Source organism: Saccopteryx leptura, chromosome 5 (assembly GCF_036850995.1).
Source record: "Saccopteryx leptura isolate mSacLep1 chromosome 5, mSacLep1_pri_phased_curated, whole genome shotgun sequence".
NCBI classification, from domain to species: Eukaryota; Metazoa; Chordata; class Mammalia; order Chiroptera; family Emballonuridae; genus Saccopteryx; species Saccopteryx leptura.
In genome coordinates this window covers 20,041,537-20,113,625 of record NC_089507.1, presented here as the reverse complement: position 1 = coordinate 20,113,625, position 72,089 = coordinate 20,041,537, and positions in this window count along the sequence as shown.

The window sequence follows — 72,089 nt, the reverse complement described above, 5'->3', positions numbered from 1 at the left end:
CAGAAGTGGGAAGGGGGTTTTCAACAATGAACATAATATGTTAAGGGAAGAGGAGTCATCTACCTTTTTCTAATATATAAAATGCAATGACTATTAGTCTAATTGGCCTAACTCTAAAGGAACGGAACCCCACTCCTATCGGGAAAAGATGGTTAAGGATAAATCACACAGCCAATGATGCTCCAATAAAAGTGAAGAAAATTACAAGTGAGGACGCCGATCAAGAAGCAATATGGCCTGACCAGGCGGTGGCGCAGTGGATAGAGCATCGGACTGGGATGCGGAGGACCATCCAGACTGAGCCCGCGCTCAAGCTGGTGGACTGGGTTCGAGACCTCCAGATCGCCAGCTTGAGCGCGGGCTCATCTGGTGTCAGCAAAGCTCACCAGCTTGGACCCAAGGTCACTGGCTTGAGCAAGGGGTTACTCGGTCTGCTGAAGGTCCATGGTCAAGGCACATATGAGAAAGCATTCAATGAACAACTAAGGTGTCGCAACAAAAAACTGATGATTGATGCTTCTCATCTCTCTCTGTTCCTGTCTATCTATCCCTCTTTCTGACTCTCTCTCTCTCTATCTCTGTAAAAAAAAAAAAAAAATGGCAATATGAAAATATCTTAAATGACAGTTTTATTGTTTTCTGTCAGGTACTATTTACTGATTTTTCATTAATATTTTAAAACTCTTTCTTATAATCTAGTTTTCTGTACCTCTTTTATTGTTCTTATTTAAGTATTAAATTCATAAAATAATAAACTAACTTTTGAAATATCATTTTTATACTTAAAATGGTGATTAGGGAAGAGAACTGGTAAATTATTTGAATCTCACCACTGGAAATAATTATACAAAAGTGTGAATACCAGGAAGCAGAAATCTTTGAGGGTTACCCTCAAATGGTGCCAACCACAGAGGTACAGGGGTGTGTAAATATATTCTTGTTGAAAAACACTTTCCAAATTTCTGGGAGTGAAAAATCTTGGTCCCCATGAGACATCTGAAAAATTCTCACGGTAGCAAGCAGGAAGCTGCATTCTTTGGCCAACTAAATGTCATATAGGATTATTTTTCCAATCAATGATTTCTTCATAATTCTTGTACAAAGATAGTGTTTTACAAATTTGTGAAATGTCTATACTGGTCCCTGTATCAGCTGACCACTTTGAAATGAATGATAGTTGACACACAAGCATGAAATTAAAGCTTGCCCCGTCAATGGGCACATACACATGAAAAAGGTGATTTTTTCCTACCATGATTATTGGAGTGCAAGTTCATAGTTGTGGTGGTCACATGATCTCACAAAACGCATTACATCATGTGTGTCAAAAATACTTCCCTGGATTCCCATTATCTTCAGGATTAAATAAAAATAATTCAGCAGTTGACTTGGCTCTAAGCCTGGAACATCTCAATGATCTCATCTACGGCAGTTGACTCTTCACTTTTTGTGCTTTGACTACACTGTTTCCAGGTTTCTTGGGAGAAAAACGTTCTTTCTTTATCATACCTGATCTTACATTTTTAAAATATTTTGTCTTCCCAAAACTCTACCTCTTTGCTTATCATAGATAATTCCTGTTCATTGTTCAGATCTAAGCACAAATGCCACTCTTTTTACAGAAGCCTAGAACTCATTACTCTCTCCTGCAGCTGTCTTTCAGTTTTATCTGAAACAATAGTAGCAGGTGTTCCTGCCCTTGTCTCTGTACTGTTCCACCTAGACCTCATCTCTCTATCAGCAGATACCTTTCTATATGCTATGTTCTCATATAGAGATAAAGCTTATTATCTTAAAAAAGCTTATTATAAGTTTATTATAACTTAAAAAGGAAACTTATTTATATAAATTTTGGTTTTTTATTCATCTCTTTTAATCTTAATAGAAAACAGATCTTGACAGTCATGATTTTTGAAATGCAAGTGACATATACTCTTTAAAATTTTTTCTCATTGATTTGAGAAAGAAGGAGAGAAGGGAAGATAGAAAGAGACAGAGAGAGAGAGAGAGAGCAGCATCAACTTATTTTCCACTTAGTTCCATTTATTATAGTTGTGCACTTATTGGTTGCTTATTGTATGTGCCATGACCAGGGATTGAACTTGTGACTTCAGCATACCTGGCCAATGCTCTATCCACTGATCCACCTGGCCAGAACTTGTGCTATGCATTTTGAACAATAAAAGAACTTGTTTCAAAGCTTTGCTTTTTTTTGTGACAGAGACAGAGATAGGGACAGATAGGGACAGACAGAAAGGGAAAGAGATGAGAAGCACCAATTCTTTGTTGTGGCACTTTTTTTAGTGGTTCATTGATTATTTTCTCATATGTGCCTTGACTGGGGGGGGGGGGGCTACAGCAAAGTGACCCTTGCTCAAGCCAGTGACCTTAGGCTCAAGCCAGCAACCTTGGGCTTCTGGCCAGAGACCTTTGAATTTAAGCTAGGAACCATGGGGTCTAATCTATTATTCCACGCTTAAGCCAGTGACCCTGCGCTCAAGCTGGTGAGCCTGAGCTCAAGCCAGTGACCTCAGGGTTTCAAACCTGGGTTTTCTGCATCCCAGTCCAATGCTCTAGCTACCGTGCCACTGCCTGGTCACGCCAAAGCTTTGATTTTTAATAATAAATATTTAGTACCTAAATAAAAAATTGTATTCACCAAGAGAATTAACAGAATTGGAAAAATGAGGAAGGATATAACAAAATTTTCTACTCCAAATATATTTTGGAGTGGGTTGGAGATGGCAGGACTATTCTAGGATATAAAATCAGACTTCCAAACTCTGCTTACATGTTACTTCCTCCATGGAGTCTTTCTGGTTCTCCAGAAGTGGTTCACACAAATCCTCAAAACCCAGTGTTTCCTCTGCCAACACACTCATCGTAATTGTGGCATAATAATGACTTCATCGGGTTTAAATGTCTTGTTCTCCTCCAGAATATTCATTTTTTAAAGCTATCTACAGTGCTGTTTTTTCATGTCTGCACGCATAGTATCAAAAGTTACTCGACATCATTTATATTTATTAAATATTATTGAATTCAAAAATAACTTTTAAGTTAATTAAACAGAGGAGGATCTATATGGCTTGACAGTGAAAGAAGGTAACCTGTACAAGCTGTGGCCAAAAGGAAGTTTACTGTATGAGTCCTGGTTTATCAGAAATAAGCAGAGCAAAAGTAGGACTGTAGCTGGATAATAATAAACTAAAACCAAGGACGTAAGTGTGGAACAACATTTTTTCTTCTATTAACTATTTTTGAAAAATGTTCTGCATCAGCTTTATTCTCCTATACATTGCAGAAATTTGAAAATTAATGCATGGGAAACAAAAATTTTACATCTTAGGCCCTGGCTGGTTGGCTCAGCAGTAAAGCGTTGGCTCAGCATATGGAAGTCCCAGGTTCAATTCTCAGCCAGGGCGCACAGGAGAAGTGCCTATCTGCTTCTCCACCCTTCCCCCTCTTCTTTCTCTCTATCTATCTCTTCCCCTCCCATAGCCAGGGCTCCACTGGAGCAAAGTTGGCTCGGGCGCTGAGGATGGCTCCATGGCCTTCACCTCGGGCACTAGAATGGCTCCAGTGCAAAGGAGCAGCAGCCCAGACAGGCAGAGCATCACCCTCTGGTGGGCATGCCAAATAGAGCCCAGTTGGGAGCATGTGGGAGTCTGTTTCTCTGCCTCCCCACTTCTCACTTCAGAAAAATACAAAAAAAAATTTTTTTTACATCTTAGCCACCAGAAGTGAATCACTATTTTTATTATTATTATTAAGTCTAGTCAAACATCTCAGGAAAATTCTCTTTCCAATTTTGAGTTTACTCCTGAGCCAACAACTCCGGGCTGGGATCTAAGGTGCAATGGTGGGTAGTATGTGGTTCCTTGCAAAGCCTTGTCCAAATTTCAAGTCATACATTTAGTTTGCTAACCTCTGAGAGAAGTATGCTTGATCTATTAAACTTTGTATTGCAGGTGACTCTCAGGAGGCACTGGATGTGCCTGAAAGCCAACTTGATACTATTTTATATTTTTCTTTTAGTCCTGGGAAAAAAATATATAATATGCTGCAATTATTATTTTAAATACTACATCCTAGGTCTAATTGTCCCATCCAGTAATAGGATACACAGGCATCTATTTTTTTTTTAATTTAAAAGGTATTTATGGAGTATTTTATAATCTACAGCTAGAGTTTACTTTAATGTTTAAGTTCATATTTCTAGAGATAGATTCAGAGGTTCACTACCCACTATCCACTGATATTTAGTGAATATTTTATTTCTTATTACAGAAATAATATTTAGTATTGGCTATAACTAAGTCTGAAGGTAATGTGAATTACACAGTTGTATCACTTTGAATAAGTTCATCTCACTTGAGGTGTGTTCCTTTGTTTTCTAGCTGGCTGAATTCTTTATCTTTGGGCAGAGAGTAGAGACAATATCACTCTTACCATTTTAATGAGCAGGACGTAGGCTTTAATTGGTCTCAGTCAATGCATCTTTTAGTTTACACTTTATTGCATTTCTAAATCATACTTAGGTCTAACCTATTTACGTCAAAGACTACATGAATGTTGTAAAGAGATTCCTGAACATATTAGGGATAATAGAAAAAAAAATTAAGGTGTCCATGTCTTGTCTGTCATGTCCTGCAATAATCCATCATTTTTTTAAAGTTTCTAAGGGATATCTATTGTAATAAAAACAATACATAAATATTAAATAATATTAAATACTAATGTGAATAAAATACTTAAAATGTTACTGGTATGTATAAGAGTGCTAATTAATTGTGCTCATTATATGTCATTGCATTGTCTCATCTCATCAATAAGCATCTACTCATAGAAACCTACAGAAAATATTCTGATAAATTCTATAATTCTTACACGTAGAGTTGGAAATACCATAGAAGTATTAACTAAATAAGGTACAATCAGTACTGTGTTGGATTTATTTTGGATTCTGAAGGAACATTTGATGGATAGAGATGATTACTTTGTTTGTTCTGTCTCTGAAAGAAAAGTCCTTACCTCTATACAATGGCTACCACTTCAGCTCTTCAAATACACATTAATCTTTCTACTCTGAGATCAAAATCTGTTCCTACTGCTATCAGAAGGTTAATACTTCATGATATGTGAATAAAGTTTGCCATATTCTCCAATCAGCATCACTACTTTAGGATTATTCCTCGTCAAGTTATCATACACACAAATTGCGGGATTATTTCCAAAAGCATAACTCAGATTATGATAATCCACAATTGCTAATATTGATCAGGAGCCTATCTGCAGTTTATGAAATTAGATGCTTAACTCTGGATCTGTTTATTCTAACAGTTGTCATTTCAGCTTTTTTTTAATTTCTGATTTCAAACTGTACTGACCATTTTCTACCATCAAAATAAAACTTACTTTACCTAACTTTATTATACACTAGAATGCCATTGTGAGTTGTGAATAATAGGAAAGTGTATTACAGTAATTAAAAAGATGTATAACTCCCAACACCATGCTCAGTAGTGTTTTAAGTAGGGAGGGGTCACTTAAACTTACCTATTATCTCCTATAAACTAGTCCATTACTATACTATTAATAATAGCATACTAAGAAATAATAGCAGTAATAATTATAATAATAGCTACCACTTGATTCTCATTAGACACTAAGCTGCTTCGAAGCTCTTTAAATGTATTAATTTATTTAAATTTCATAGTATGGTTGCAAGTAAGTACTATTGCTATCTGTTTTATAGTCTATATAAAGTTATATCAAGTTGAATACTTGAAGAACTTTACACAATAATTTTTAAGTAGTCATTTAGTTACAAGTGTTTTTCAGTCAAGCACAAAATCAGATTGCTTATAATAATTGTTTTATATTGTATTGAATAACATCAGATTTGTAAATACATACTTTTTAAAAATAAAATAACATTTTTTATGGATGGGTAATATTAAACAACCACATATGCTATAAGGTTATGGTTAAATTGTATTTAGATTAATGCATTCTAAGTGCATTCTTATAATTTGTATTATAAAATTTTTAAAATATATTTTTCTCCAAAAATTTTAAAGAACATATTTTAATTTACTAATGTCCCTGTAGAGTGGCTATGAAAAAATAATTATTTTACTTTACAGTTTTATATTTAAAATTATATTTGGTCTAATGGCAGTCAAAAAAATGAAGATTTTCTTTTTCTGTGTACACATAAATCCATGAAATGTGGTGGTGTTTTTTTCTTTACAAATAAAACTAAAACAAGTTTTAAAATTTGAAAGTAGAGATTTACTAGAGTTCCTTCTAAAATTTTCTCTGAAACTATTAAGTTTTATATTTGCACATTAAATATTTTAAAACATCATCTGCTTTCTCCACTCTCAAAGGCATAAGAAGTAGCTAAGAGAACTACTGAAACATTCTCTACACTCCCTCTTTTTTTCCCCTAATTTAAGCCAGTACCTGGTCTTTGGCCCTTTTTTTAAATTTTCTCCCCATAGTTTGTGTTCCATTATGCTCAGAGAAAGTCTTCTTTAAGGAAGGGAAGTTGGATAACAGAATATTAGAAGTTTGATATCTGTTTTCACCATCCACACACCTAAGACTCAAGTGATCCAGCCAGTTTCCAGTCCGCTAACAGAGCTCCATCCACCAAGTATGACAAATCCACTTGAATGGTCTTGGCTTTTGCCAACATGGTTTATGGATCTTTACTTAATCTAACATACTAGAGTTTAGCTTTAGGTCACTTTGGCTTTTATTCCGCTTCTAAATTTGTCTTTTGGTGAATAATTGCACTTCTCCTTAGCCATGAGTCAGGCTTTCCCATACTCTGTCTGGACATTCGTACCCTTATTTCTAGCTTGCCTTGTGCTTACGTCATTTGTTGCCAACACTATCTTCCTCTTTACAGAAAACCATGAATGAAGGTGAGCAGAATCAATAGCCAGCTATGTGGGCAGTGGGAAGGCTGTTTTCAAAGCTGTTACCAAGAGAATTCAATTTTTTTATAATGATTCAAATATATATATTTTTTTCAGAAGGGATATAACAAAATACAGAGCGGTAAGGCAAGAAGGTCATTTAAAAAGCATTTAATGAAAATACCACTCAAACTTTAAAAGACAGAGCTGATGGAAGATAATTGAAATGGACTTTGGAAGATTGAAACATGTCTATTCTCTACATATTTGATGAGTCCATTCTGCATGTCAGACACTGCTTTACTTGTGGACAAAGTAGTTGTTCTCATGCTTATTACATCAGAGCAAATGAATTGAAGGCAATCAATAAGAAAATAGTTTATATTAATATGCACCATGTGGAGAATTAAAATAGAGAAATATAATATATCCAGTGGGTATCAATTTAAAGAAGGTAGTCCAGTAAGATTTTTTTTTAATTTTTATTTATTTATTCATTTTACAGAGGAGAGGGAGAGACAGAGAGAGAGAGAGAGAGAGAGAGAGAGAGAAAGAGAGGAGAGAGAGAGAGAGGGAGGAGCTGGAAGCATCAAGTCCCATATGTGCCTTGACCAGGCAAGCCCAGGGTTTTGAACCGGCGACCTCAGCATTTCCAGGTCGATGCTTTATCCACTGCACCACCACAGGTCAGGCCAGTAAGTTTTTTTATGGACATTATATTTAAGCTGAGATATGAAGGACAAAATGATCCTTCCGTGTGAACATCAGTGGAAGCGAAGACAACACAAAGGTAAATTAATAATTCAGAAAAGGTTTCAGTTAGTGTGGCACACTCAAAATGAATTGGTTGGGATTTGCCAAACCGGGCAGGAAACAGGTAAAGACTTGGAAGAAAAATCCTTTTGCTTATTAATATATATTTACCAAGTACCAGCTATGTGTCAGTTCTGCTACTAGACATTGAAGATAGAACAACGAACAGGTCAGTGTGCTTTTTCTTCCAGGCACCTACTTCCGATAAAAGAATGAATAAATGGATAATATTTTAGCAGACTTATACTGTGGCTTACTCCATGTTCATGCTCACTCGTTTTTACTTTCTGTTCTTATAATATAGAGATAGAAAAGGTAAAACAATATACAAATTGCAGATTTCCTAGGCTCAAATATTCAATGGTGATCAAGGCTATGTCTTGGGGCACTTAGAGGCATGAGCAACAATTGTTAGAGACCATATAGCAGGTCTGCTTTTCCAGGTGGGATGTACAGGGAAGGGATTTTGCATCCGTTGGAGTAGTTGCAATGCTGTGTCTTATTTTCCATCTCTAGCCTCACTAATGCAGATCTGCAGATCTATAACTGTTGGATTTCCATCAGAACATTCCAATGATACAATTGCATGTCTTTCCTATCTATGCACTCATGACCATTGTTCATTCTAGTAGAGTTCCTGTAAGTTATTTAATAAACATATGGTGCAGAATTTACCCTCTACTGCTGCATATCAAATTACTTCAAAATATCACGGTTTAAAATAACTATCTTATTTTGCTCATGGAGTCTGTGGGTTTGAAATTCATACAGAAAACAGCAGGGACAGCTTGATTCTGTTGTATAGTATCTCGGTCCTCTGCTGGGAAGATTTAAGGGCTCAATGTCACTCTATGCCAGGGACTGGAATCATTAGATGTCTTTACTCAATGTCTAGCTATTGATTCTGGCTGTCACCTGGGACCACAGCTGAGAGTGTCCTCACAGCATAGTTGTCTAGAGGTCCTTAGATATTTTTAAATAGCAACTCAATAAGAATTTGTTCTATACCGCTGTGTAAGAATTGACTCTGGGCCCTGGCCAGTTGGCTCAGCGGTAGAGCGTCGGCCTGGCATGTGGGGGGCCCGGGTTCGATTCCCAGCCAGGGCACATGGGAAAGGCGCCCATTTGCTTCTCCACCCCCCCCTCCTTCCTCTCTGTCTCTCTCTTCCCCTCCCGCAGCCAAGGCTCCATTGGAGCAAAGATGGCCCGGGCGCTGGGGATGGCTCCTTGGCCTCTGCCCCAGGCGCTGGAGTGGCTCCAGCATGCCGGGAAGATCCCGGTCGGGCGCATGCCGGGTGGATTCCGGTCGGGCGCATGCGGGAGTCTGTCTGACTGTCTCTCCCCATTTCCAGCTTCAGAAAAATACAAAAAAAAAGAGAAAAAATAAAGAAAGAAAGAAAGAAAGAAAGAAAGAAAGAAAGAAAGAAAGAATTGACTCTGGACTTACTGGTTCAACACATCACCTATTTAATATCTCAATCTTCTGTACAATATATATCTACTATGTATTTTAATATATTACTCTTCTGATACTAATACCTCACTATGTCTGGGTAGGCTCAGCTGAGTTCTCTCTTTGGTTCTCACACTCCACTTTCTGTCCAATTGTGCTCTCATTTAAGGTCTGAGGGAGAATCTGCCTCCATGCTTACTCCATTGGCAGAAATCAGGTCCTTGTAGTTGTAGAGCTCAGACCCCCATTGTTGGTTGTCAGTGGGGGCTGCGATCCTCTTCAGGAAGCCACGTGTAGTTCGTTCCTTTGCTCTTCTCACAGGCCCTCTGACAGACCCTCACAACCTCTCTGCTAGCACCACGTCGTCTCACTTCCAATCCCCACTGTGCTGCCAGCCTCTCTTATTTCTTACCTTGCTATTAGTCTGAGAATTATTTATACTTGGAAAGGTTTTATATAATTACATTAGGCTTTCCCATCTAATTCCTCTTTTGGTTAACACAGAATCAAATGACGATACCCTTAATTATATATGAAAATTTCCCCTTTTCCACAAAATATGACAGAACCAAGAATGATATCCTCAGGTGAGCATAGGGAATGTTAGGGACCAGTTCAGAATTCTGCCAGCCTTCATGTACAAGATGGAACCTGCATCACCTTTTCTGACAGTGTTGGTGGTCATGTAGGGTCACATGTGTGTGGTACATTCCTTTTGTTAAAAGTGAGTCTTTAAAAAAAAAAAAAGAAAGAAAAAAGTGAGTCATTGTGGTCAGCCCACAGTGGCCAAGGTAAGAGAATATGAAACCTACCTCTTATTGGGAGTGTCAAAGTATTTGAAGATATGTTTTAAAACTACCCCATTGTTTTGAGAAATTAGTTTATCTAACCATGCTGTAGTGGATTCTATTTGTCTATAATAACAATTCCTGATCACTGCAAACATAGCCTGGGAGTGCTGCCATAGATACTGTGGTCACACAGAACAGGTATATCTAATCCAGACTTGGAATAAGGAAAGACTTCCTAAAGGAAATATCTAAATTGACACCTGAAAGTCCATGAAAAATTTGGAATGCAAAGAAGAAGGGGAAAATATTATTGGCAGAGAGAAGAGGATGTCCAGTGTTCCAGACTTCAGACAACAGACAGTACATTCAGGAGTGAAAATAAGCTGAGTATGACAGAAATGCTGTGCTAGAGGTAGAGGAGGAGAAGGAAATAAAGTTGAAGATGTTAGCATGATCCCTAAAGAACTGTAAGGCAAGTGAAGGAGTGGACGATAATGAGGAGCCAATGAAGAGAAATATCAGGGAATATCCCTACTATCAGGCAAAGGGCAGGCTCACAGGATGATTCAGCATTCAGCTCCTAGTACAGTAAGTCCTCACTTAACATTAACATCATCCACAGGTTTTTGGAAACTGACTTTAAATGAAACAAAGTATAACAGAACCAATTTTAACATAGGCTAACTGATATAAATGAGTTAAGTTTGTTAGACATGTTTCTGGTTCCACAGATGTAAACAAACTTCTAAATAAGGACAGGAAACACCTGTAATAATATACATTGTAATAAATATGAGCTATACGTACATTTGGAAAAGATGAATAAGAACAAATAAGGCAATTATTTTCCACCTCACTTATTTCAATTCAGAGTTGCCAATGGGGAAAGCCTACCCAGGGCAGCTCAGGGCGTAAGATGGAAATGCACCCACCCTAGAGGGGACATCGTTCCATCTCAAAGCCATGTACCTCCCCGCTCCACTCACTCAGATGGGACAAGATAGACACGCCATCCCATGTGCACCTCTCTGGGATGTGGAAGGCAACCAGGGTTGTCAGAGAAAATCCACGCAGATGTGGGGAGAATGAGCAAACCCCACACAGACAGTAGGCTCAGCTGAGAATTTTCTTATCAGTGTTTTCATGAAAGCAGATTATTTGTGGACTTGCTGTAGTCTGATTAGGGAACCCCTAGGCTTAAGCCATAGTGAATTCTCACAACTTTCGCAAGTGGGTAGACAATTCCGATGGAACTTTCTTGCATCTGTATCCCCAGGGCCCCTGCAATCATTCTAAGCCTTGGAGATGACACCCGGTTATCTGTGGTTGGCATCTCTGAAACACAGCTTTGGCCACTGGGATGACCTTTCTAGCATCAGAACCTGCATCTTGTCCTCATATTAGCTGCTTGTTCTAGCTAGATTTTGGCACCGTTACTGTTTTCTCTGGCTCCTCGCGATGAATCAGTGTATTCTGAGATATGATGCTGAACTATTCATTACAGTTATGTGGTTGTGTTCAGAGCTTCTCTGTTTCTTATGCTTTCAGCCAAAGATAAATTTTACTGACATTAATACAATATTTTAGTAATGATTAATAATAATAATGTACACTTATGTACCACTTCAACTTTTCCAAGCATTTTCAAATTAATGTTTTATACTGTCTCTTTCTTTGAACGGCACCCCACCCCAGTCTCTGGGTGCAAGGCCAAAATAGCACACACCCCCTTTCACCAACTCAGTCTCATCCTGTGATGGCTCTAAGCCTCATGTGAAGTGTTGTTTCCCCAGTTACGGTTCCCACACCCTCACGATCAATCTAAATACTCTCTGTTTCCCTCTTATCACACTTCATGCTATTACCTTTAAAATTACATCTTAATTTTTGTTATTATTTGTTTCATGTCTGCCTATGATAGCACCCTCTCACAGGAAGTCTGCCTCTTTTAACTTACCACTCTATACCCAGCATCTAATAATTTCTTTGTGTAAACTTGATGTATAATTCATTGGCACTGTTATGATACAGTATAGAATTAGAAGTGAAGGACTCTCAAAAGTATGAAAAAAATGTATCTTCAAGGTAATTTACAATTTGTATTGAGCTGCGACATTAACTGTAATTATGCAAATAGAAACATGGTTCATCTCTAAGTCGGTGCCATTTTAAGGTATGTGCCATAGCCCCCTGCTTCCTTCTTTATGGTCAAGGTCAAAGATTGAATTGGTACCCACATGGTTCTGGGAATTCTGGAGCTGCCGTTGGAATGGGTTAACATGCTTGAATAGCTCAAGTGACATTTGTCACAGACTCAGCTGAGCTGGAGAGAGATGAGATGCTAGGTGTCAGAGTCAGCAATTGAAAAGAAGTCAAAAGGAAACTGATAGTAAAGACTTTGAACACTTCCTGCCTCAGTGTAAGAAAGTGGCTAAAGCAAGAAAGGGCCCACTCCACCTTGTTTCACTTCCCCCACGGAACAGCAAATGCACTGGCTGAGACTCAGGCGGATCCCCAGGGATGTGGGGGTGGCCTCACTGCCCAGGGAGCCCCACAAATGGCTCCAGCAGTCTTATGGACAGTTGATGGGAAAGCAGTAGGAATCAAGGCTATATCTTCCTTTCCCCCATAAACAGGCATTAGCAGTGGTGATAGAGGAGGTCTTAAATGAGAGGTCTCTGAGTGCAGGCAGCTGAGCTAGGAATGTACTTGTGTGAAGAGCATGGACAGCCAGAGGGCCCTAAGTCCTTGACTGTGGCGCCCTCCACATCCTGCAGTGCACTGGCGTGCCTGTGGACGGGAGCAGGAGGCCAGCTTTCCCCAGGAGGCCTGCCATGGTTAGGCCAGAAAAATCATACGTACGTCTTTCTGGCCTAGAGCTGGACTTCTCCCACGTGGCATACGCCAGAGCAGATCTTCAACTGGTCACACACCTTGTCTATGATGATGTAGTGAATGGGAGGCGAAGCTTTCAACATCTAATGTGCTTTTCAAAGTTATTATCTCTAAATTTGGACCATTGATCCTTCTTGCTAAACTGCTTTTATAGTTTTTGTTTCAACATTATCCCTCATTTCGTCTCACTCTCCCTGCTTTAACCTTGTCCTTTACATTCTACTCCCCACTAAGTAGCCATCATGATTTAAAAATACATATAGATATGTCAAATCATGTGACATCTTCCCTCAAAATTCTCGAGTGTTTTCCCGTTTCAATCAGAGAAAACTCCAAGTTTCATCAGATGCCTAAAATAACTTTCTTACACACCCCTAACATCTGCTCCTGTCTGAATGTTTGTGTCTCACCAAAATTCATATGATGATATCCTATCCCTCAAGGGATTGGTTTTAAAAAGTGGGACATTTGGGAGGTGACTATGTCATTAGGGTAAAGCCCTCATGGTTAGGATTTGTGCCCTTTCCAAAGAGACCTCAGAAAGTGTGCTCTCTTCTTTGCCAGGGAGGGACACAGCAATAAAATGTTTATGACCCAAGAAGTGGGTTCTCACCAGACATCTAATCTGCCAACACCGTGATCTTGGACTTCCCAGTCTCCAGAACTGTGAGAAATAAATGTTTTTTGTTTATAAACCTCGAGCTTTCTGAAATGTTGTTATATCAACCTCAACAAACTGAGACAGCTTCTTCTCCCCACATTTCCCCTGCTCACCCCCACACTCCCCCTGCTCACCCCCACACTCCCCCTGCTCACCCCACACTCCCCCTGCTCACCCCCACACTCCCCCTGCTCACCCCACACTCCCCCTGCTCACCCCCACACTCCCCCTGCTCACCCCCACACTCCCCCTGCTCACCCCACACTCCCCCTGCTCACCCCCACACTCCCCCTGCTCACCCCCACACTCCCCCTGCTCACCCCACACTCCCCCTGCTCACCCCACACTCCCCCTGCTCACTCCCACACTTTCTCTGCTCACCCCCACACTCCCCCTGCTCACCCACACTCCCCCTGCTCACCCCCACACTCCCCCTGCTCACCCCCCACACTCCCCCTGCTCACCCCACACTCCCCCTGCTCACCCCCACACTCCCCCTGCTCACCCCCACACTCCCCCTGCTCACCCACACTCCCCCTGCTCACCCCACACTCCCCCTGCTCACCCCCACACTCCCCCTGCTCACCCCCACACTTTCTCTGCTCACCCCCACACTCCCCCTGCTCACCCTCACACTCCCCCTGCTCACCCCACACTCCCCCTGCTCACCCCCACACTCCCCCTGCTCACCCCACACTCCCCCTGCTCACCCCACACTCCCCCTGCTCACCCCCACACTCCCCCTGCTCACCCCCACACTTCCCCTGCTCATCCCACACTCCCCCTGCTCACCCCACACTCCCCCTGCTCACCCCCACACTTCCCCTGTGCACCCACACTCCCCCTGCTCACCCCCACACTCCGCCTGCTCACCCCCCACACTTTCTCTGCTCACCCCCACACTCCCCCTGCTCACCCCCACACTCCCCTGCTCACCCCCACACTCCGCCTGCTCACCCCCACACTTTCTCTGCTCACCCCCACACTCCCCCTGCTCACCCCACACTCCCCCTGCTCACCCCACACTCCCCCTGCTCACCCCCACACTCCGCCTGCTCACCCCCACACTTTCTCTGCTCACCCCCACACTCCCCCTGCTCACCCCACACTCCCCCTGCTCACCCCCACACTCCCCCTGCTCACCCCCACACTCCCCCTGCTCACCCCCACACTTTCTCTGCTCACCCCACACTCCCCTGCTCACCCCACACTCCCCCTGCTCACCCCACACTCCCCCTGCTCACCCCACACTTCCCCTGCTCACCCCCACACTTTCTCTGCTCACCCCCACACTCCCCCTGCTCACCCCCACGCTTCCCCTGCTCACCCCCACACTTTCTCTGCTCACCCCACACTCCCCCTGCTCACCCCACACTCCCCCTGCACACCCCCACACTTTCTCTGCACACCTCACACTCCCCCTGCTCACCCCCACACTTACTCTGCGCACCCCACACTCCCCCTGCTCACCCCCACACTCCCCCTGCTCACCCCCACACTCCCCCTGCTCACCCCCACACTTCCCCTGTGCACCCACACTCCCCCTGCTCACCCCCACACTTACTCTGCGCACCCCACACTCCCCCTGCTCACCCTGCTCACCCCCACACTCCCCCTGCTCACCCCCACACTTCCCCTGTGCACCCACACTCCCCCTGCTCACCCCCACACTCCCCCTGCTCACCCCCACACTCCCCCTGCTCACCCCCACACTTCCCCTGCTCACCCCACACTCCCCCTGCTCACACCCCACACTCCCCCTGCTCACCCCCACACTTCCCCTGTGCACCCACACTCCCCCTGCTCACCCCCACACTTACTCTGCGCACCCCACACTCCCCCTGCTCACCCCCACACTCCCCCTGCTCACCCCCACACTCCCCCCTGCTCACCCCACACTCCCCCTGCTCACCCCCACACTCCCCCTGCTCACCCCCACACTTCCCCTGTGCACCCACACTCCCCCTGCTCACCCCCACACTCCCCCCTGCTCACCCCCACACTCCCCCTGCTCACCCCCACACTTCCCCTGCTCACCCCACACTCCCCCTGCTCACCCCCACACTCCCCCTGCTCACCCCCCACACTTCCCCTGTGCACCCACACTCCCCCTGCTCACCCCCCACACTTACTCTGCGCACCCCACACTCCTCCTGCTCACCCCCACACTCCCCCTGCTCACCCCCCACACTCCCCCTGCTCACCCCACACTCCCCCTGCTCACCCCCACACTCCCCCTGCTCACCCCCACACTTCCCCTGTGCACCCACACTCCCCCTGCTCACCCCCACACTTTCTCTGCGCACCCCACACTCCCCCTGCTCACCCCCACACTCCCCCTGCTCACCCCCACACTTCCCCTGTGCACCCACACTCCCCCTGCTCACCCCACACTCCCCCTGATCACCCCCACACTCCCCCTGCTCACCCCCACACTCCCCCTGCTCACCCCCACACTCCCCCTGCTCACCCCACACTTCCCCTGTGCACCCACACTCCCCCTGCTCACCCCCACACTTCCCCTGTGCACCCACACTCCCCCCTGCTCACCCCCACACTTCCCCTGTGCACCCACACTCCCCCTGCTCACCCCCCACACTTTCTCTGCGCACCCCACACTCCCCCTGCTCACCCCCACACTTTCTCTGCGCACCCCACACTCCCCCTGCTCACCCCCACACTTTCTCTGCGCACCCCACACTCCCCCTGCTCACCCCCACACTTTCTCTGCGCACCCCACACTCCCCCTGCTCACCCTGCTCACCCCCACACTCCCCCTGCTCACCCCACACTCCCCCCTGCTCACCCCCATGCTTCCCCTGCTCACCCCCATGCTTCCCCTGCTCACCCCCATGCTTCCCCTGCTCACCCCCACACTCCCCCTGCTCACCCCCACACTTCCTCTGCTCACCCCCATGCTTCCCCTGCTCACCCCCACATTTCCCCTGCGCACCCTGAACATTAATTTTGCTCTATATCCATATGATTCTCTCTTCTTTTTAAAAAATTTTTTTTATTAATTTTAATGGGGTGACATTGATAAATCAGGGTACATATGTTCAGAGAAAATATCTCCAGATTATTTTGACATTCGGTTATGTTGATTCTCTCTTCTTAAATCCGAGTGTCTAAACAAATGCTCAGCTTTCTTTCTCTCCTATTTATAGGTGCAACATACTTAGTCAGCAAGAAGAAGCCCTCAGTCATACATTGTCATGGTAGAAAGCCTTCAGATCCAGGTACATGACACAATAAGTACTGATATGAGAGAGCCTGGTAATGCATGTTAAAGCCTTCCTTACCTTACCACTATTTGACATATTACGATATTTCTCATTTGCCTTCCGCATATAAAATATAAACATATTTGGAGTAAGACGTTATTTTGGTCACGACTTTATTTCTACTTTCTAGAACAGACAGGTGTTGTCATATTCACAAGAACTACTTGTTAGTTGAATAAATAAAATCAAAGTTAGAAACCTTATCTCTTCTTAATGAACAATGAACACACATCATGCTGCGTAGATTCAGGAGCTAGGAGGCATTAAAATATAGGATTTATATAACAGGAGTATAGAAAGATTTTTGGAAAATTTATTCCATTCAGCAACCGAATTCTTTGATCTCTCGAATTCTCTTTTTGCTATAATTTTCTTCAGAAAGAAAAACCTAATTGGAATTTCAATACCATATACCTTGAATCATACCTAGTACTGAATATTAATTTAAAAATCTGAGAAGATTATAAATTCTTTGAACATCTGCATATTGAACAAAGCAGATGTCCTCATACTTCTCTTGGGAACCAGGGCAATACAATTAGTAGAATGAATAGAAGAAAGCTGTGTGGAGGCAGATGGTTTTTTTAAGAGGCATGAAGGGAGGGGAAGCAAACTTGAATCTTGGACTCACCATAACTCTGGAATTTGTAAAAGCTAATCTCTCCAAACTTCAGTTTTAACAAAACCTGATTCATGCTAAGGGTTGAAGCCATTGCTTTGGCCAACCTTCTAAAAAAAAAAAAAATCTCTTATCACTGGAAGATTAATCAACCATTTTTTTTTTTAAACAACTAATCATAATGTAACTATACCAATCTTGCTTATAGAGGACAGATATTCAGTTCCCCCTGACAACATGTAAATTGAATGTCATTGTTTAAAAGAGACTCTAAGGGTCCTATGAATAAATAGCTATGTCTCATTTAGTGCATGTAGCCACTATTTTCCTATGAGATTGTGTAAAGCAAGGGAAGAAAGTTGGCATGTAACAAATCCTGAATAGATGGAAAAAGCCTATTTTGGTTTTGTGAATTTCCTTCAGTTTTCTATGATAAACATAAATAAGAATACTGTATTTATAAAAGCTAAAACAGTCATTATAGAGCAAGATATTTAGTGTTTTTTTATTTTTATTACATACAAATAGCTCACCAGAGAACAAGATATAAATGATAAGTCAAAGATTTTTTTTATTCCACAACTTAAGAAACCAAGATTTTGGTCAAGGCACAGTTGAAATAGAATAAATATATTTAGTTCCAACTAAAAATCCTCCCTTATTTTTACTTCCCGACTTCTTGTTATTCATTTTCTTATATTAAGATAGCTGTAAAAAATAACATTTTTTGTAGTTTTGTTTTCTAATTCTTCTAAATTTTAACTGCTTTTTCCTAGATTCTGTAATCCAAAAATCTGCACTGTAAAACTAAAAAATATTTAAATAAATGATATAAATGTTAACTAAGTGTATATTTATGAATATGTATTTCTTCTTAACGTTTTTTAATTCTTTGTCTTAATCTTCTTATCTAGAAAATGTGAAGTATGGTAGACAGAAAATATGTTTATAGATACTTCCCATCTCAGAGACGAGGAGACTATTTCCTTACCCCTTTACTCTAGACAGGATTTGTGATTTGCTTTGGCCAAAGGAAAACTATGTAAATTCAGAAATCTAGGCCTTAAAAGACTGCACACTGATGCTTTCTCTCTCTTGGAACTCGGACCACTGCCATGGTAATAAGCACTAGATTACCTTGATGGAAGGTGAAAAACAAGGTTAAGAGAGGTTCCAGTTGGCCTTTCTTTCAATACACTGCCATCATAAAACATTTAGCCTCAGCCTAACATCTGGCCGACTGAACCCGCATAAATGACCTCTCGGATACCAGTCAAAAATATCTTATACAAGAAGAATCACCTAGCTGATCCCAGCCCAACAGGTTCAATGCATTTGTAAATGACTGCGGTAGACAGGAATTATTACCTGTCTGGTATGAACACAATCTGTTATCATTGGGATTGTAAATTTGGTGGGTTTTCATTCCATGATTGCAGTATGTTATATGGCATTGGCATAGTTGACCTTAAAATAGGCAGATTATTTGATGAGCTTGATCTAACCCTATAATCCCCTTGGAATTTTTCTCTGGCTGTTAACAGAAGAAAATACTAGAAAGATTCAAAACATGAGAAGATGTCAACTCAGGGGAGATATTTCATGGCTGAGACTTGAGAGCAAGTTCTCGTTGCTGAAAGCAGTCATCAGCCAATATCTGGAAAAGACAATGGGACCTCAATTTCACAACCTCAGAAGGAAATGAATTCTGCCAACAGCCTGACAGCTCTTGGAAGTGGATCTTTGCTATGTCAAGTCCATAGCAGAGGACACAGCCAGCCGTTACCTGATTCATCTTTATGAAACCCTGAGTAGAGAAAGAATATGACTGATTTGTGTGGAAATTATAACATAATAATATTGTATTGTTTTAAGTTGCTTAATTTCTGGGAATGTGTCATGTAACAATTGAATATTAATTTAATTGTTGTTTTAAGCAGCTAAATTGTTTTGATATTCAGTATAAAGCAAAAATCTAACTGCTACATAGACTAAAATTCTTAAGATTATTGCAGAGTCTGCTACTGAGTTCCGAGATCAGAGTTACTTCTCTCAGGTGGGACTATATCTTTCTACAAATAATAAATTTTCAAACGTTCATGCAGTGATATTGTTTTCTTTTACTGTTCCTTTAAAAGAACAAATATTCTCTTCTTGAGTATTTTTTTCCCTTAATCAAAACAAAGAGACAAATAATTAACATAGTTAATAGTAACAGAAAAGGCAAATAGCTTATTTGTTATGTTTTCTTTTTTTGTCTCAAATAGTTCTCTGAAGGTAACCATAGTAACACATTCTAGCACAATCTGTAGGTCACTTCAAAAGATTCAATTCTCTCATTTGCATATCTGGCTGTTGTCCCCATCAGAATACTCCTTTCTTGTTTGCCTTTTCAAGTATCAGTATAAGACAGTAAGTTAGAAATAGATGGTGATAAATAAAAATGTTAGTGAATTAATTGCAAAACTATTAAAAAAAAAACTTTAGTAAAATAGTAGCTCTTGGCTTTCTATCAAAAGACAACAGTTAATCATCAGCCTACTATAATGGAAAGGAAATGAAAATCAATGACTTTAGCTCGTCATTTTCTCTTAGATTATTCTAGATAATTGAGCACAGTGAAACTCAACTGACAATATATGTTTTAAAAGGGTTACTAAGGCTGATATGTGAGATATTCCTCATAGCAAGTCTTTCTCCACAATATGACCAGCTTTGCCTATTGGCCTCATAGACATAAATCTATGGCAACTATGAATATAGATATGGAAACATTTTTAAAAATACTATACATCATATAATTTAGAAACAATTTCCAGAGTAAATTAACACAGGTAAATTGGGATTATAGACATTTTCGGGAAAATATCAAGTATTACTCCTAATTTTTTTGGCACTAACAATGTCTTTAAAATATAATCTACTTTGTATTATTTGAGTCTGACAAAATTCTTTTTCTAATGTCTGTTACTCTAGAAATATGTCTATTTTTATCATCTTTATTCATCTACTTTGGAAATTTGCCATTATCCCCAACTTTCAAACTCATGTAAAATTTCTAAGTTATAGACTTATACTTGTTTATGGGAGAAATTTTTTTGCTAGCTTAATTACAACCGCGACTATTCTTTTAAATGTCAGAATAATAAATCTATAGTTAGAATAAACCAAATGCATATTTCTTTGTAGACAATTTATTATTATAAACATTTTAACTTTAATTCTAATTTTAATGGAAATAGCCATCTATGGCCCAAGAAGTGAAAATTAAACAGGTTGCTTTTTAGAGAGGAGGATGTTGCTTTTTCTGAGTTGCTCGAGTTTATGTTTAAAGAAGTTCTGCCATCATATATGTGAATGAATATAATCCTTTTGTTGTTTTTATTCAAAAAGAAATACAAAATATCTGTTAAAACATGAATGATATAAATGTGAATTCAAGTCCAAGAAAAATGTGAACTTGTTAATACAACTCACAAATATTTTTCTAATGATATATTTAAATCATAATTAAACAGAATGAATTATTAAAAGACAAGAAAGCATATGTCATTGTCTTCAAATTATAATGGAAAAATAAAAACATCAAGAAATTTCCATATATTTCCTAATTTGTGATATCACATTTCTTAAAATATCAGGTCAGATCAAGAACACAGTTTCTGTCATACTGAGGAGAGTAACCGCTACTGACATTTTTAATGACACATGAAAATGTTTCAAATAAAACATCAAAAGTTTAAGAAAGTGTTATTAAGAAAAATTGAAGATAGAATCATTCTGAAAATGATAAGTTTAGAATGGACTGTTGTAGATTACAAAGAGCAGATTTTAAAAACTAAAGGCCAAGAGATTGCACATTGTTGGCAAGTACAGCATTTACAGATAAAGAATAACGATGATTAATGCTGGTTCTAGAATTACTAGTTACCCTTTCAAATCCACACATCTATGTATTACCTTAAAGAAACGAAAATGTATGGCAGAGTATCAGGCCACAGTCATCATCAGCATTTTCAGATGACAAAAGTCAGTGGGCTCTGAGGAGCCACTTTGTCAATAAAGGAAGTCATCCTTACATTCATCAGAGTGTTCAAACTCTCTTTTGAATCACTTGTGTCTTTGTATATTTTGTTTGTCCCTAGATCCATTGGAGTGGGTGATTCTAAAAACAAAAAAAAACATCCTGAACTGGGAGTGAAGAGACTCAATTTCTATCCCGGTTTTTCTGTCATTTCACTGTCCAATACTCCCTTTCTTCCTTCTCTCCTCTTTCTTTTCTTACATTCTGTTTATCCACCTATTTAAAAAAAAATAAATCAAGCCTCTCCTATATGCCAGGCTCTGTGCTTGATGCTGTGCATCCCGAAGACACAGCGTCTGTCCTCATTCAGACTGTAGTACAGCGAGGGGCAAGGCAGGTAAGATGCCAACCAAGGGTGGGTGTTATGTCGATGTCCAGTGGTGAGGGTTCAGGCAAGAAACAGAAGTCAGCTTTGAGGGGCCACAAAATATGCAGCTGAGAAAGAGATGTTTCAATTCTCAGCCAGGTGAAGATGTAAGCAAACTTCAGTCAAACAATAGTAATATGTACGAGGTATAATGATAAGGGAATGCAGGGCATTTTCAGGATGCAGGAGTTCAGCGAGAGACAAAGAATGCAAGGAAGAAATAAGAGGAACCAGCCATCATAAAGAACTCAGACCCTATCCAGATATCATGGGACTATTAACCAAGCACTTTAAGTAGTAGAATAACATGTTAGATTATGAATAACTGTTATCATTAACTTCCTAAGGAAACAAATGTCCACTCAGCTCCTAAGTACTCTGTGTTTTCTGTTGAATAATAGCTTTATAATATATTCCACAGAACAATATGAACATCAACATTTTAAAACAAATTTGCATTTATAAAATTCACATCAATTGTCTGGTTTGTCTCTCAAATTCTTTATTATTATTATTATTATTATTATTATTATTCAGTGAAAGGAGGGGAGGCAGAGACCGATTCCCACATGGGTGGGTGAGGGATGAAAGTGAAGAGATTAGCCAAAAAATATGTACATAACACATAAATACAGACAACAGGGTGGCAAGAGCCAGAGGAAAGGGGCTGGGAGGGAAAATGGAGGCAGAATTGCCTTGGTTTAGGGTGCAGGGTGTACAATGCAATGTGTAGATGGGGCTATATTGAGTTGTACACTTGAAACCTGTATGGTTTGGCAAATCATGTCATCCTAATAAATTTAGAATAAATTTTAAAAATTACAAAATAGAATAATATTTGGTGTCTGAAATTCCTGTAGGAATAGTCAAAGTCAATGCACATCCCCACTTTTAGTATTTGCTAGGTGCAAAAAAATTCTGTAATATCAAACTTAATATTTTCCACATAAGCCTGAAATATTAGAGTTTCCCCAGGGGAATCGGCAGGCAACAGCAGATAGAGCAGAGTGTCATTGGCATAACAGTGATGAATCAGGCTATTCTGTTGGAAAATTGAAGGCCATGATAGATAGATAGTAAGGAATTTATTTGGTGAGCAGGCAATCTCTCATGAAAAACAGAGTTCCCAGTCAAACACACTAATATTTTGTGTTCTAAAATCTAAAAAACCCTGTATTTTTCTGGCCACACTCATCGTTTCACTAATTAAGATGTGCATAAATAGAATGCACAAATGAGAGTGGGTTAAAATACAGTCTTGAAAAAGACTATAACTATTTGGCTGATTTAGTTAAAATCTGTCAAATTAAAGCCTTCATTTGAAAAGGTCAATATCAGGGGGAAAAAAGCAGGCATTTGTCTTTTTAAAATTCTTACTAATTAATAGTCCTTTCCCTACTGGTTAAATAGACCAATGTCCAGCTTGATATATATATAGCCAAAAAATATGTACATAACACATAAATACAGACAACAGGGTGGCAAGAGCCAGAGGAAAGGGGCTGGGAGGGAAAATGGAGGCAGAATTGCCTTGGTTTAGGGTGCAGGGTATACAATGCAATGTGTAGATGATCGGGCTATATTGAGTTGTACACTTGAAACCTGTATGGTTTGGCAAATCATGTCATCCTAATAAATTTAGAATAAATTTTAAAAATTACAAAATAGAATAATATTTGGTGTCTGAAATTCCTGTAGGAATAAAAATATATATATATATATATATATATACATACACACACACACATACATACATATATATATATGTATATAAAATCAAATAAATTAGACTAAAAGACTCGCTAAAGAAGGGTATAAATTTCAGAGGCAAAATATTCTTAAACTTTTCTTTGTGACAAAAGAACACCAACTGTGGTGGACACAACCATGAATGAACATGTGAGACAGCACCTGTAATTTGCTTTCAATCAGCAAAAACATGGTGAAGATGATGGGGTGTCATCCCCTTGTTGAGGTTAGGTCATATTGCAAGAGTATTAAGATTTCACTCCCATGATCAGATTATGTAATAAATGCCTCCATTTTAGGAGACTGGCAGGAGAGAGTTTCTCCCAGGCTATCAAAAAGTAAGTTGCCATGTTGTAAGAGAGCCATGTGGCAAGGAACTGCAGGTGGCCTGTAGGACTTGAGAATGACCCTCAACTAACAGCCAGTCAGACACCCACGAGGAGGTCAATGTTGCCCCCAGTGTGACTGAGCTTGGAGCAGACTGCTCCCCAGTCAGGCATCCAGATGCTTATGCCACCTGGCCAACATATTGACTGAAGCCCATTGAGTCCCCAAACAGAGAACTCAGCAAAGTCACACTCAGGCTTCTCACCATGGAAACTGTAAAATAGTGTGTAGTTTTTAGCCACTAAAGTTTGTTATAATATATTTTTACCCACTAGTAGAAAATTAATACATCAATGCACCAAGTGCAATTTTCAATACTGTTGACCCTTGAACGATATGCATTTAAACTGCTCAGGTCCACTCATACATGGATTTTTTTCAATAAATATGGTAAATTTCCTCTTCCTTATGATTTTTTAAATAATACTTTTTTAAGGTTACTTTATAGTAATAATACAATACATAATACATATAACAAACAAAATATGTGTTAATTGACTGTTTATATTATTAGGAAGCCTTCCAGTCAACAGTGAGCACTTAGTAGTTAAGTTCTTAGGAAGCCAAAAGTTATACATGAATTTTCAACTATGTAGGGGTTTGGCACCCTTAACTTTCATGTTATTCAGGGGTCAAAATGCTGACCAGCTATTTGCACCTTATCTGAAACGACATTATTAATCTACCTAATTTTATTGCCTGATTCCTGTCCGACATTGCAATATATTAACATGTGATAAGATATGTCAAAGTAGAAGATATTTGTTCATTGTCTCAAAGAACTTATAATGTAGTTAGAGAACAGACTTCCAATTATACAAGAGAAGCTGATGTACCAAAGAGGAAATTTGCACCAATGGTAAAGCATAATTGAAGTTGGATTGTCATTTAGACAGAGGGATAATATTAGTTGGCCATCAGTGTTTGCAAAATTTCACAGAATATATTCAACAGAATACTTATTATTTTATAAGTAATTATAAGTCATGAATTCCGGTAGAAATGCCTGCAGCATGATGCCAAAATCTAAGTTACGTTTTGTGTCTTTTTTTCTTTTATAAATAAGAGACTTTAAATCAGGGGTCTCAAACTCAACTCAGCATGTGGGCCGCAGAGCAAGATCACAGCCGTTCAGCGGGCCACACTAGGTCTACAAAAGGCAACTGTTACGCAACACTTTTCTCACTGCATTTGAAAACAAAAAAAAATCAGTACAACAAGCACAATCGTACATGCAGTTTACTCAGTGTCACAAAACGACCAGAAACTGTAGTTCGCATCACAACTGCTGTTAACTAAGCTAATATCTAGCTAGGATGCTAGAGAAATGAAAAATACAAGTAGGCCCCTAGGCGTACTTAATTTTATCCAAAATATTTTGAACTTCGTGGATTAGTCTGCGGGCCACACAAAATTGTTCGGCGGGCCGCATGCGGCCCGCGGGCCGCGAATTTGAGACCCCTGCTTTAAATGTAACAGGAATCCTTAATAGGTGTAGTAGATATGAGGGAATGGCTGATCCATCTAAGTATACCATCCATAGTCTGTACATACATAATGAAAACCAATCACTTACCCTTTCTGCTTGGGTTAATTTGTCTGTATTTTTATAACTACATTTTCTCATACAGTACAAGTGTTAGGAAAGGCATGCATGTGGTCTTTTGACCCCTTCTCAGCCACACAAGAATGAGGCTTGGTCTTTGTAAAGCCAGTAGCCACAGTCACCATCACAGCCGCCTGGCCCATGTAGGTTCACATTAGATTTAGACAGACGGTAATGAAACAATGGAGCCAAGAACTGGTGGGCCATTACCTTTAATTCTAGCTTGCACCCACTGGGCAAGTAAAAACACACACTGGGCTCCAAAACCCACTCATTCAGTGCTCACAAAGCTACTGGCTTATCCGAGTTTCCTAGAATCCAAGGTTTCTAGCTCACTAGCCTTATTCACCTCTGTTCCCCATCTCCTTTTCTCTGTACAAACTGGCTTCTCCTTCAACACTCTGCCATCTTGGCTGCTTCTCCTGGCCTCCTCCACATGGCCTTTCTCTGCTCACCTCTCTGCTTTCTCCTCAAATGCTAATCTCAGGAACCAAGAGAAAGCAAGCTCCCGGTCTGCCCCCCTTTATAGTGTAGGTTCAAATCCTTTAATCCAATATACAAACAAGGAAGTCTCTGATACAAAGCCACTTATCTGAGGCATAATGGGATTCCTCATGAGAGTGCACCACCCTACATCAAAAAGGGTGGGAAACCAAGTCTAAAACTTAGTCCTAAAACCAAGCCCCAGGCTACAAGGATCCTGCCTGCCCACAGCCCACCCCCAACACACATTAATATAATCATGCCCATCCCAAGAAGAAGGGCAACTAATATCACCTGGGCAACAGGCTTTCACGTGGGCAGTGCCATCTTTAACAAAGTGAGGATAATATATTTTATTTGCCCAACAGTCCTGAAACATTTCTTTATTGAGAGGTAACGAGACCACACAGCCTGTGGCAGGCTTTTCAACTTGCGTTAGAATGTGTGTTGGGCAGATAAAATGTATTATGCTCACTTTGTTAAAAATGGCGCTGCCCATGTGAGGCCGTCGCCCAGGTGATATTAATGTGTGTTGAGAATCCTTGTAGCCTGGGGCTTGGTTTTGGGATTCAGCCTTTCCCACCCTTTTTGATGTGGGGTGGTACAATCCAATCATGCCTCAGAGAAGTGACTTTGTATTAGAGACTTCCCTATTTTGTATATTGGATTAGAGGTTGTGAAGCTACAATATAAAATGGGGGCAGAGTGAGAGTTTGCTCTCTTGGTTCCTGGGATGATTAGCATGAGAGAGCAGAGGGAGCAGAGCAGAGAGCAGAAAGAGGCCATGTGGCCAGAAGAAGCAGCAAGATGGCGGAGTGCTGAGTAAGAAGCCAGTTTGTGCAGTTTGTATCTGGGATAAGGAAGGAGATGGGGAACTGAGGAGAATAAGGCTGGTGAGCTAGAAACCTTTGATTCTAGGGAACTCGGATAAGTCAGTGGCTTTGTGAGCACTGAATGTGAGTGGGTTTTGGAGTCCAGTGTGTATTTTTACTTGCCTGCTTGGTGCAAGCTAGAATTAAAAATGATGGCCCACCAGTTTGTGGCTCCGTTGTTTCTTTACTGACTGTCGGAATCCAGTGCGAACCTGCATGGGCCGGGCTGCTTTGATAGTGGCAGCTGTGGCTCCTGGCTTTACAATGTGTTTCCCTGTTTTACTCTCAATGAGTGTTCCTTTGTTTTGCTTAGTTATATACCTCTGTGGCTCTCAGGAAGACCCCAGCTTTCAGTGTTTCAGGCTCTATGGGACAGGGGTGGGGTCCTTTAGCACTAGAAGGTTCACAGAGGCCAATGTCCTGTATCACCTATGGGGCAGTGGGGAAGGGACAAGGATAGTGTCCATGGAGAGCTGCTAGTCAGGGGGCCAGTGCATACTGTTGGAACTGACCTGGCTCTGTCTGTTTTCTGTGTGAGTAAAGGGATTGTTCCATCTAGGACTTGCCTATGGTGTGTTTTCCTTGGAGATTCTGATAATAAATGCAGTGTGCAAAAGTATGTGGACTTGGTGGTCTTTGGTATCCTCTGTGTAGTTGAAGTCCTGGTATTGGTAGGTGGTAGCAGGCGTTCTGCTGGACAGCAAGTGTAGCAGGGCATTGAATTTATATTTAGTCTAATTGTGAGACGTGCTCTTTTTAACTGAATTTGTTGGGGTCGCACTGGTTAACGTAATTATGCAAGTTTCAGGTGTCCAATTCTAGAAAACATCGCTGTACTCTCTATTGTGTATACGCCTTCCTAAATTAAGTCTGTCCATTACCATTTTTCTCCCCCAGACCTTCCTCCAGCTCACCTCACCCACCCCCGGCAAATATTGATACTACATTTTCTTATCATTTCCTGAAGAGTAAGTTTGATAAAGGGCAGGATAATAAAATTTATAGAATGTGCTATTTAGATCATTTGTAAACCTTAAAATTCAGTATAACATAGGAATTGTATTCTCCAGGTGTAGTGACAAAACTATAGAGGCATCAATCTGTGAGTGAATCAAGGAAAAAAAAACCCTCCTGTTCATCTTTATATTCCAGTTTTTAACACACTGATATACCTGCTTAGGCATGCAAATAGTTGCAAAAAGAAACAATGCTAATATAGAATGTACAGTGTGATAAATTTCATTCTTTGGGGCAGATGACATATACAATTTTGAGAATCAAGTTGCTCGTGGTTTAGATTATAAAAAGTTATTTAAGAAAAAAATACAGCTTTAGGTTATAAAATGATGACAGCTAAATAAGAAGTAAGTTCAAAGGTGAAAAAGATGACTTCTCAAGTTGATAGCAATGAACTTGGTTCTATGTATGACAATAAACACAGTATCAGCTCAGAAATGGATCAGTTACACAGGAATACACCTTTGGGCAAAAAATCACGAGAGTTTTAAAAAAATCTATTTGAGATACTTAGTTTGATATATAAATCATGAAACATGATAGCACACTCGTGGGAAAAAGAATTACATGAAGATTATGTTATTTAAGGAAAAGAAATATACATACAAGATATATTTATTTTTTTAAGTTTTATTTATTTATTTATTTTGTGACAGAGACAGAGAGAGGGACAGGCAGGAAGGAAGAGAGGTGAGAAGTATCAATTCTTCCTTGCAGCACCTTAGTTGTTCGTTCATTGCTTTCTCATATGTGCCTTGACCACTGAGTGATGCCTTGCTCCAGCCAGCGACCTTAGGCTCAAGCTGGTGAGCCTTGCTCAAACCAGATGAGCCCATGCTCAAGCTGGCGACCTTGAGGTCTCGAACCTGGGTCTTCTGCATCCCAGTCCGACGTTCTATTCACTGTGTCACCACCTGGTCAGGCAAGATATCTCTGATATTTAGCAATCAAGAAAATGGGTTCAGTAGTCAGATTAGAATTGAGGTTTTTTTATTACATTGTTGTGCACAATAATTGCCCACTATTTGCTTTAAAATATGTTCAGTTGTAAAATAGGACAATGAAAGTACCTGTCAAGATTATTTTATATAAAGCCATAAGTATTGTGCACAATACTTAGTAAGAGCTGAACATTATAAAATTTTCTTTTTCTCAAAATCAGAATAGATAGAAGATTGATATGTAGACAAGCAGATAGATAGGCAGACTGATAAGTAGATAGATAAATGGATAAAATTTAGATGTAAATTATAAATGTTATTTTTCCAAAAATAATATGAATATATAATATTACATATGTACACATATTTGTATCTCAAAATTAGAATTTTTCTTACCTTTACACCTTTTTATAGCTTTTGATTTATCTAATGTGTAAACACTTATAGGGAGAAAAACAAGTTAGGAAAAAGTATTATTCTAATAGCTAGATAGATTTTTATTAGAAGATATAAGTAGCTTTAAACATTCCCTAAGGTGCATTTTACTTCACCCTTAATTAGTGGCATTTTCAAAGATGCACTAGTTACCTAAAATTGTTAAGTTTTAGAAACAAGTTTGACAAGAAAAAAGTAAATTATAAATATGCATTCTCTGTTTTTTTTTTTTTGCTATTATTTTCAAAAGGTGAATGCATATAAAATATAATTATGGATCTGGTAATATCTTTTCTATTTCATAAACATACAGAATGAAACATTGCGTGCCTCTTTAATTCAGGCACTTAGCCTTAGCTACTGCAAACTGTGAGTGTAGTCATACACAGTTCTACCATGACTGCCTTCGGTAGGAAAGTAAGACATTGCTTTCATATCTCTACAAAAGCCAGAAATTGAATCTTCAAGCTATTGACTTCGGAATTAAAAATCAATCTGGGTCGAGACTTGGAATGGTCTGCCTGAATTTAAGCTCCAGTTGCACCATAGAAACCAAATATTTCCTTTGCTGTGTTGAAAATTGTGAGCTATGCTCTATGACAAATATCCTTTTGATTAAACACCCACTCACATTTGTCAAGGTTCTGTCAAGTATTAATTTCAGATTCTAAGGAGGCCCTTATCCTCTAATTATTTTGTTTAGAACATTTGGTGTTTTGATTTCTGGGAAAGTTTGCTTTCCTGCAGTATGAATGAGGCTTGCCAAGTACTCAGATGATTAGTACCAACAATAATAATTGAGCCATCATGCAAGAGGAACATCTGAATATGGACGGATTCTCAGTCATTGCATTATAACTTCTATGGAAACCAAGAAATATCACAGCTGTGCAACTTCAATTTTGTTATATTATTAGAAGTTTTGGGAAAGTATAATCTCAACATAATAATCTAAGTCTTTTAATGTTGAAAAGGAACATCATGTCATGATTCTGTCCTACTCACTTAAAGTGACTAATTCTAAACAAATAACGAAAGCTTTCAGTAAGTGTTTGTTAAATTAATGTTAACGTAATTATAAATGTATAAAAAATTAGGTAATCCTCAATTCCACACCACGATGATAGTTATGGTTTTTTGTTGATTTGTTTGTATTTGGCAAATTTTTTTTAAGTAATGATGGACAATTGAAGTTGAAGGACTGGTTTTGCCATGAGTACAGCAAAACAGTAAAAAAAAATATTAATCTCTTGAGTCCACTCCCAGAGTTTCTCAGTTTTCATTTCCATCACAAGTATTTTAATGGAATAATGTTTTCTTACTATTTTTTCAGAATATAATATGTTCATAAAGGTTAACAATATATTTATTTATGTTTATTTATTCTGTTAACCAATATTAATTTATTCTGACTATGCAAAGACTGCATTAGGTACAAGGAACATACCGAAGAAGAAACTTTTTATAATTCTGGCCATAATGGGGCTTATATTCTTATAGGTGATATACAATTAAACACATAAATACCAAATTAACTGTTCAATTAAAATGATAAGGGTATTTAATAGAAGTGTAAGGTATTAAGAGAGTATATGACAGAAAAATTTGATATAATCTCAAGGATCAGCTTAAAGAAATAATGTTTAATTGTGTGTGAATGTATGTGTGTATGTGTGTATGTATGGTTAGAAAAAGCATTTTGGATGGGGCAGGTGTAAAATTTTTAAAAGGGCCTGAAACAGAAACAAATATGGCCTAATGTAAGAGTTATTGCTTTCATTCAAAATGACATAAAAAGGCCACATTAAAAAGATAGAGATTTTCTATCAAATTAGCATCTTTCAGTGATATCATCTTGTAGGGGTACAGCAGTGATTTCTATCTTAGGCAACCAAGTGTCTCTTTGATACCTACTTAATTGGATATAGTTCTCATGGTATATGGTTTATTGTAACTGTCGGTGGAAACAGTCCTTGTTTCTGTTTTGAACAAATATAAGCTCTTATTATTTAGTGTCTGATAAGCCAGCCTAACTTTTAAGTGATCAACTCTATTTTATTTCTTCTAAATGGTACTTTTGAAGAGAATTCATATTTTTCTCTCACTGTCCTACCATGATTTTAAACAAGAACACTCTAGAAACCTTTTCAAAACACTGTGTTGATATATTGGTGCAGGCTTAAGAAATTTAAAATATGTGGGTTAAAAACAGTTTTCAAAGATATTTAATTTGGCCTATATAGTGCTGGCCCACACAAGACTAAAAAATATTATTTTAATATTCAAAAAATAAATAGATTTGGCAAAAGACCCAGAATAGGCAATGTAATATTAAAAGGGAAGAGCAAATCAAATGTGTAGAACTGACACTATGAAACTTGATAACTTACCATAAAGCTTCAGTAATCAAGAGAGTATCATGGTTTTTGCTTAAAAATAGACAAATAAATTAAAGGAAGAGGGTATATAGCCTAGAAATATATCCACATAGTTCATTAGCTGATTTGGCCAGGAGCAATGGCAATACAATGGAGTAAAAATAGTCTTTTCAGGCCCTGGCTGGTTGGCTCAGTGGTAGAGCGTCGGCCTGGTGTGCAGGAGTCCCGGATTCAATTCCTGGCCAGAGCACACAGGAGAGGCACCCATCTGCTTCTCCACCCCTCCCCCTCTCCTTCCTCTCTGTCTCTCTCTTCCCCTCCCACAGCCTAGGCTCCATTGGAGCAAAGTTGGCCCGGGCGCTGGGGATGGCTCTGTGGCCTCTGCCTCAGGTGCTGGAATGGCTCTGGTTGTAGCAGAGCGACGCCCTAGATGGGCAGAGCATCGCCCCCTGGTGGGCATGCCGGGTGGACCCTGGTTGGGCGCACACGGGAGTCTGTCTGACTGTCTCCCTGTTTCCAACTTCAGAAAAATACAGGAAAAAAAATAGTCTTTTCACAAATGATGCTGGAATCTGGACATCCACAAGTTAATACAGTGAATTGAAACTTAGGCTTTACACATTTCACAGAAACTAATTCAAAATTAATTACAGACCAAATACAAAATACAAAATAACTTAGAAGATAATATGAAAGAAAATCTAAATGACGTTGTGTATGGCTATGATGGTTGAGACCGAAGGCATGAGTCATGAGAGAACAAAAGTAGTAAGCTGGACTTCATTGAAATTAAAAACTTCTGCTCTGCAAAGACAATGTCAACAGAATTTGAAGACAAGTCACAGACTGGGAGAAAATGTTTCCTTTAAACAAATACTTGATAAAGGACTATTTCCAAAATGTATAACGAACTCTTAAAATCTGACAGTAAGAAATACTTAAACAACCCACTTAAAAAATGGACCAAAGTCCTGAACAGACACTTTATCCAAGAAGATATATAGATGACAATGATGTTCAACATCATATGTCACCAGAGAGTTGCAAATTAAAGCAGCAATGTGATGTCCCTATACATTAATTAGAATGACAAATTCCAGAACACTGAGCATCTAAACCAACAGGAACCCTCGTTCATTCATTGCTGGTTGGGATGCAAAGTGACACAGCCATCATAGAACACAGCCTGGTAGTTCCTTACAATGGTAAACGTTTTTATCATATAATACAACAAACATATTTCTTGGTACTGACATGAAGGAGTTAAAAGCCTATAACTCTACAAAAACCTGTACAAACATGTTTGTTGCACCTTTATCCATAATTTCCAAAACTTGAAAGCAAGTTTTAGTAGGTGAATAGATAAATAAACTATGATACAGATAATGGGAATATTCTCACATAATGGAAAATTATTTAATGCTAAATAAGAAATAAGCTACCAAGTCATGATGAGATATGGAGGGAACTTTAATGAATATTACTAAGTGAAAAGCCAATCTTAAACACTACATACTAGTAGTAGTATGTATGATTGGAATCATCTATGTATGATTCCAATTACATGAATGACATTCTTGAAAAGGAAAAGCTATGGAGACAATAAAAAAAATCAGTGGTTGCTGGAGGAAGGGAGTGAAGAGGCAGTGAAACCATTCTGTGTGATACTCTAAAAATGAAAACATGTTGTTATATATTTGTTTAAATCCATAGGATATACAATGCCAAGAGTGAATTCTTGGTAATAAGAATGTGTCAATGTAGGTTTATCAGTGTACCACACTATTTAAAAATGTAGCACACTATTGTGGGGAGTTTATAGTGGGTGAAGCTATGCTTATTTGGGGCAGACGATATATGGGAGATTTTTATACCTCTGCTCAATTTTGCTGCTTTAAAAATAAATTTAAAATTACAGTTGTCCTTTGCCATATCACAGTTCACTTTTCACTGTCTTACTGTATTGCGGCTTTTCAAATTGTACATTCTGTATCTAATTTTGTATCCCACATTTTTTGCTATATTGCAGGATTTTACAGTTTATAGGTATTTTTATATATTTATTTTTAAAATTATTTTTGTGGTAAAATAAGCACTTTTTAGCCTAAAAAATTGAAAACAATATAAAATAAATATAAAAATATTTATTAAAACATTAAAAGAATATTAAATTGAAATAGAATACGTAGCATACAGCTGATGAGTAGACAAAGACTTGCACATCTGGAAAATGCAGCTAAAGCCGCTTCCGTTTGAGCTAGTTTGCTCACGTGAGATCGTACACAGCACACTATTGGCTGATGGATGGGAGGGGGTCAACCAGAGCACTGTGTTCTATATATCTAAATAATAAAATAAATATAAGGTCGCTACTTTGTGGATTTTCGCCTATCGCAGGGAGTTTTGGAACTAACCCCCACAATAAACGAGGGACCACTGTCACACTAAATGACCTGACTGTGGTGGTACAGGAGACAAAATATCGACCTGGAATGCTGCGGTCTTGGTTTGAAACCTGGGGCTTGCCAGGTTAAGGTCCATCTGAGAAGCAAGTACTATGTGTTGATGTTTCCTGCTCCTCCATTGCCTTTTCTCTTTCTCTAAAATCAATAAATAAAACTAAAAAAAAAAAAATGAACTATATGTAAAAATATTATCAATTTTTAATTAAAACTGTGTTTCTTTTACATTTGGGCTTTTGTTTGTAAAAGATATGACAACAGTAGATGATCATAACCGTCGTCAGAGGAGTGGAAGCGTCTGTGCCTTTCAGAGAGGGCCCTTGCTCTCCAGTTCACATTTCCCCACTATGCCTTTCTCTTGGACACTGAGGCCAATCATCAAATGCCATTAACTCCACTTAATTCGGTTAAGGTATCTATATGACATCTATAGGCAATTACATTTATATTCCTTAAAATGGGGAAACAAGCTTATACCATGTCTTAATTGTACCTCTCTTCTGCCAGCTGTCATGTTAATTGATTCTTTTTCACTTATACTAAGTGATCCTTATACTATACCATTTATGCTTAAAATCTGTGTTAATGTTATCTCATACTTATCTATGGCATGCAATATTTCAGCGTAGAATCTTTTACTTTTCCTATAATTGCTTGAGCATAGCCATGCAATTTTGATAAAATGTTCTAATTTCTCTTGTCTGATTGCTGTAGCTAGGACTTCTAGTACTAGACCACCAACTTACACCATGCACAAAAATAAACTCTAAATAGATAAAGGACTTAAACATAAATTGTGAAACCATAAGCATCCTAGAAGAAAACTTAGGCAGTAAGCTCAACGACATCTATTGCAGCAATATCTTTGCTGATTTATCACCACAGGCAAATGAAATAAAAGACAGGATAAACAAATGGGACTATATCAAACTAAAAAGCTTTTGCACAGCTAAAGACAATAAGAACAGAATAAAAAGACAAACTACACAATGGGAGAACATATTTGACAATACATCCGATAAGGGATTAATTACCAAAATTTATAAAGAACTTGTAAAACTCAACACCAGGAAGACAAACAATCCAATAAAAAAATTGGCACAAGAAATGAATAGACACTTCTCCAAAGAGGACATACAGATGGCCAATAGACAAATGAAAAAATGTTCAACATCACTAATCATTAGAGAAATGCAAATTAAAACCACAATGAAATAACACCTCACACCAGTCAGAATGGCGCTCATTAACAAAACAACACAGGATAGGTGCTGGTGAGGATGTGGAGAAAAGGGAACCCTCCTGCACTGCTGGTGGGAATGCAGACTGGTGCAGCCACTATGGAAAACAGTATGGAGATTCCTCAAAAAATTAGAAATTGAACTGCCCTTTGACCCAGCCATTTCACTTATAGGAATATATTCCAAGGACACCATATCACCGAATGAAAAAAAAGAAATGCACCTCCATGTTTATGGCAGCATTGTTCACAATAGTGAAGATCTGGAAACAGCCCAAGTGTCCGTCAGAGGACGAGTGGATTAAAAAGCAGTGGACTAAGGGGCAACAATATAGAGGGACCTGGAAACTATTATGTTGAGTGAAATAAGCCAGGCAGAAAAAGAAAAATATCATATGACCTCACTCATTTGAAGAATCCAAGGAATAATGAGAACTGAGGAATGGAATTGAGACAGAGGAGGGAACAAAGGGGCCAGAGGAAAAGAGGACAGAGGGAAAGGGGATGATAGGATGGGGTAAACCTGAAGGGTAGGGGTGTGGGCACTGTAGGGAGGGGGCAACGGAAATGTTGAGGGGAATATGGGGGAGGGGGGATGCATTCAGGGTGACCCTAGAATCTATGTAAACACAATTAATTAAATAAAAAAATTTTTAAAAAGTTCTAATTTCTCTTCACATTTTCCTCCCCCCCAAGTGTCAGCTTCAAAAGTGAGGGTTTCTATAACTTATCCACCATATCAATAACTCTCAATATGTTACTGTCTTCAAAAATAGATGAATAAGTTACTTTTAAATGTAACCTTGTACTGTACTATCTTTTCTATCTTTTCACTTCTCATATAATGAAATATGGATATGTCTCATATTGAAGATTCAAGGATGATTTTGACAACCATGAGTGCTATCTTTCTTATATAAATGATCAGATGTAGAAGCACAACAAATGCACTGCTGAGGGTTAACAAATCAGTGGCGGGGATCAAAGATTTGAGATCGAACCTGCAATTCTGAGGTCAGAATTTCACCATAATGGAAGGTAAAGTGAGGATCACTTCCTTACAAAAGAACAAGCTGTTCTTTTCAATTTTCTCTAATGGGTGAATAATGAACCATATGGTGTTTCCTATTATGAAGGTTTTTATAGAATATTTTCTTTTTTTAAAAAAAGAAGAGAAAATCCTTACAAATATACGACTGTAATTAAGATGAAGCACAGTGCTACACTGTACTTATTTTGCATTTGGTTATAATTTTATGCATGTCAATTAAACATTAACCTAACACATAAAAAGCTTTATCTTCATAAGCAACGAGCTATAACTATAATAGTATAATTTGCATACAAACACGAATTATAAAATGGTAACTATAAATCTAATCTGTTCATTAGTGACTTATAAGCATTGATGTTAAATATTAGTATTTTTTAAACTACCCTCTCAAAAAGAAAATTACCAAAACTGTTATTATACTGCTATCACTACCCTAACTTGTATTTTTCACTAAATGCTATGCTTAGGGTAAGTACCAAGACTGATGTGGAGTTTTACAAATACTGTCTAATGTACAACCTGGAACAATAGTATGTCATGTTTGAAAATGATTGTGGGCCTGACCTGTGGTGGCGCAGTGGATATAGTGTCGACCTGGAAATGCTGAGGTCGCCGGTTAGAAACCCTGGGCTTGCCTGGTCAAGGCACATATGGGAGTTGATGCTTCCAGGTCCTCCCCCCTGTCTCTCTCTCCTCTCTCTGTCTCTCTCTCTCCCTCTCTCTCCTCTCTAAAATGAATAAATAAAAATAAAAAATTTAAAAAAAATTTAAAAAAATGATTGTGTATAGTCTCAGAGAGGACTAAAATTGAAATATGCTAGTCTTATTACATGATTTTTAAAAGAACTTTCAAGATATGTTCAGATGGATTAGATTCTTTAATGTGTATATATTCAGGTCATATGAATTAAAATTGGTTTTACTATGTAATTCAGACATGCGATTCTAACTGTAATCTAAGAGCAAAAGATAAATCACACTTAATTTTTTTCAAACTGTGAATAGCAGAGTTTCCTCAATCATTTTAATTAATTTTTATTTTCATGTTTTCTTTAATGTTTTTATTCTGGAATGGAAAGCTCTTTTTAACTAACTATATTTAACATACAGAATTATATTTGGTTCAATTGTACACCATAGTGAGATTATATACCTTAAAAAGTGATCACCACAATAATCGCACTATCCTCCATCACCATATAGAGTTCTTGATATTATTGTCTTCCTTATGCTGTACTTGACATCCCTAACCTACTTATGTCATAAATTGTAACTCTTAATCCTCTCCAGCTTTTGCACATATGTCCAATGCCCAAGCCCCTGGCAACAAGCAGTTTTTCTGTACCTCTGAGTCTGTTCTGTTTGTTCATTTGTTTAGTCTTTTAGATTCCACACATAAGTGAAATAATACAGTATTTGTCTTTTTTTGACTTATTTTACTTAGCATAATACCGTCTAGGTCTGTGCATGTTGTTACAAATGGCAAGATTTCATTTTTTTCATGACTGAGTAATATTTCAGGCATGCATGTGTGCACAAACACACACAGCAACACCCATATCCACTTCTTCTTTATCCATTCATTTTGATAAGCTTCTAGGTTGCATCCGTATCTTGGCTATTGTAAATAATGCTTCAGTGAACATAAGTGTGCCAATATATTGTATATATATCTTTTAAAATTGGTGTTTTATATTTTTCAGATAAGTGCCCAGAGATGGAATTGCATGGTTCTTCTTTGTCTCTTTGCCTTTGATTTAAAGTCTATTTTGTCTGATACAGTTATTATTATCCAAGCTTCTCTTTTTTTTTTTCATTTCTATTTTCATGAAATATCATTTTTCAGCTCTTTATTTCCAGTGTGTCATTCAATTTGGAGTTTCATGTAGGCACCATGTGTAAGGGTCTTGTTTTTCTATTCATTCAGTCACCCTATGTTTTTCCATTGAAGCACTTAGTCAATTTACATTTAAAGTAATTATTATTTGGTATGTACTTATTGCCATTTTAATTGTTTTTATATTAGATTTATAAGTGGTTGATCTACTATCGTTACTATATATTTGCCTTTACCAGTGAGATTTTTTTCTTTTATATATTTTTTTATTCCTAGTTGCCCTTTTCTTTTCCACTTAAAGAATGTCCTTTAACATTTCTTGTAACGCTGGTTAAGTAGTGATGAACTCTGTTAACTTTTGTTTGTCTGGGGAAATCTTGATCTCTCCCTCAATTCTGAATGGTAACTTTGCTGAGTAATGTATTCTTGGTTGTATGTTTTTCTCTCTTTCACCATGTTGAACATACCACTCTATTTCCTTCTGGCCTCAAAGTTTCTGTTGAAAAGAATATGCATATCCTTGTATGTAACTAAGAAAAAATGAAGAGAAAATCCTTACAAATATATGACTGTAATTAAGATGAAGCACAGCGCTACACTGTACTTATTTAAACTTATTTAACTCAGGTTAAAACATTCTTGACATGTGATGTTTTGAGTTTATGATGCTCACTCCCATAAAAACTTTAAAAAATTGAGGCATTAGTGCTTCTGCTTTTACCATTAGCACTGTAGTTATGGACTATGTGGGTGAACTAGTTTAGTTGTGTGTGGCAGAAGACTATGCGGTATTCTTTTTCTGAGGCTTAGTTGTGTTTTTATGTTCTAGATTATGATTTTACAACTATATTAGGAGAGGTAAGTGACCTAGGCTACAGTGTGTTTTGACTTATACCAAAATTTGGGTTATGTCACTATGGTAGGAACAGAACTGAGTCATAACTTAGGGAACCCCTATAGTGGTTTTTTTGTCTTGCTGGTGTTAAGATTCTCTATTTATCTTTAAATTTTTTTAATTAAATTTAATGCAGTGACATTGATAAATCAGGGTACATATGTTGAGAGAAAACATCTCCAGATTACTCTGACATTTGATTGTGCTGTATACCCCTCCTCCAAAGTCAAATTGTCTTCTGTCAACTTCTATCTGGTTTTTTTGTGCCCCTCCCCTCCCCCAATCCCACTCTCCTTCCTTGCCCCATCCCCCCTCCCCCCACCCCCAAACCCCCTGTTGCCATCACACTCTTGTTCATGTCTCTGAGTCTCATTTTTATGTCCCATCTATGTATGATGGATTCATTTAGTTCTTAGTTTTTTCTGATATACTTATATCACTCCATATAATGTTATCAAGGTCCATCCATGTTATTGTAAAGGATCCGATGTCATCATATCTTATGGCTGAGTAGTATTCCATAGTATATATGTACCAAAGCTTTTTAATCCACCTGTCCTCTGACAGACACTTGGGCTGTTTCTAGATTTTCGCTATTGTGAACAATGCTGCCACAAACATGGGGGTGCATTTCGCCTTTTGGAGCCGTTCTATGGTGTTCTTGGGGTATATTCCTAAAAATGGGATAGCTGGGTCAAAAGGCAGTTCGATTTTCAGTTTTTTGAGGAATCTCCATACTGTTTTCCACAGTGGCTGCACCAGTCTGCATTCCCACCAGCAGTGCAGGAGGATTCCCTTTTCTCCACATCCTCGCCAGCACTTATTCTGTGTTGTTTTGTTGATGAGTGCCATTCTGGCTGGTGTGAGGTGATATCTCATTGTGGTTTTAATTTGCATTTCTCTAATGATTAGTGATGTTGAGCATTTTTTCATATGCCTATTGGCCATCTGTATGTCCTCTTTGGAGAAGTGTCTATTCATTTTTTCCCCCATTTTTTGATTGGATTGTTTGTCTTTCTGGTGTTGAGATTTACAAGTTCTTTATAAATTTTGGTTATTAACCCCTTATCAGACGTATTGTCAAATATGTTCTCCCATTGTGTAGTTTGTCTTTTTATTCTGTTCTTATTGTCTTTAGCTGTGCAAAAGCTTTTTAGTTTGATATAGTCCCATTTGTTTATCCTGTCTTTTATTTCACTTCTCCGTGGAGATAAATCAGCAAATATATTGCTCCGAGAGATGTCGGAGAGCTTACTGCCTATGTTTTCTTCTAAGATGCTTATGGTTTCACGGCCTACATTTAAGTCTTTTATCCATTTTGAGTTTATTTTTGTGAGTGGTGTAAGCTGGTGATCTAGTTTCATTTTTTTGCAGGTACCTGTCCAATTTTCCCAACACCATTTGTGAAAGAGGCTGCCTTTACTGCATTGTATTTCCTTACCTCCTTTGTCAAATATCAGTTGTTCATAGAGCTGTGGGTTTATTTCTGGGTTTTCTGTTCTGTTTCATTGATCTATATGCCTGTTCTTATGCCAGTACCAGGCTGTTTTGAGTACAATGGCCTTGTAGTATAACTTGATATCAGGAAGTGTGATACCTCCCACTTTATTCTTCTTTTTTAAGATTGCTGAGGCTATTCGTATTCTTTTTTGGTTCCATATAAATTTTTGGAATATATGATCTATATCTTTGAAGTATGTCATTGGTATTTTAATTGGTATTGCATAGAATTTATAGATTGCTTTGGGTAATATAGACATTTTAATGATGTTTATTCTTCCTAACCATGAGCACGGTATATGCTTCTACTTGTTCGTATCTTCCTTGATTTCTTTGATCAATTCCTTGTAATTTTCCGAGTACAAGTCTTTAGTCTCCTTGGTTAAGTTTACTCCTAGGTACTTTATTTTTTTGGTTGTAATAGTGAAAGGTATTGTTTCCTTAATTTCTCTTTCTGACTGTTCATTTTTGGCATATAAAAATGCCACTGTTTTCTGAGTATTGCTTTTATATCCTGCCACTTTGCTGAATTCATTTATCAGGTCCAGTATTTTTTTGACTGAGACTTTAGGGTTTTCTATATACAATATCATATCGTCTGCAAATAATGATAGTTTTACTTCTTCTTTTCCAACTTGAATGACTTTTATTTCTTCTTCTTGTCTGATTGTTGTGGCTAGGACTTCCAGAACTATGTCAAATAAGTGTGATGAAAGGGGGCACCCCTGCCTTGTTCCAGATCTCAAGGGGATTGCTTTTAATTTTTGCCCATTGAGTATGATGTTGGCTGTGGGTTTCTCATAGATGGCTTTTATCATGTTGAGATGTGTTTCCTGTATTCCCACTTTGCTGAGAGTTTTGATCATGAATGGGTGCTGGATTTTATCAAATACTTTTTCTGCATCTATTGAAATCATCATATGGTTTTTCTCCTTCTTTTTGTTTATGTGATGAATCACATTGATTGATTTACAAATATTGTACCAGCCTTGCCTCCCCAGAACAAATCCCACTTGATCATGGTGTATGATTTTTTCCATATATTGTTGGATCCGGTTTGCTAATATTTTGTTGAAGATTTTAGCATCTATATTCATCAGAAATATTGGCCTATAATTTTCTTTTTTTGTGTTGTCTTTGCCTGGTTTTGGAATCAGAATTATGCTTGCCTCATAAAAGGAGCTTGGAAGTCTTCCTTCCTCTTCAATTTTTTAAAATATTTTGAGAAGGATAGGAGTTAGTTCTTCTTCGAATATTTGGTACAATACAGTTGTGAATCCATCAGGCCCCGGACTTTTCTTTGTTGGGAGTTTTTTGATAACTGTTTCGATCTCATTTGTTGTAATAGGTCTGTTTAAGTTTTCTGATTCTTCCAGATTGATTTTTGGAAGATTGTATGTTTCAAGGAATTTGTCCATTTCATCTAGGTCAGCGATTCTAAACCTGTGGGTCACGACCCCGGCAGGGTCGAACGACCAAAATACAGGGGTCGCCTAAAGCCATCGGAAATACAAATTTTATTTAAAAATATATTGTGTAATAAATATGTATTTTCCGATGGCTTTAGGCGACGCCTGTGTTTTGGTCATTCGACCCCCACCGGGGTCGCGACTCACAGGTTGAGAACCGCTGATCTAGGTTGTCTAGATTTTTGGCATACATTTCTTCAGAGTATTTTCTTACAATATTTTGTATTTCTGTTGTGTCAGTTGTTATTTCTCCACTCTCATTTCTAATTTTATTTATTTGAGTCCTCTCTCTCTTTTTCTTGGTGAGTCTAGTTAAAGGTTCATCAATCTTGTTTACCTTTTCAAAGAACCAGCTCCTAGTTTCATTGATCCTCTGTATTATTTCTTTAGCCTCTATGTCATTTATTTGTGCTCTGATCTTTATTATTTCTTTCCTTCTACTACATTTGGGCTTTACTTGCTGTTCTTTTTCTAGTTCTTTTAGATGCAGGGTCAAGTTGTTTATTTGAGCTTTTTCTAGCTTGTTAAAGTGTGCCTGTAGTGCTATGAACTTCCCTCTCAGTACTGCTTTTGCTGTGTCCCATAAATTTTGAGTTATTGTATGCTCATTGTCATTCGTTTCTAGGAATTTTTTTATTTCTTCTTTGATCTCATTCTTAATCCATTCGTTATTTAACAACCTGCTATTTAGTTTCCATGTGTTTGAGAATTTTTGAGCTTTTCTGTTGTGGTTCATTTCTAGTTTCATGCTGTTGTGATCCGAGAAAGTGCTTGATATGATTTCAATCTTCTTAAATTTGTTGAGACCACTTTTGTGCCCTAACATGTAGTCTATCCTAGAGAATGTACCATGCGCACTTGAAAAGAATGTATATTCTGCTGCTTTAGGGTGAAAGGATCTGAAGGTATCTATTAAATCGAGTTGATCTAGTGTATCCATTAAGTCTGCTGTTCCTTTGTTAATTTTCTTTCTTGAGGATCTATCTAGTGATGTTAGTGGGGTATTGAAATCCCCTACTATTACAGTATTGCTGTTGATCTCACCCGTTAAATCCATCAAAGTCTGCTTTATTTATTTAGGTGCTCCTATATTAGGTGCATAGATATTTATAATAGTTTTATCTTCCTGTTGGATTGCTCCCTTTATCATTAGGTAGTGGCTTTCTTTATCTCTTATTATATCCTTTGTTTTAAAGTCCAATTTGTTTGATATAAGTATTGCTACCCCAGCTTTTTTTTCATTTCCATTTAAATAAAATGGTTTTTTCCATCCTTTTATCTTCAATCTATGTGTATCTTTTGTTCTAAGGTATGTCTCTTATAGACAGCATATGTATGGGTCCTGTTTTCCTATCCACGCAGCTATCCTATGTCTTTTGATTGGATCATTTAATCCATTTACATTTTGCTTATTATTGATATGTAGTTGTTTATTGCCATTTTCTTCTTTAAAGGTGTATTCCCTTTTTGCTATATTATTTTCCCACTTTGATCTGTTTACAACAGGCCCCTTAATATTTCCTGCAGCATTGGTTTGGTTGTAATGAATTCCTTGATTTTTTTTTCTGTCTGGGAAGCTTTTCATTTCTCCTTCGATTTTAAATGATAGCCTTGCTGGATAAAGTAGTCTTGGTTGTAGGTTCTTGTTCTGCATTACTTTGAATATTTCTTGCCATTCCCTTCTGGCCTCAAGTTTTTCTGTTGAGAAGTCAAATGTCATTTTTATGGGAGCTTCTTTGTAGGTGATAGCTTTTTTTTCTCTTGCAGCTTTTAATATTTTCTCTTTATTGCTTAGCTTTGGTATTTTAACTATGATGTGTCTTGGTGTAGATTTCTTTGGGTTTCTCTTTAATGGAGTCCTCTGTGCTTCTTGAACTTGTGAGAGTTTCTCATGCATTAATTTAGGGAAGTTTTCAGCTATGATATGATTGAACAAAGTGTCTATTCCTTGTTTTTTTTCTTCTTCTTCAGGAACCCCTATGATGCAGATGTTATTTCTCTTCATGTTGTCACAGAGCTCTCTAAGAGTTTCCTCAGTCTTTTTGAGTCTCTTTTCTTTTTTCTTCTCTGCTTTCATGCCTTCATTCCAGTTGTCCTCCAACTCGCGGATTCGATCCTCAGCTCTATCTATCCTGTTTTTAATTCCTTCCATTGTGGTCTTTATTTCTGATATTGTATTTGTCATCTCCGACTGATTCTTTTTTATACTTGCTATTTCTTTATTTAGGTGTTCATGATGACCATCCATTGTTGTTCTAAGATCCCTAAGCATCCTTACAATCATTATTTTGAACTCCGCATCTGGAAGTTTGATTATTTCCATATCACTCAGTTCATCTCCTGAAGGATTCTCTTGTGGTTTCATTTGGATTGCACTTTCTGTCTTCTCATTGTCGGTGTTTTGTTGTAGAGTTGGTTGAGTCTAGGGTTGGTGTTTTCTGCCTCCAGTTTTCAGTTGTGTTATTTCTAGATCTCCTTGGGTTGGTATCAGCTATTATCTGTAATCCACTTTCGAATTTGGGCAGCTTTGAAGTCTTGATTTGTTTGTTTTCTTAACAGGTGATAGTCTTGTTTACTGATCTCAGCAGGGGGCTTCCTTGAAACTGTATCCAGGAATGCGATGGGTGTAACCTGAGACTCTGAAGGCCTCTTCCACCAACTAATCTCTCTGGGGGCAGGTTGTTTTCTCAGCTTCAGTATGGGGAGGTGTATCTCAGATCTCCATGGAGACCTGAGTTACTGCCCCTCACCACTTCTTGTTTTCAGCTGTGTCTTGTTGCGCTGATTGGAGCTGGAGATATGTGTGGAGATCTCTGATCTGAAAGCAATTGAGTACTGTTTTGTGGAAGGGTCAGTCCCTCCCCCAGCTCTGGCTGCCTCCAGCATGGATGAGTCAGCTTTTTTTAGGTCATCTCCTGCATTCCTTAGCCCCTCACAGTTTGTTCCTCTCTCTCTCCTTTCCACTTGGTCTTTTCAACACACCTTGCCCCCTGCTCTCCAGGCAAGTGGCTATGAGCAGTATTTTCTGCTCTTTTCCCTGGAATGAAATCCCCTCTGGGCTCTCAGCCTCACCCCCCCTCCATTCTTGTAAGCAGGGGAGATTCAGGCGCTCTCTACCAGGTTTGTTGTGGCTTCTTCTTTGCTCCTTGTTTTTGAGAGCTGTTCTTGTAGTCCAGAGGTGGTTTTTCATGCTGATTTTCCCTAAATTGATTTGTGTTCCAGTTTGGTGGTGAGAGCTGGGCATCTGGGTTCTGCCTACTCCACTGCCATCTTCAGGTCCTCTTTATCTTTAACTTTTAACAATTTAATTAAAATGTGTCTTGGTGTAGCTCTCTTTAGTTTCTTCTTCCTTGGGACTCTCTGTGTTCCCTGGACTTGCATGTCTGTTTCCTTTACTAGGTTATGGAAATGTTCAGCCATTAGCCATTATTTCTTCAGATAGGTTCTCCATCCCTTTTTGTCACTTATCCTTCTGGAACCCTTATAAATCAAATGTTAGTATGCTTGATATTGTCCCAAAGGTCCCTTATTATTTTTCATTCCTTTTTCTGTTCAATCTTCCAGGTGAGTGACTTCATCCGGTCTTCCTGATTACTGATTCATTTTTTCTGCATCATCAGACCTGCTATTGATTCCCTCCAGTATATTTTTCATTTCAGTTGTTATATTCTTCTGTCCTGATAGGTCCTTTCTTAATAATTTTTATCTTTTTGCTGAAGTTCTCACTGAGCCTATTCACTTGTTTGTACTTATTGCACTTGTTCCTTTTCTAGGACTTTTCTTGTTTCTCTGTTTGCAACACATTATTTTCTCTCTCTCTTCATTTTCCCTGTTTATTTCTATGTATCAGGTAGGTCATCTACATCTTCTGGTCTTAAAAAATTGGCTTTATTTAGAAGGTACCTTGTGGATCCTAGTTGTGGGGTCCTCTTTTTCATGAGAACCTAGTGTTCCAGAGATATTCCCTGGGAGGACTAGTGTGGTATCCTGCTGTGGCTCAATCATAACTTCTGTGGGCTTACTGGCAAGCAAGGTGCTGCAGACACAGTGCTGTATGCTGGTGTTGACTGAGGCTGTCCATTGAGTGTTGCAGGGCAGGAACCTCTTTGGAGGGGCCATAGTGTCAAAGCAGTTAGGTTAGAGAAAGGAATAAAATGCCACACACCAGCACTTATGACTCAGGAAGAAGTTCTAACAGATCCCTGTCCCTATAGCACACAGCCTAAAATTAGTTAATGTATCACCTTCATGTATAACCTAGGTGCTTTTCAAACTACTGACTGTGTTGGGACCCAGAAAGAGCACAACTCATGTTCCCTATAGCTCTTTGGCTCTCCCAGACATAAACACTTCTGTTTTTTTTTAAGCCAGATGATATGGGAGCTCATTATCCTGGTGCAGGATCCTCAGTCTAAGGCTCAGAATCCTCATGCTATGGGGGCGAGCTTCCAGGTTGTGATCTCTCTTCCACTTGTGAGTCACCACATGGGAAATTCAGGCAGGAGATGTCATAACTAAACTTTGTCTCTACCCTCCTACTTGTTTCAGTGTGGCTTTTTCTTCATATTTGCCTTTATAGAAAAACCTATTCTGTTAGGTGATTCCCAGAGAGCTCTTCTGTATATAGTTGTGGTTTTGGTGTCAATAAAAAGAGGTGATCTCATGATCTTTTTACTCTTCCATTTTGAACTCAAAGCCAGGAGCCTTGCTCTTGAGTGCCAACTTAGCTTGCCCGTGAAATGTCATTCCTTGTGGATGGTGCACTGCCTCGGCAAAAAAATGTGTCTCCGGATGGAATTGCCAGGTCAGTCGTGAATCATTTTTATTGTCCTATCCTTTTTTGAAATGTTTACTCCTAAGAGCACTTTTGTGAGCAAGCACATTTGCAAAGTAATCAGGTCAATAAATGTAAAGTTTTTGCCTGTTTTCAAAGATAAATCCCAAAGTTTTATCCTTATATTATCAATTTTTAATCTTTTTTACTTCATGGCACCTGTAAACTAATTACTAAAATTCTATAGCACACCACAAAATATTTTTTTGCGGATGTGACCAAAAAATAAGTAAAATTTTTATTTTTTCACCCTGACAAATATCATTGTATTAGCTATTGTCATTTTTTTATTTTAAAAGTTAAGGGAAAACAGGTAAGTGCCCTGACTAAATAGTAAGTATTGCCTGTTTTAAAATTTTTTAGCACACCATTTGAAAATAGCTGCTGTAGATCAAAGTTCCCAAGTACAATTTTGTTGCATATGCAAAACTGTTTTCTTAAGGGAAATAAAAGAAAGTAACAAAAATAAGATCACTATGAAAACTTCACCCATATATGAAAGTTGAGGTTGAATTCTTACTTCCCTTGCATGTCTCCAGGTTTATAGAAACTGATATATTATGAAACAATCCTTTTGGGATATAAGTAAATCCTCTAGCTCAGCACAACCCCAGTGAAAATTCTGGAGTGTTAGATATATGTAATTCTTTTGTTCTTTCTTCTCAGCAGTTATCCCTACTGATACAGTCAGTGCTTTATCTCAGCATGAAATAACATCAGATAACACTGCACTCTGAAAAGTAGATAAAATGAGAGGACTCTCAAATGAGAATGAATTAGAAATGTCCCCATAGTAACAGCCAGGAGTTAAAAACATGAAACTGAGAAATGTACTACAGAAGGAGGTTTACAAAGAGATTTCCACTCCAACTTCTTATCCTTCACAGAGATTATTAGTACCGGAGTGTCAAACAGCAAACGATAAGGCTGCCCATGACAGATTTATGACTTGAAGCAAAAGCAGCTGTCTCGTAGATATCTATCTGATGACAGGTTTTAAATATAAAAACAAATAAGCAAGACATTTTCTCAAATTTTCTGAAATGTTTTTGACTCACTGAGTGGGTGCCTCAAAGGGGGTTGCCTTTGACTTCTCTGTGATACTAAGATTTTACAGAGGAATATTGTAAAAACCTAGGGAAAAAGTCACAGGATATTTTGTAACATATAATATCTCTGCTTAATACTTATTTATATAACAAGCTAGAATATTTTCCTGGAGGATATATAATTTGTTATTAATTTCTTTTTCTTTCCAGTTTTATTGAGATATACTTGACCTATAATGCTGTGTAAGTTAAAGTGTACATGTTATGGATATCTTTTCATATATTTATTAAATTTTATCTTAAACTGTAAATTAGTTTTTGTTTTGTTTTTTTTTATCCCTTTAGTATAAGGCAAAGTATTTAAAAACCAAAGAAAAATATTTTAAGTTTTGTTTTACAGTTATTTTCTTCTTATAACAGCATTATTATACATTGTCTGTTTCAACAGTTAGAGAAGATATGAATTTATATTTCAGCAGGGACCAACTTCTTAATACAAGATATTTTATCCATAAAAGAAAGGTACATTTTTGACTCACTGTCAGATTGAGTGTATTCAAAGCTTTTGGTTCCATCATTAAAGATGTGCTTAAATAGCTTAGTGTGTCTTTGTTCAGTGGTTTTCATTGAGCTCCTTCTCTGGATCAGACACTGCTAAAGTGGAAAAGTCACACACACACACACACACACACACACACAGGTTTATGTCTTCTCAGTTTTTTTTTTAATTATATAAAATTAAGTCAGTATTTTAACTAAATGTAAAAAATTAACACAATAAAAAGGGCACATAGTATTCTGGGAATGTAGTGTATTTGTCAATAATCAAGTGTCAGAAAGATGAGAGAAGACATGATACAGAATGTGAGAACTATGCCAATATATAACTGATATAATAAAGGAGTTTACAAATTAGGAATCAGTTGGGGAAATCAAGTAAAGATCCTTCAAATTAAATTATTATATTAAAACATGTAATATAAATAAATATATATAATATAACACATTTTAATATTATATATCCCCTATTTCTCTAAACATGTTAATTGAAAGAAATAATATGTGTGTTCTAAATCTTTACATAACCATGGTTATATAAACTTCTGCCGGCACCATACCACTTTTTTTATTTACACTATTTATTTATGCCTTGTGGCAACTTTATGAAATAAATGTTTTCAATGTACAGAACATTTAAAATTAAAGATGTTCAGTATGATTAAAATCAAACATTCTCTAGCAGGGGTCTCCAAACTTTTTACACAGGGGGCCAGTTCACTGTCCCTCAGACCATTGGAGGGCTGTCAAATACAGTGGTCCTCTCACTGACCACCAATGAAAGAGGTGCCCCTTCCAGAAGTGCAGTGGGGGCTGGATAAATGGCCTCAAGGGGCCGCATTGCAGCCCGCGGGCCATAGTTTGGGGACACCTGCAAAAGGTAGAGCCAGGACTTACTCCATATGTACTTAACTCCAGATGTAGCTAAATACCATGCTGTACTCTACTGATTTTTACTTTTATTATGTAGGTGCACAGTCCCAAAGATTTAAAAATTCTTAAAAATTGTACATTGACTTGATAGATCTTCACATTTTCTGAAACTACTTGCAACACATTTAGATGGACTGTTGTTCCCATAAATTTGACTTGGTGACCTTGCCATCCAGGGATTTTCTCCAGATTATTTTGTATTCATTTACTGGGGAAACATTTTATCAGCTCTTACATGTTTCTGCAATAGTATTAAAACTTTTTCTTTTCCTCACATGAACTCATCCATACTTCTCACAGCTAGAAAGAAAAATTCAAATTTTCTATATCTGATATCCAAGTATCAGATCATGCTAGTATGCATCATGCTAGTAGATTTGGCTATAATTCATTTTGTGTGTGTGTGTGTGTATGTGTGTGTGTGACAGAGACAGAGAGAGACAGAAAGAGGGACTGATAGGGGCAGAGAGACAGGAAGGGAGAGAGATAAGAAGCATCAATTCTTTGTTGTGGCAATTTAGTTATTCATTGATTGCTTTCTCATGAGTGCCTTGACCGTGGGCCTTCAGCAGACCGAGTAACCCCTTGCTCGAGCCAGCGACCTTGGGTCTAAGCTGGTGAGCTTTGCCAAACCAGATGAGCCCATGCTCAAGCTGGTGACCTCAGGGTGTTGAGGCTGGGTCTTCCGTGTCCCAGTTGGATGCCCTATCCACTGCCTCACTGCTTGTTCAGGTGGCTGCAATTCTTATTATATTTACAGGTATGCGGCAGATCAGATTTTATCTAACTTCATTTAAAGCTCACAAATATTTGATAATGAATCTTTTTGGAGAGCTAAATGCAAAGCCCTTCTTTGTTAGCAGATTCCTCTGTTAAAGCTAAAAAGCTTTAATTTTGATTTTACTTTTACTGTTTTAAGATTTTGACCTCTACGTCCATGCACAGCATTTCTAAGAGTTATAGACAGGTCAGTAAAAGGGAATAAGGCCTGATCAGGCAGTGGCACAGTGGATAGAGCGTCGGACTGGGATGCAGAAGACCCAGGTTCAAAACACTGAGGTCGCCAGCTTGAGCGCGGGCTCATCTGGTTTGAGCAAAGCTCACCAGCTTGGACCCAAGGTTGCTGGCTTAAGGAAGGGGTTACTTGGTCTGCTGAAGGCCCATGGTCAAGGCACATATGAGAAAGCAATCAATGAACAACTAAGGTGTCGCAACAAAAAACTGATGATTGATGCTTGTCATTTCTCTTTGTCCCTGTCTGTCTGTCCCTATCTATCCCTCTCTCTGACTTCTGTCTCTGTAAAAAAAGAAAAGAAAAAGGAATTATTATTTTATGGTAGTTATAAGTACAGTTTGGGAGAATAGTAAATTTCTGCCTCAAGACTCATAGACTTTGCCCATTTTTCAACAAGATTAAGTCTCACATCTGATGTCCTCTTTTTCTTATGCACGTACACCAATTTTGGTGAAAATTAATATTTTATATGATGATTGAAAGTACCTTTGGGAATATATAAGGTGCACTAAAAGTTGCCATTCCCATTAACAAGAAAACTATATATTAAATTTTAAATAAGACCTTAAGAATAAGTATAAGTTAATTTCAAATAAGAAAATAGGACAGTATCATTTATTAATTAAAATGGATTTTTAAAAAGGTATCACACATTCTTGTCGAAGATCCTTATTGTATTCTTTCTACCTACTAGCTGCAACTCAGGCTGTCTGCATTCTGCAAGATACTACTTGTATAAGGGCCCACATCCTCTCATGAACCAATAAGACTACTGTCAGGGCGTATATTAAATATCTTCATCTTGTAAAATAAAACAATGAAAGCAGTCATTTACTTGTAGTTCAACCCACAACAACAACTTTTACATGTACACCAGGAAAAGAAAGACTGAATGCTCGCCTTTCTATCGAGATTAGACTCCTAGGCTTTGCCACTTAGCAGGAGGAAATCAACGTCCTTGGAAGAGTTCTTCCTAAACCAAGTCGGGCATTTTCTTTTTTAACGCATTCCCGTAAACCAAGTGTCTGAGTAATGATTCTCTGCCTGCTTTCCTTATTCATCTCTGAATTTTATTCATCTCTGCTTTTACTGATGTTTACACCCTTGATATATTTATGCAATCTCTTGTCCTATATATTAAGATTATAATTGGTCATTTTTCCCTCTCCTTAGCAATTCAGCATCTAGCCATAGTAGGTTAGGTTTCCGAGAATAATCCTGTGTGTGTGTGTGTGTGTGTGTGTGTGTGTGTGTGTCAGAGACACAGAGAAAGACAGAGGGACAGACAGTAGGAACAGCTCCTTAGTTGTTCATTGATTGCTTTCTCATACGTGCCTTGACTGGGGGGCTACAGCAGAGCAAGTGACTCTTTTCCCAAGCCAGCAACCTTTGGGGTCAAGTCAGCAACCAGGGGGTCATGTCTATGATCCCACACTCAAGCCAGCAACCCTGCGCTCAAGCTGGATGAGCCCGCACTCAAGCCAGCGACTTCAGGATTTCGAACCTGTGTCCCAGTCCAACACTCCATCCACTGCGCCACTGCCTGATCTGACATCTGAGAATAATCCTTGATTTCTAAATATGTTTTCTTCCAGAAAGTAGTATTCTTTGTTCATTGTTTTAGCCCATGAAGAAGTATAATCAATTTCTGAAGTTAATATCAACAATGATGGCAACACAAAGTGCAAAGAGCAAAACCTTTTTGGAAAGTGATTTGACAATTCTTGTGAAGTTAAAACTTTTATATATCATATTTTGACTATTAGTAAATTATCTAAGACAATAATTTAAAATAAAGGAAAATCACAATAACAATACCTGAAAATACTGATTACAATTTTATCCCCAATGGTAAAAATCTAGAAGCAAATTATCATTGAACAACATTACATCATTATAAAAATGAAGTCATCAATTAATTGTATTTGTTGAATTTTTAAATATCTACAAAGACAGTGCAACATTTAAAAATATTTATGCTGTGATACTTTCATATAAAATAAAATCATACATCAAGATACAAAAATTTGTATAAAAATAGTGAGTTCTACAATGGAATGAATATTGAGAAAGTGAATAGTTGATTTATTAGAGTACAGTAGTAAATAATTTTTAATATCAAATTTTCTTGGTATAATTTCATTTTTGCCTATTGAATGAAAAAATTAATGGGTGCTATTTGGGTATATCATTTGAGAGAAACAAGTATTAAGCAAATTTTAACATATTAGTATACAAGTTAAACATTGGCTATAAAATTTATCATATAAAACATATTTGTAAAATAGAAGAAAACATATATTATATCCAAGTAAATCTTAACCATTGCATTTGGCCGTGATGTACATTTATTATAAAACATTAGAATCTATAGTAATTTATTTATAGTATATGTTCTTAAGGAGTTCATATTTTAAATTAATCCTCATGTTTTTTATTAGCATGAACAAAATTTAAAACTATTTATTGTATTTGTATTTTTTTCCTTTTCAATTTTTGAGATAACAGAACAAGTAAGTGTAAGTAAATTTGGTAATAAAATAAACACCGCAGTTGAATTTTTAAGTCTCTTTTGTCATGTATTCTTTCGGGGGGAAAAATCACATGCATATTAAAAAAAAAGAATAGTATAAAACTTTTATATGGAACTCGCTAACCTGTCTTGATTGTCTACATGAATTCTCACTAACTTCTACAGACCCTATCTTAGATTACTGTAACAGAAATAACATAGACTTCATGGTTTAATAACAAACATTGCAGGACTTCTCAGCTTTTATGACCACATGAGTCAATTCCTATAATAAATCTACTCTTATGTCTCTCTCTTTCAAACATCTTATAGGTTTTGTTTCTCAGAAGGACCTAAAACATTGATGATTGTCCTTGCATATATTCTGAGTATCTGGTCAAACTCCCAAAGTGAATTATACATAATACTTCATTATGACAAAGATGCAGATTTATGATAATATAAAGTGAAGATCAAGCTTGAGAAATAGAGCAGGGACAGATCAAAGTTGGTTACAGTACTTAAAATATTAAATATTAAAAATAAGTGAGGCTATAGAGTTTTACGTAAGTTTGAAGTCACATATATTGACATATCACATGTGATGTGTTTATTGTAAGTAGGTCTTTATAGATAAAAAATTAATTTAAGTTACTTTGATGATTCAAATTACCTTAATTTAGTGATGTACTGGTCCTATAAGTCTTCTAGCAATTTGCTCTTTTGTTGGACAAAATGAACATATTTATTAACTCATTTCAATACAAGAAGTACTTATTTTATAGGTGTATTGTAAAACGTAGTATAAAAACCTATTCTGATTTTAGTGGGAGAAGAAAGTTGAAAAGCAGAGAAATTCAAGAAAAACATTTTATAATTTTAGAACTATGCCTTCAAGAACAAGTTGGAGAGTACAAGCAGGTCCGAGGAGTGGTGAGTAATCCGACCTGACAAGCTTCAGAAAGGCTGTTTTAAATGTAGCGTATACTCGGAATATAATGAGAACAATGAAATTTGGTGGTGTCCGCATTTATTTTATAATGTGTTTTTCTTTCTTCTTTTCTCCTTAAATTAAATAAAAGGCAGAATTTTACTTTGGTCCCTTGAAAAGCTAGTTAATGATTACAATTTAGATGCTGGCGCAAGGCAAATAGCTATTTATACAAATTATTACCCTAAGCACCTGCTCCAATTTTTCATGTACTATGCTAAAGAGTGTTTTTTGTCTTGATTAAAAATGTTAATTAGTGGTGATATAGACAGCAAAAGAAGAGCTGGTAACATATGCACGAGAATTTAACAATATGTGCATAACTTTTTTTCAAACTGATGAACTAAACGAAAGCCATCTAAACCGCTTAGAAAATGTTGCAAATTTTCAAGTGAACCTGAGATTATTCTCTGAGCATCAGAATAGGTTAACATATGATTGTTCTCTGCTTTCATATGTTTTGCTTCTAGTCTAGTTATTGTACATTTATGAAAATTAAGCACTGCTGTGTTCATTACAATGTTTTGCATTTGGATTCCTAACATGCTTTTTCAGCCCGTTTTTGCATTTTGAATTTTCTGATCTTATCAACTCATCCCGAAAACATTTCCTAGAATGTTTAGAAGTTTTGCTTTTAAAAATTTACCAAATATTAGCAAGTGCCTATATTACCCATTAAAAAGGAATGAAAGAAAAAGAAAGTGGGTAGCAGGTGATTTCTAATGGTATAAATAATTTTTTATTTCTTGTCTTTGGAAGAAAAAATTCCCAGCTACAAAAGCATTGCAGTTTTCTATTCAATTCACATAAGGTTACTGTGGTTCTAAGTGAAGAAAATAACTAGATTTTTTGTACTGTTCTTCAATATTTTAAGACATCTTTCCTCTAATAAGTCACCCTGTCAGGACATTTCTGGCTGTTTATTAACCATACCAAACAAACAAATGAAAACTAAAAAATTCTGTAAAAAGAAAAAGGTGGAAAAGGGTAATTAAAAAAGTTCTTGTCTATATAATGTCCAACATACATGTTATCTGGTGTGGTCTTTTAACTGCATACATTAAAGTGTTTTCTTTAGAGAGTTTGTTATAGCATTTATTAAACATCTAATAATAAATATGATAATTCAATGTTATTGTTTCCTCAGTTTTCCTTTTATCTCATAATGATTTAAGGGAAAACACAAACCACACAGTTAATACACTCCTCATACATTAAGTTAAAAGAGGATATTAATATATGGGCCCTTTTTTTAAAGATCCAACTCATTTGAGAGAGTGCAGTGTACTGAAATGTACGTCGGAATTTATGGGACGAAGTCTCCCGTCCCCTGGTCTTCCTAAGGCTGGTTTCTTCTTTGCCACTGCTTGCTGCTCAAACATTACGTTCTTACAAAACCTTTTCCTGAAGCCCATTCCCAAGTGGACTCCTCCTCATTAAACACATGGGCACAAGCCTGGCACATACTTGCTATCACATCATTTTGTTTCTTTTTTTTTTTTTTTTGTAGCCCTTTTCCATCTATAAAATTATTGTATTTCTCTTTTAACTAGCTATTAAAATGAAAGATTCAGAAGAGCGGAGATCATGTCTGTCCTTTTTTTCCCTTATGCATTCATTCAGTTCCTAGAACCAATGCCTGGTTCAGATTGAGTGATTTTGTGGAATGACAGAACTGTCAGTAAGTTTTGATCAAGAAATAGAAGCTGATGTGATAATAAATTGATGGATTTATCTTGACTTTATATACCCACCTAGAATTAGACTAGTCACAAATTAAAAAGAAAGCTCTAGAATCCTAAAGTCCTTTCTCTTGGTTGACAGTGGTGGCAAACATTGGAATCACAGGTCCAAAAAGTTCTGAGCAGATACAATGATGGAGTGAAAATAACATGATGGCCTGAAACAGGAAAAAGGACTTAATTGGCTTATGCTTAAAACCCTAAGGTAGAAATTGCCATTTCAAGTAGATTTAATATAATATCACATATGTGATTTATAACTTAGTTTATATATTAAAATTTATTATTATTTTTTTTGCGAGAGTGACAGAGAGAGATCAGTATCAACTAATAGTCGTGTCACTTGAGTTGTTCATTGATTGCTTATCATTCATGCCTCTAGCTGAGCAAGTGACCCCTTGCTCAAGCCAGCGACCTTGGGCTCAAGCCAGCAACGTTGGGCTTCAAACCAGTGATATTTAGGCTCAAGCCAGTGGCCATGGGATCATGTCTACGATCCCACACTCAAGCCAGCGACCCTGCTCAAGCTGGTGAGCCAGTGCTCAAACCAAATGGCCGCACTTAAGCCTGCTGCCTTGGGGTTTCATACATGGGACCTCAGTGTCCCAGGTCCATGTCCTATCCATTGTGCCACCATTGGTCAGGCTAAACCTTATATTTTTAATATACTATTTATTATATATAATACAAATTTAAATATATATTCATGATAATTCTTTAATACAGAGGGAGAGAAAGGAAGAAATTTGGAAGTGTAAGAATACTGTTTAGAGGAGAGGTAGAGCTGGATTGTGGGAAAACATTCTGGCATTAGAGAATGTTAACATTGTACCTATGATTCATTATGTGAAATATAAAACTTGAAAATAGGAGAAGCTGCTTTACTTTTCAGTTCCATCTGTCTCCTGGCTCCAAACATCATTTGTATCAGGCATTTTGTGGAGATGATGTATTTTTTATTCACCTCGTGTTTTTTTCAATAAATGAGATTACTATTCTCTCCTCTATTTCTTATGATTAAGTACCCAGGTGCACAGCCCTTGGTGTTTTACATTTTATAAAAAATGATAAGAAAAATCATGTATACTTTGTGAGAAGTTGTATGTTCTTAGTTGTATAGGGATCTCCGGGATGCAGGACCACAATGCGAGTGAGGTTGGAATAGGAAGGATTTTGATGCACAAGCATACTGAATATTGCATTTTCTGGTGTCCTTCTGTTTTTTTTTTAGAGTACCAGTAAACAAGGTAGTAGGGATACAGGAAAAATAAAATTATACTACATAATTTAAATGTGAGCAGTGTTATTCTAGCTGTGGTTATAAAACTATGATTAGAAAATCAGACAGGAGGAGTAGACAAATTGACTTTGAAGGAGGAGGACAGCCAGGGAGGGAGACATAACTATGTGATGTTTACAAAAGGCACAGGACAAAGCGTTCGACTAGAAGGGTATGTGACGTATTTAAATGTGGGGTGTAAGTTTCTGCTTAACAATAAAATGTTATCGTGTTCTCTCTCATGCTTTTTTCTCTGTTTTTAACGACGTGCTGTATGTCTATTATCTATCCATTAGGCTGTGCTGGTAGCTAAGTCATAACTTCTAACTTCTTTATACTACTCCATGGAGTCATCTGACATAATTCCTCTATCCACTCTCAAGTAGATGGACAGCCAATATGCTTCCAAACCCTCTCCCTGAGTAAAAACACTGCTGCAGTGAGTAACCTTGCCTATGTCCCCATATGGCTCTTTCTAGAATGACTGCCAATCCCCACAATCTTCCCAGCAGTGACAGTCACATCCCCACTAAGACTTGGCATTTTCTGTACTTCTGATTATTGCCAGTTTAATAGGCTAAGACATATTTTATTGTTTCTCTAATTATTACATCCTGATGATTATGAACATTTTTCATATATTCATTAGCTTTGGTAGTCTCTTCTTTAAATTGAGTTTTTTACTTCCTTGGAAATGTTATTTTTTCCATTTTAATTTTCTGTTGATTTGCTGTTCTCTACTAATTCTAGATGTGAAGCTCTAGTCATTTCTACATACACAGAGTATAATACATATTTTAATTTTCCTAAAATATATATCTTAACCTTCACCATTCTTCCACTTGATGAACAGAAAAATGAAATTCTGGTGTAACCTATTACTTATTTCAGATTTATTTCTGTGCTTTTAAATTTTTGTTCAAGAACTTCTCTCCCCCAGGACAGATAGTATTTTGCACGTTTATGTGTACTCTTAGAAAAATATCTAATATTACTTTTCTTTGTATGCTAATAAGTATTCTAACATCATTCACTAAACTTTCTAAAATTTCCCCAATAAATCATGTTGGTATGTCCTGTAGATTATTATAAATTTCTACTTGTGCCTCTGTCTCCTGTCAGCTTTATATTTTTCCAATAGCTCTCTCCTTTTTAGTTAATATAGTTTATTCTTGTCGTTATTGTTGCTTTTTTTAATGTTATGAACTTGAAGAAAGTACATTTTTTTTTGTCTCAGTGTGCAAACCTCCCACCTTATTTTTATCTTACGAAGTTTATTTAGTTGTCCATTATCTGTGTAACACACACACACACACACACACACACACACACACACACACACATCTATGTATATGAGAGTAAGTTTGCAAATGATCTCACAATAAAATTGTTACTGTGATTACATTGAAATCACCAATTACTTTGTGAAGATAAATTATCTTTTTATGGCCCTGGCCGGTTGGCTCAGCGGTAGAGCGTCGGCCTGGCGTGCAGGGGACCCGGGTTCGATTCCTGGCCAGGGCACATAGGAGAAGCGCCCATTTGCTTCTCCACCCCCACCCCCCTCCTTCCTCTCTGTCTCTCTCTTCCCCTCCCGCAGCCAAGGCTCCATTGGAGCAAAGATGGCCCGGCCGCTGGGGATGGCTCCTTGGCCTCTGCCCCAGGTGCTAGAGTGGCTCTGGTCGCGGCAGAGCGATGCCCCAGAGGGGCAGAGCATCGCCCCCTGGTGGGCAGAGCACCGCCCCTGGTGGGCGTGCCGGGTGGATCCCGGTTGGGCGCATAGGGGAGTCTGTCTGACTGTCTCTCCCCGTTACCAGCTTCAGAAAAAAAAAAATTATCTTTTTATATGATTAAATTATCTCCTATGGTAGTACAAATTGTCTCTTTATTTATTTAGATCAGTGGCAGTTTTGACCCCTGGAGGATATCGGCATTATCTGGAGATATTAGTTATTAATATTTTGGTTGTTAAAATTAGAAAGATGCTACTGACATCAAGGTGAAGTGAAAAAAATCTTACAGTGCACAGGGCTGGATTATTCTCTGTCCCCAAATGTTAATGATGCTGAGGTGGAGAAATCTTGATTCTGATCATTTTTTTTCTTATTAAAGTTTTAAAGTTTTCCCCACCATGGGGTGCCTATTTATTTTTAGTTAACACAATTCTTGTATTTTTTTATACTTTTACATGCTCTTATGTATCTTACCTTACTCTCATATTACTGTTGTGTAGAAATGACAATGAGTTGGGCATGTTAAGTGTTTATTTCATTTGTGTGGTTTTGCTGCAAAGTTATTATAGTTCTAATAGCATATTGATTTTATTGGATATTTTTAGGTAAATTATTCTATCATGTTCAACGAAGCTATTTTGTTTATAAATAATATTGGCTAAGGTCTGAGTTACAATGCAGCAGGAGAAATAATACTGGACATTCTTTTCTTATCCCTAATGTTAAAGGAAATATTTATAAAGTTTTTTTAAGTGTAATGTTTGCCATAGATTTTAGTAAATAAAGTTTATATAGTTAAATTTCTATTTTTCTATAAATCATTTTTAAAATAACTAATAGATGATGAAGCTATTTGTGTTATATTTTTGAAATAACTTGTAAAACAACATGAATTTTCTTTCTTAAATTGTGTAGTTACTAAATATAGTGCCATACTATTTTTCTCTGTTACTAAAACATTTTTCCATTCTTGGAATTAAGCTTCTTTAACAATAAAGTAGTAGTCAATGCACTATTTACCTAATAGTTTGTTATGAATTTTAACATTTACATTTATCAGTTAAATGAGCTTGTAATTTAAAAAATATATATTTGTTTTATACTGATCTGCTTTTGGAAACATGATTATAAGGGCCATATGAAATTAGTTGCTATATGAGATAAGTTTTTAAAATTTATTTATTATTTTAATGAAAAAACTTAAAATATTTTTGTACACTTAGAAATCAAATTAATAATTCTTGAAGATTTGATATGTATAACTCTTTTTTTTTTTTAAGTAGGAGGAGGGGAGATAGTCAGACTCCCACATGGCTCCTACCAGGATGCACCTGGCAACCCATGTCTGGGACCCTATACTCTAATTAATTGAGCTATTTTTAACTCCTAAGCCGATGCACTCAGATCAACCAACCCCGCTATTCTCAGTCCCCCTGGGGCCAAGGCTCAAACCAATCGACCCACTGACTAAAAGAGTGGAAGATAGAGAGAAGGGAGAGAAGTAGTTGGTTACTTCTCCTCTGTGCCCTCACTGGGAATCAAACATGGGATGTTCATGCCAGGTTGACACTCTATCCACTGAACCAATCAGCCAGGGTCTGAATATAACTCAACACCATTTATGTTTGAAATTTTGAATGGAAGTCCTTGATATTTGCTTTTATTTTCTTTATCACTTATTACTTTATATTCTTTTGTGCTCTTTTTCTTTTTTGTGAGAGGGAGACAGCAGTATGCAGCTGCTCCTGTATGTGCCCTGACTGGAAATAGAACCAGCAACTTCTGTACTCAGGGACCACACTCCAACTAACAGCCATCTGGCCAGGGCTGAATTTATTTTCCTTTTTCAGAGATATAAGACAGAGGAAAAGAGAGAAAAGGGAGGGGGAAGAGAAGCATTTATTTGTTGTCCTTCTCAGTCGTGCACTCATTGGCTGTTTCCCATGTGTGATCTGACCGGGGATCACCACAACCCAGTTTCTGGACGACACTCTTAACCAACTGATCTAACTGGCCAGGGCCCCTCATACTCTTCTGAAATATTATATTAACCATGATACATTTGACATATTTTTATTACTATTTAGCCCTAAATATTTCTACATTTCATTTTTAACCTTAGTGTACCTTTATAATGTGTTATTTTGCTAACAATCATAAGGTCTTTAAACTTATTCTGTTATTAATTTCTAATTTTATTATTGTAGAGAATTGAAAACCATTTCTATGATCATTACTCTGACAAAATATATTGCATGATATAAAGTCAAACACAGACAAGTACTGTCATTAAGAATAGCCGCTATAGTGGACCGTCCAAGAAGGCCTCCATGTGCAGACATTTAATCTGAGACACAGAAGCTAAAAAACATACAAATAGAGTTTGGTTAAGGATCATTGAATTCATAGGACCTGGCAAGTTTTTAAGGTGGAAAAAGCAGGGTTTTTTTGAAGAATTCTAAGAGTAAATATCACTTAGTGACTGAGCAAAGGGATGAGAGGAATGATATAGAAGTGAAAAAATGTAAGTTATTACTATATGTTGGAGTTTATGATACATTTGTTCTAACTATACAAGAAGACATTGAAGAGGTATTTGCCAGTGAAGATATAAAACACTTTGTATTCCAAATTTCTGTTTTGACTGCTTTTTATGATAGACATGAAATGCACTGTCTAGATCACCCTTCTGGAAAGAACTCCTGTCTTTTCTGATTCTCTGTTTTGTGATATGCATCATGTTGACCGTGCTGTTTATACTGACTTATTACCAGGGAAGGGAAGGTGGAACACAGCCATTGGGATTTCTTTACTTTCCTTTATAAATAAGCAATAGGTGACTCATAATTACTTCTTTTTCAAAATTTAACAATATCATTTATATCATTTACCTCAGAACATAATACATCCCATTAGAGATAATACTCATGTTTATAGCAATATATGTCCTGTTGGAATTCTGGTGCTAGCAGTATTTTTTTCTGGAGTAGATTCAAGTCCATGGCTACTTTGCTTTAAAATACTTTAGGAAAAACAAAATCAATGTACTGGGAAAAGTCTTGTCAAGAATCACTAAGTAGCCAGAAAAAAAAAAGAAATCCTGTTTCTGAATATCAAAAGCTGAAAGTAAACTATGATCTCATGATTGAGCAAGGCAGTAATAGTATGGTGATGCAATCTTTGTATTTTGCAAGACATTCTTGACTATTTTACCATGATATATTGTCATAATCATGGCCTTTAAAAGTGACTTCCTGGAATTGTTATTAGATTCACAAAAGTTAGCTGATACTGATAATACATAGAAATCTTCAGCTTCTGGAAATATAAGAATGTGGGGGAATTACATCATAAAATAAGCCCACTCAGCTTAATCTCAAAATAAATAAATACCCATCAGGTTTTCCCACTGAAATTACCATTTGCAGTAAAAAGTATTGTGATTCTATAACTTTGAACAATCAGAGGTTGGATATAGTTCTGAGTAAAATTTTTGAAAAGACAATAGAATTACTATCCTCAAGAATATACATTCTATTTAATATATCTGTAACAAATCATGATATCCAATGTATGGTTATAGAAGTTCTTTTTTTAAATTTTTATTTATTTTTTTATTAAGTGAGAGACAGAAAGGCAAAGACAGACTCCCACATGTGACCCAAACAAGATCCACCTGGAAAGCCCCTACCAGGTGATGCTCTGCCCAGCTGGGCCAAAATCTGCTGTTTGGCAACCAAGTAATTTTAGCATCTGAGGCTGAGGCCATGAAGTCATCTTTAGTTCCTGGGGCCAACTTTTGCTTGAACCTTTCAAGCCATGGCTGGGGGAGGAGAGAGAGAGAGAGAGAGAGAGAGAGAGAGAGAGAGAGAGAAGGGAAGAGGGAAGAAGCAATGGTCGCTTATCCTGTGTGTCCTGACCTGAAATTGAACCTGGGACTTCCACAAACCTAGCCAATACTCTACTGCTGAACCAATTCACCAGAGCCTATAGAAGTTCTAAGAAAGATTTCAATAGCTGCAGAAAAAAATGTGACTCTAATAATGCTTGAGATTATTCTTTAGCTACTTGATATACAACAACTTATAAAACAGACATGATAGAGAGATGGTCCTAACAAATAGACCTGATCTGTGGGGTAAGGAAATTTCAGAGAAGTGACTGCCTTGCCAGAGTTTGTCCTTACAAATCTCCTTGAATCTTGTGTAGCCATGTTTCAGAGTTTTGGCCAATGAAGTGTGGGAAAAATTGATGCATACGTTCAAGACATGATTTAGGAAATCTTTGTATGGTCTCCCAGGGTCTCACTCTTTCCCTGCTGTTGATTAAATGTTAATGCTAAAGATTTCCTTAGAAGTCACAACTTTGAGATGGCAGGGACATGGTATCTTAAGTTTTGAGTGACAGTGTGGAGTAGTATAGTACATAGCATCATAAAAAATAATAAAACTTTCAGATTATTGTGTTGTGTCTTTACCATATAAATGCACACTTAAAACCTATATAATTTTCTTAACTAATATGTTTGATTAACAAATTTTTAAAAAACTTTACTGGCTATTAAGATTAAGGTCAAAATAAATTGCCAAGTAATTTTACAATATTCATGAACATATGCACATATACAAGAATGTTGTATTAAGAATATGAGTATAGATAAATACATGATAGATACATGGTAGGTGATAGATAGATAATAAATAGATAGATAGATAGATAGATAGATAGATAGATAGATAGATAGATAGATAGATGATAGATAGATAGATGATAGATAGATAGATAGATGATAGATAGATAGATAGATAGATAGATAAATAGATAGATAGATATGTGTGTAAAACACCTGATATATTCTCCTTCAACTTGCCACAAATTGTTTTTTTTGAAGACCACTAAAGCTCAAATTGTGCAAAAATCTTTAACATACCATGGGATGAGAACAGGTCACTCTTTCCCATTCCCTCTTGCTTTTATCTTCCTCTTGTGATCATATGCCCATCCATCTCCCTAACACCCTTCTGGCTAAGTACCCATCTGGTATTTAAAAATAGAACCTTTTTTATTTGCCTCTTTATTCTCAATTTCTAGCATAGTATCTAGTCCCTAGTAGTTTAATAAATATTTTGGTTAAATGAATGAATGTGTGACTAACTTTAAAAATAAATCATTAATATACTTTAGTTGTCTTTCTATTTGTTCCCATTTATTTCTGTCTCTTTCTTGACATTTTCTACACCCTAAGGGTTGTAAAGGTCTTCTAAAAAGTTTATTGGTATTGTTTTTTATATCATCAGAAGGAAGGCATGTCTCAAAGTGTGAACTGTTTAAGGAACCCCAACAAATTTATCCTTCACTTCAACTATTTCCATGTCTTTATCTAGCTAAGAATCTTTCTGCTTCTACTGCTATTGAAAGCAAGAAGAACTTATTTTTCTTAGGGGTATAAATAGTTCAGTAAGCTTAGCTTAGAACATAGAAAGACAGAAATGTGCAAGTGTGCAAGTGTTCACTGTGTCTATATGGGAAATATAACTATTGTGTTTGTTTATTGTCACTTATGTATAAATCCTAAAACTTCTGAAGAGCACTCAATTATAATATTCTCCTAACAACATACTGCTATATTTTTTAATCAGGCCAAGTTATTTAAATAGGATCATGGTATAAAATGTTTTAACATATTATGTGAGTAGATTATACAAAAAATAAAATCTTGGACCACTTCACAATAGGTATTATTCACTTCTTGACCTTTTGACTAAGATCAAGTGCACAATAGAGGTTGGTAAGCCTTTTCTGCAAAGGGAAGATAGAAAATATCTTAGACTTGTAGATCATAACATCTCTGTCACAATTACTCAACAGTACTATTGTATTGCAAAAGCATGAAGATATATAAATGAACACATTTGGCTGTTTCAGTTGTTGGGTACTATTTTTATATGGTAAATATCTCTGATCTTAAGGTACAAATGTATCAGGTTTAATTAGTGCAAATAGGTTTTGTTGTATTATTACTTTTAGGAAAACATTTATTATAAGATGTTGTGAAAAATAAAAAGGAAATGAAAACTAAGTAGGGTTTTTACAATATCAAGACCATAGGTGTGAGGTGATCAAATCACACATGGGACATCCTATAACACAAAGCACAGAGTCCAGTTGAGAGCGTTTTGTTCCAGACTCAATTCTGATTGTTCTGATTATAAGCCTTTGATAGGCCCTGGTCATATTGCTCAGTAGTAGAGTGTCAGCCCAGCATGTGGATGTCTTGGGTTTGATTCCTGGTCAGAGTACACAGGACAAGCAACTATCTGCTTCTCCACTTTCTACCTACCTTTTCTCTTTCTCTTTCTTTCTTCCCCTCCACAGCCATGGCTCGATTGCTTTGAGTGCATTGGTCCTGGGTGTGGAGGATGGCTCTGTGGAAGCTCTGCCTTAAGTGCTAAAAATAGTTTGGTTGAGACCATAGCCCCAGATAGGCAGAGTATCAGCCCCAGATGGGGGTTCCTAGGTGGATCCAGGGGTACATGTGGGATTCTGTCTGTCGATCTTCCCCCCTCTCACTTTGAAAAGGTAAAAAAAGAAAAGAAAAGAAAAGAAAAGAAAAGAAAAGAAAAGAAAAGAAAAGAAAAGAAAAGAAAAGAAAAGAAAAAAGCCCTTTATACATGTTAATGCCATTCTAGTGAGAAAAGCTTCCAGCAAACAAAGTATTAATTAAAGACAGAAAAATGCATGGTCTGACAAATTCAACCTGGGGAAAGTTTTTGTGAATTTGTTTCAGGGGGTTATTGAAGTGGAGAAAGGATATTATAAAAATATGACAAGCTGTAAAGAGAAGATATTGAACTTAGCATGTGGGTTTATGAAAATCTTTGGCAGACCTGCCACCTCCCCCATAGAAACGATCCTCAGAGGGCCAGTTTCAACCAGGTGGCAGTGCGTTCATTTTGCTTCAGGTGTTCAACATGGTAACATTAATCCATGGAAGTCATTCTCTAGGCTTGCTGGCTTTTGTAACTTAGCTTATTGAGATATTAGCAATAGTGAAAGCCCACTACCTTGTTGTCTGTCCTACGTATTGCTGCTACCAGGGAAGGTCAAGTCATCCCAATGAATTTCAGATAGGTTGAATAGGGAATAACAATAAATAATTAGCTTAACATTTAGAGTTGTAAATCTCTGCTTGTCATCCAGTTACTCTGCATTAATCTGAGATGGGAAGTCAGGAGGATAAAAATCTAAAGTGAATAAATTGCTAAAGGGGTTAGGTTTTTGATTAATGGCAAGAGAGAGCACTATTAATATCTGTCTTCTTGATTGTCTATGCTACCTCTTCTTTCAAGAGACAGTAAAAAGCTCTTGCCTGCTAAGTTTTGCTTTTACATAGTGATGATTAAATAAAGATTTATTTCAGGTCACACAGAGATTCTCTTTGATAACTTATCATGAACCTTGAAGGCAGGTTAAGATTATTTCCCACAGAAATAATATGATCACTTCTTCTCTCAAACTCCGTGTTGTATCAAAATCTCACTCAGGAAGTGGCATGCCACAGTGGGAAGAGTACTGCATTGAAAATCATAAAAATATCTTCTTCTCCTGTCTCTCCCTTTTACTATGGAATCAGGCAGGGAAAAAAAGAAGAAGAACGCAAGTCTCTCACTGACTAAGTAGCCGACCAACATTTCTTTGTGTCCCCTAAATATCAAGTAAAGGACACAATAACTACAAATGATGTTCTTAACTCAAATTATTATTGGACCAAGATGACACCCAAGGGCCTGGCTCTGTATTTTCTTTCCTTTTTCTTTTTGTGTAAAAACATCTCCTACTTTTATTTTACAGATCTTGAAAGTGATATCCAAAAATTTCCGATGGGTTCATGTTAGAAAGAAACATTATTTTGAAAGAAAAATCATGATGTAGCTGACTTCACATAAAAACAGATGAGATAAATGTGTTCCATTCAACAACAGGAATGGTATCATTATGGCAAAAAATTCAAAATTGAGTGAACTGAAAAATGAACAAAATTCAGCATGAAAAGCAGGTTGAAAGGCATAGACTCATGTTTCAGAAATAAAAGCTTATGTGTGGTTTTATGGCACAAATATATATATATATATATATAGAAGAAAATTATTTGTCAAAACTTTGCTAAGCTCTTGTGTGTTATTATTTTTATTATAAAATATGTTTTTCTAGCTGAAATAATCTTAAAAACACAATATGCAGAAATATCTGAATGACAAGGCATTGCATCTAGATATGTTTTATTCCACTCTCGTGGTCAGGAAGATGTAGTGTTCTGTCCATTTTTTAAAGAATAAAAAATAAGACATAAAAAATTATTCTGTAAAAGAATTATATATGCTAAGTGTTCCCTCTAAATATGTATGCTAGGTATCCCCTGTAAATAATCACGTTACGTTCCTGGTTAGCACCAAACTCTTATCTCCTTATGGTATAGACCCTAAAGAACTGAAACACACATGTCTTAAAAATTCTTTGCTTTAGATTTTTCTTTTTTCTTTTTTAAGTATATGTTTCTACCCTAGCTTGAGATCTGAAAAAGTCATAGGTATTTTATAGAAGTAAATCTAGAGGTATAGCTGTAGTTAGTAACACTGAATTACATAAGGGCAACTGTATATGAAATAGAATTTACTTCTATCTTTCATTGCTTATGGGCCAGTAGCATACATTGTGTAGATGGGCATAGATAATATGTATACAGAAGCACTGATTTAATGTAAATTTTGTTGTTTTGGCATCAGGTTAATCAAGGTATATAGAGATTTAGTATAGAAGGAAAAGACCTTTCTATTTATAAAATTAATCTGTAAATACAGTTACAAAATTATATTTCCCCTCCAAATTCTCCATATATTTATATTGGATAATTTTTTAAAGATACAATATAATAGAAAATTTGTGTTAATAAAAATATACATGTGCTTGAATAGATAGAAAAAGGATAATATTGTTGTAAGGTGAATTTACATTTACTGATAACTTTTTTTTTTTGTATTTTTCTGAAGCTGGAAACGGGGAGAGACAGTCAGACAGACTCCCGCATGCGCCCGACTGGGATCCACCCTGGCACGCCCACCAGGGGGCGATGCTCTGCCCACCAGGAGGTGATGCTCTGCCCCTCCGGGGCGTTGCTCTGTTGTGACCAGAGCCACTTCAGCGCCTGGGGCAAAGGCCAAGGAGCCATCCCCAGCGCCCTGGCCATCTTTGCTCCAATGGAGCCTCACTGCGGGAGAGGAAGAGAGAGACAGAGAGGAAGGAGAGGGGGAGGGGTGGAGAAACAGATGGGTGCTTCTCCTGTGTGCCCTGGCCGGGAATCAAACCCGGGACTTCTGCACGCCAGGCCGACGCTCTACCACTGAGCCAACCGGCCAGGGCCTACTGATAACTTTTAAACAGGAATAAAAGTTGAAATCATACAGTTTTATATCGACATTTAAAAAATACCCATTTATTGATTAGTGGTAATGGGAAACATTTAATAATTCATTCATTTCTACATTATTATGTGGTTCTATAAACCAGCCTCCATGCTTTTAGAGTTACATTCAGAAATACAAGAATCTTATTTTTCTTCTTTATATAGTGTGATTATGTGATTTTCAAAAATATTATAACATAACATATGTATAACATTACCATTCATGAAAAAATTTTAGAAAATTCACTACATGTCAAAGCTCAGGTAGAAAAAGAGAGAGACATATTTCCTGCTAAGGAAGTCCCGCTTTCCTAAGAGAAAGAGACATTTAGGAATGAATTCGAGACAGAGTTATAATTGTTAAAAATATGGAAATGATTAAATCTCCCTGGGCTTAAAATTATAGAACACTTAATGTTTCAATTTATTAAAAGTTTTCTGTACATCAGGAACTCTACTAGTATGTTTAATACATAATCTCACTTAATCCTTAAAGCCATGTGAACAATGAATAATTACACCCATTTTACAGACAAGTAAAATGAAATTTTAAAAGCTAAAGTAACTTAACCAAGGCTTCATAGCTAGTGAGGCAGAGTTGGAATTTGAGCTCCAGGTTATCCTGATGAGAAAGCTTACGCTCATAAAATTCATTTATTCATTACTCTCTCTCAATTTTGAGCAAAAAAAGTTAAATATCTGGTGAAAGCAATGTATGCCTTCCTGTTGCATGGGGGGGGGGGGGTGGTAGCATATATCATCTCCTAGGATAGAACTGCCTCTGAGACAGATACAGGGAAATAACTGAGTATGAAATTTTCTGCACAAAATTTAAGATCATCATCAGAAAGAAGAAAACCTACACTCAAATACAGGTGTGAGAGACTCCCCACCTGTCAGATGAAGCCATGTTCTTAATCAAGAGTGTTGAGGGAGTGGTTAAAACACAGCCAGTTGGAACAATGTCTGAACAGGTGCAGAAGCAAATGGCCTGAAAATGAACAAGGCTCATTTCAGAAGTTTTTGATTATCCTGAATGCAGGTCCTTTCCAAAGTAGGCTTTTTGATTCAAATTCCTAGTGCTACTGTATTTTGCCATGGACATACACAATGCAAATGGCACACAGAAAAGATCAATTTCATAGAAATGGAGTCATCTCATCTGCTTACCCATTATTTCAGATAACATCCTGGAAAGATAAAAGAAGTTCTCATCTGTGACAAAAGTCTGCTTCCTATCCTTTCTTCTGATCTTTTGGGAGTTATCTGTCTCTGTCTCAGTGTCAGTGTCTAAAAGTAAATTAAAATTGTCAATGGTTTCTTTACTTTTAAATATAAATGTCTGGGTCCATGTATTATCAATTGGAATCAGGAAATTTGAATCCATGTACAAATCATCACAGTGTTTGTTCTTGTAAATGGAATAAAGGTTCTCTGATGTCAGTGATTCTATTTCCTGTTCAAGATTCTAACAATGATAAGGATGTGTCCAACCCGATCAGATGTTGCAATGAAAATGGAGAAAAAAAGTTCTTTCAAGCGACTTTTCCCTCACAGCATGCCTCAGATGCACTACACACAGAGACTCTTTTCCTGATTAAAAACAATTGACAGAGAAGGATTTGGCTAGACCGATTGATTCGGGACACTTTCTTTAAGTGTTGCACTACAGACACTACACTCTCTAAATTATTATGTATGCTCAGAGAACAATTAAGTAATCTGTCCTTTCTTTGCAGTCCTGTCTCAATTCTCAGTGTTAAAACACTCTGTGCAATGCCGACAGAGTGTGTGTGTGTGTGTGTGTGTGTGTGTGTGTGTGTGATATACAAGAAAGAAAAACAATGTTCAACTAGTAGAACCCTAACAGAAACACTGATAGAGTGGTAGATTTATATTTTTATCCATTACACACTTTGTTAACTTGAGCTTCCAAAGATCGATGGACTCTGTGCCCCTGCATAAAATGATGAGTTATTGGACATAAATGTACCTGGGAAAACTTCTTGGGAGTTACCATAGCCCAACAAAGAAAATGCCTATGATTTTGTACAAGTACACTTGGAAGTGAATTTCTGTGGGACATACTGTTACACAATTAAAATTAAGTAATTCCCTTCCAGGATCATTATTTGTTTGTTTGTTTATTTATTTATTTGCTGTTTTTCACAAGTTCATACTTTTAATAGTTTTCTAAATAATTTATGTAACTCCATAAATCCTACATGAATATGAATGTGTTAGCATGATATATAAGTTTACATTATAGACTGAAAAAGCCTCTGAATATGATTCTTGTCAATAATATACCTCACATAAATTTGGTGCTCCTTTAAAATTGTTTACTCTTCCTTGCTACCATTGCCTTCTACTTCCTAATTTTTTTAGTTTCATCTCTGAGACTCCAATGCCCTTGCTCTACACTCCAACAAACAGCTAATTACATTCTTATAGACAGGTTAAATGTGTCTATATCTTTCTAAAGTTACTCCACTTTCTTCCTTGGGTGAAATAAGCTTTCACTACTGACTAACATTTACTTTCTCAATGCCAAGCCCTAATATCAGTCCTTCAATGAAATCTTTCTTGAACCATGAAAACTTAAGTGATATTTTACATTTAGTATTCTCATAGCACCTTTCTTTTGAGAGAGAGAGAGACAGACAGACAGGAAGGGAGAGAGATAAGCATCAATTCTTTATTATGGCACCTTGGTTGTTTACTGATTGCTTTCTCATATTTGCCTTAACTGGGGGGGGGGGCTCCAGCTGAGCGAGTGACCCCTTGTTCAAGCCAGCAACCTTGGGCTCAAGCCAGCAACCTTGAGTTTTAAGCCAGCAACCTTTGGGCTAAAGCCAGCAACCACGGAGTCATGTCTATGATACCACACTCAAGCTAGAGACTTCATGCTCAAGCTGGTGAGCCCGCGCTGAATGTGTGACCTAGGGATTATGAACATGGGTCCTCTGCCTCCCAAGCTGATGCTCTATCTACTGTGCCACCACCTGGTCAGGCTATTATCATAGCATTTTAAATACCTCTATTATACCACCTCTAATATTATTAAAAAGTGTTTTATTTTTATTCTCTAAACTCCTGTTACAATGCTAATTTTAAAACATAGGATAAAATTTTATTTATTTTTTCTTTACAAATATGAACATCTTTTGTGCCAAGAAGAAACTCGATTTTTTATTCTTATTCACTAAATAACAAAGTTATTGAAAATAAACAGATCATTTCAAACTAATGATTAGCCATAAGTTATGTGGATTTTCAACATTAATAGCCCTTTCCAAGGTAATCATTTATGAGTTTAACAATTTTTAGATCCCACATGTAAGTGAGCTCATGCAGCATTTGTCTTTCTGTCTGAATTACTTCACTTAGTAGAATGCCCCCATGGTCCATCAATGTTGTTGCAAATGGCAGTATTTACTTCTTTTTTTGTGACTGATTTTTGTGTGAATTCTTTTTTATAGTTTCTATCTCTTCATTGATATTCTCATTGCATTCATGCATTGTATCATTGATTTCATTTAGCTGTCATTTATCTTGTTTCTCTTTTAGCTCATTGAGCATTTTCATGACAGCTATTTTAAATTCTTTTACAGGCAGCTCCTAGAACTGTTTTATAAAGAAATATTTATTTATTTATTTATTCATTTTGAGAGAGAGAGAAGAGAGAGAGAAAAAGAAGTGTGGGAGGAGCAGAAAGCATCAACTTCCATATGTGTCTTGACTGGGCAAGCCTAGGGT